Raw genomic sequence first — 71,630 nt, 5'->3', positions numbered from 1 at the left:
TATCACATTATAACGCATATATACAGAATCTATAAAAATGGTACTGAAGAATTTACTTACAAGGCAGCAGTGGAGAAACAGACATAGAGAATAGACCTATGGACATGGGGAGAGGGGAGGAGAGGGTGAGATGTATGGAATGAGTAACAAGGAAACTTATATTATCATATGTAAAATGGATAACCAACGGGAATTTGCTGTATGGCTCAGGAAACTCAAACAGGGGCTCTGTATCAACCTGGAGGGGTGGGATGGGGAGGGAAATGGGTGGGAGGCTCCAGAGGGAGGGGATATATGTATATCTATGGCTGATTCATGTTGAGGTTTGACAGAAAACAACAAAATTCTGTAAAGCAATTATCCTTCAATTAAAAAAAAATGTCGCTGTCAAGAAAGGTCCTCTTACAACTCTAAAGTACATATCCATCACTGAAAGAGCCTTTGCAGAGATGCTGTGCCTGCCCTCAAAGGCATGACAGCTGAACTGGGGACAGCAAATATCTGAAAAGAGACAACCAGCAGGGCAAAGTGGAAGGGTCTGGCTGTCCAGTTATGGGGGCTACCCAGGGACCTGGAGCAAAGACGGAGGACATTAGCCTCCCCAAGGCACGGTTCACGAGTTTCTCATGCTACTCTGGCCAGAAGTGGGGCGGAGGGAGTGGCTTACCTGGGAGAAAGCTACAGCAAATGGCGAACGGCAGGGGTGCCGGTGTTAGAGAGCCCACGCCGCATTCCACCTCCACCACACTTCACTCTGTGGACAGAGGACGCACCGAGTGCCTCCTGGAGCCGGACACTGCGGGCAGTGCTGGGAGTCCCGTGGGAAACTGCAGTACCCGGAGCTTCCCTTCAGGGCGCTAAGACGGACAAGTCAAGGCTGGGCCACCGTGTCCTCACCTGCAGAGAGGGGCATCTGCTGGGAAGACGGAATGGAATAACACGTGCTTGGGTTGGTGCCCACAGCCCTAGGTAGCGAAAGCTCAGTGCAGGCAGCTGCAATGATTAAGAAAAGCCATGAAATATCATGATATCACTTATATGTGGAATCTAAAAAAAGGATACAAGTGAACTCATTTACAAAACAGAAATAGATTCACAAACAAAAAACGAATTTATGCTTACCAAAGGGGAAAGCAGGGGGAGGGATAAATTAGGAGTTTGGGATTAATATATACACACTTTTATATATAAAATAGTTAACCAACAAGGACCTATTACATAGTGCAGAGAACTATACTCAATGTTTTGTAATAACCTATAGGGAAAATAATATGTGTGTGTGTGTCTCAATCACCTTGCGTACACCTGAAGATAACACAACATTGTAAAACAACTAGAACCCCCAAATTTCTTCTATGTGCCCTTTTGTTCCCTCACTGGTGACTCCTTCAAACATTGGGTTAATGCCCATCCCTGCCTAGGGGGAAAAAAACGCAGATTCCTGCTTTTGTAAAAGAGCGTTCTCCTTGAGAAACAGCTGATGTAGTTTTACGCCCTGATTCTGTTTCGTTAACACTTTAGTGGGGGACATACTGTGTTTGATTAAACCAGAGGAATGAAAGTCTAATTGCGAAATTTTAGGCATCAGTCAAGCTAACTGCAGACACCTGGCCCAGTTGGAGGTGCTTCACTGATGCTGTTGAAACCATAACTTTTAGGAACTGGCCCCAGCCTCTTCTCCTCCCCTCCCCTCCTCTCTTCTGTTCTCCTTCTCTCCTCCGTCTCCTGTCTTTTTCTTGCCTAAACAGCCATCCAAATCCCTGATGACTCAGTGTGATCGAGTTTTCACAGGCAGGTGCGCATCTTGTTTAGTCACATCACAAATAAATCACTTGGCCACACATAGTCAGTGCACCAATCTGTTACTTTTCTCTGCTCTTCAGGAACAGACTTCTGAAAAAGCACAAGATGGTTGGGTGAAATGCAAGCAAGGAAAAGAGCAAGGTGGAGTGGGCAGAGCCCTTCTGAGCTGGCCATCTAACTTCACGTCTAATCAGAGAGTGAATCAGTTACATCTGCAATTATGTCAACAGCTCAGCATCGTGACTGCTGCCTGGAACCCACGATGGCGAGCTGTGGAAGAAATAGGTTTGGAGTGGAGAGGTGGTGCTTGTGTTTACTGAAAACCTATCGTGTGCTAGGTCCTGTGTTTACTGGATACCTACTATGTGCCAGGCCCTATGCTTGCTTTTGCATCTGTTCTCTTCCAAGGCAGGGATCAGGATCCTGACTGGGGGGCCCTGGTCAGTTTCACCTTTCAGGGTCTTGTTCCTGCAGACTAGAAACATTACACCATTCTCTAATGATTCTCTTTGATATGATGGAAGGGTCTTGGGGTTGGAGAGACCTAGCTCCACCACTGTGGGCAGGTGACCTAACACCTCTGAGTCTCAGTTTCTTTGTCTCTAAATGGGTATGAAGATTGGATCAGATGAAATAACATATTTAAGACATCTCATAAATGGCAGCTAAAAATGATGGTGTTTAATCTCTCCTTCATAACATACAACTTCATCCTCTTAGAGATTTTTATAATGTTTACAGGTTAGGGTGGCAATGCTCCCAGAGCTCCATGTGCGTACATGTGTTTCTTATAGTTGATTAAAAAAAAAAAAAGCAGTCTGAAGGGGAGACAGCTGAGTCTTTTATAGAAATCTTGGTGCTTTAGAAAATCAGACAAACCTCAATGAAATGCCATTGGGCACTCTGTCAGTGAACCAGGCCTCCCCGTGGCCACACCCTGCATGGTGTCCCTCCGCATTGGATCTGGGCTGTGATTTGTTTTGAATAATAAGGCAGAAGTGACACTGGCCTAAGCCTCAGGAATTTCTAGAAGTGTCTGCCTTTGTGTTTCAGGGTGGCCATGAGCCAATATCTAAGAAATTTGGTCTCTGTGATGTAGAGATGTTAGCACAGGTTCACATGCTCCATGGCCAAACAAATGGAAACATTGGAGTTTGGAGCAGACAAATGTTTATTTCAGGGCCATGCTATGAAATGGGTGGTTCATGCTGTGGGGGGCTCACACCCAAAAACCCCCAAGCCCCCTGAAGGGGCTCCTTGAGGGGTTCCAGCAAAGTATTTTTAAAGGGCCAGCTGAGGGAGGGGGGTCACAAGGTGTGCGATCAGTTCATGCACAATTCTCTGATTGGCTGATGGTGCGGTAACAGGGCTGTGTCTCGGGGGTTAGCATTATCAGGCCTTAGGTTCTAGGAGGCCTGGGGCCATGTGCTCATGGTCATCAATTAGTTAACATCTTCCATTTGGGGGGCAGGTTCACACTTGTAAAACAACTCAGGAAATGTGCATCAAATACCAATATCTAGGTATTTCAGAGAGGAGCTAAAGCAGAGGATATGGAGAAAGGCCTGTATGCTTGCTTACAGAGACAGTATAGAGAGAGTTCATGGAAAAAGAGAGGCCCTGAGAATCTATGGGAGGAGAGAGTCTCAACCTAGGCCAGCCCTCCAGCCACCCCTCTGTCAACTTAAAAAATATGCACGATCTAAAAGTCGAGAGTTATGTTTTACCGGAGGAAGTTTTTAGGATGTCAAGCAGCGAGGCAGCATCTCAGTTAACCCCGAGAGAACTTCTCCGAGGAGGTGAGGGGGGAGCCAGGATATATAGGAGTTTGGCAACAAAGAGCAGGTAGTCAGACCGTCAAAAGATTATCGTTAATTAAAGAAAACCAGATATCTCAAGGAATTTAATGCTTTTCTATATATGGGAAGATGCTAGAGTCTGGGCTCACTGAAATCATTCCTTTGATACACACCTCAGCTATCTGGGGTCAGTATCCTGTGTTTTCATGGGGCTTCCAAGGTGGCACTAGTTAAGGAACCTGCCGGCCAGTGCAGGAGATGTAAGGGACATGGGTTTGATCCCTAGGTCGGGAAGATCCCCTGGAGGAGGGCATGGCAACCCACTCTGGTATTCTTGCCTAGAGAATCGCATGGACAGAGGAGCCTGGTGGGCTAGAGTCCGTGGGGTCACAAAGAGTTGGAACAAGCTGAGTGACTAGCATACACATACTCCACAGACTGTGGGCCATCTCAGAAGTCAACAGGCCCTGAAATATGGGGTTGTTAGTTTTTATGGACTGAGTAATTTCTTAGGCTAATGACTGAGAGGATTATTCCAACTATTTCAGGGAAGAAGCAGGGATTTCTAGGAACTGGACCACTGCCCACTCTCTGACCTTTTATGGTCAATGTCAGAACTGTCACAGCACTGGAGGGTTCGTCACTTAGATGCTAATGTATTACAACGAGTGTATAATGAGGCTCAAGGTCTACTGAAAGTCATATTCCGCCATCTTGAACCTAGCTAGTCCTAACCAGTTTTTGGCATGTTCTATGGCGATGTCATTCTTTTAAAGGTTGTACCCTGCCCTCTTCCCTCCTGTTTCAGCTGGATGTAAAAATAATGGGGCTATTACAAAGTCAGGTTTTAGGTCTGCAGTGGGGACCTCAGAAAAGCTGGTCGTTTCATGATCTTTACTTTCTCCATCCCATTTGGTAGAAAGAATACAACTCACTTCCCTGCTGACTTACAAGCACTCGTGACTGTGGAGCCTTCTGGGGAGGTTCCCTTCAGCACCCACTGGAGGGGGTGCCAGAGTATGTGTAGGACCTGTTTGCAAAGGGACTTTTTAGGTCCCCACCAAAGATAGCTTGGGGGGTGGGGGTGGGGAATTGAGGTTGTCAGGCCCTTTGTGTACCGAGGAGAACGGTTTAAAAGACTAGGAGTGTAGCTTCAGCAGAGGTAACTGGCTGGTAATTAGCAGGTTAATGACTCACGTTAGGGATAATGCAAGGCTGGAGCCAGGGGGCAGGAAATGACTTGAAAGTCTCCCTCTCTCTGCTCCCCACTCCCTAGTGTTTGCTAAGTCACTTCAGTCGTGTTCAACTCTGTGCGACCCCATAGACAGCAGCCCACCAGGCTCCCCCCTCCCTGGGATTCTCCAGGCAAGAACACTGGAGTGGGTTGCCATTTCCTTCTCCAATGCATGAAAGTGAAAAGTGAAAGTGAAGTTGCGCGGTCGTGTCCAACTCTTAGCGACCCCATGGACTGCAGCCTACCAGGCTCCTCCGCCCATGGGATTTTCCAGGCAAGAGTACTGACTGGAGTGGGGTGCCACTGCCTTCTGCTTTAACGTCTCCTACCTAGGAAGGGCTGGATCCTATTTGTCTCCTTAGCTCTGGGAGTCAGGGCCAGGCCAGAAGCTGCCGGGTGGTGCCAAAAAAATACTGACTTGTAAAAAATAATGAGCAACTTTGCCCTTCTCTTGAGGATCAAGAAGGGGTGTAAGTGCAAATTGAAGGGGATAGAAGGGCAAGTGATCCCCACTCCATGCAGAGGAAGGCTGAGGGCCAGGGGCATCTTTTTTCAAACTTTTAGGATGCCACCTGAGCTTGTGGGTCTGCCCAGCCTACTCCACTTAGAATCTTAGCATACACAGATTTTTACAGATACTGAATCAGTTAGGAATATGTTTAGTTGTAAGTAACACAACTCCCCTGTTAGCTCAGTTGGTAAAGAATCTGCCTGCAATGCAGGAGACCCTGGTTTGATTCCTGGGTTGGGAAGATCTGCTGGAGAAGGGATAGGCTACCCACTCCAGTATTCTTGGGCTTCCATTGTGGCTCAGCTGGTAAAGAATCCACCTGCAATACGGGAGACCTGGGTTCCATCCTTGGGTTGGGAAGATCCCCTGGAGAAGGAAAACAGCTACTCACTCCAGAATTCCATGGACTGTATAGTCTATGGGGTCTCAAAGAGTCGGACACGACTGAGCAACTTTTACTTTCAACACAGCTCCTAAAGGTGGTCTAAACAATAAAGACATTCCCTCAATCCACAGAGAACTACTGAGAGGTGACTTCGTGCCTGGCACTGTTCTGGGAGCGGGGGACAGAGCAGAGCAAAGAAACTTCCTGTTCTAGAACAAGAAGGCAAGCCCTGGTGCAGGTAGAGGCTTCCCACAGCCTGGAGTGCCCGGGCCTTCCTACCTTTGTCCTCCACTCACCTTTGGCTTCTGCCTCCTGGTCCTAGGATCACCTGGGATGTCCGGGAATCTCAAGACAGGAAGCACGGGAGAGAGGTGGCACCAGCCTCTCCTGCTCCTTTTATCAGGAAAAAGAAAACTTTCCCAGAATCTCCAGCGGATTCTCGCCATCACTGGGGAGAAGAGGCACGTGGCTGCATCAGCGTTCTCAGGACTAATTAATCTGGTCATTAGTTATCACCTGGGGTTGCCCAGCACAAAGTCAGGGGTCAGTTTGCAGAGGAGAAGAGGGAAGGATTTTGGGGTCAGGTTATCTTGCTCCTTACTGTTCACAGGGTGAGGCCCTGACAAAGAGACAACTATCCTATTGCAAATCTTAAGTAAATAGTAAAGCAATTAAAAATAACACTGGAGGGACTTCCCTGGTGGTCCAGTGGTTAAGACTGCCTTCCAATGCAGGGGGTGTGGGTTCCATCCCTGGTCGGAGAACTAGGGTCCCACATGCTGTGGGGTGCAGCCAAAAAAAAAATTTTTTTTTTAATGTTAAAAAAAAAAATGACATTTTTTCTTTAATACAAAAAATCTTTATGGACTGCTCTTACTAAGCTCTTTTCCAAGGGCTCTGTAGGAAATGTGAGGGTGGTGGAGAAAGGATCCAGTCTCAGGGCGCTCTCAGGCTAGCTGGAAATAACACACACACACAGCTGAAACCACCTGGGACCATGAGAGAGTGAAAAGGCTTTGGTAGGATCTGAACGCACAGTATTGAATAGAGGCACAAGTAAAGGCCGTCATGGTCCAAGGCTCGCTCACTGCCTGCCCTGCCCGCACCCCCTGGGGAACACGTCACAGCTCCTAACAGCCAGGCCCCTCCCCAACCCCAGCCATGGCTGATGGGATCAGACCTGGACCCTGAGCCCAAGGCAGCCAATCCATACCCAGCAGGAAGGACGTGAGCTGGGCCACTCAGGTGCTCTGTCTTGAGAATCTGAAGAGACATAGAGACTACTGCTCAGGGTGAGAGGTCCTGATACCTCGTGGTAAAAGAGATGTGTCAAGAGACCACACAGATCCTCAAGAAGGAAAGGACAAAGATTTCCCTGGTAGTCCAGTGGTTAGGACTCTCTGCTTCCACTGCAGGTTTGATCCCTAGTCAGGGAACTAAGATTTTGCATGCCTTGCTGCACAACCAAAAAAAAACCCACCTTTTTTAAAGAAGAAGGAAAGGGCAGCCTCACTCCTAACTTGACCCATCCTGAACTAGGGTTGGGGTTGCCATTCCATCCTGACCACCAATGTTCCTTTTATGAGGGCCGGTTTGAACAGGTTTTGTGCCTCAGCTTGAATGGTATGGCGTGGGAAGACTTCAAGCTCACCCCTCAGCCCTGTATCCACCTCTCTCCCATTCCGCAGTCCATCCCCCGCCTCTGCCTTAGGCCAAGTCCTCTTCCACCAGCTGCTCCGCCTGCATTTGTTCTCCCTGTCATTTCATTCACTGGTCTTTCTAACATGACCCTGCCAGGCTCTTGCTTTACATCTTTGAGTAGCTCCTCATAGCTCAGCCTCCAGTCCTATCTGACTCCCTGGCTACCTATGCTCCTGACCTGCCATCCAGTCACCCTAAGATTAAACAGTCACACCTCTATGCCTTTGCACATGCCCGGACTTCTGTGCACAAATACACCCTCCACCCGTTTCCCATGCCTCCTCCAAGATCAAGGTGGGGACATCTCTCTCCAATCCTAACTTTGATTCCCCTCTGCTTTGGCCACCGCAGCAGCTCGTGAGGCCCTGTGCTGGCATTTACTTCACTGCATTGGCACCATGCTTGTTTGTCCTTGTCACCTGGCGCTGTGCCTGTGGAGTGAATGAACGAATACGCCTCAGCTGACCTGATCGGGTTCTGTTGGGAGAGTGGAGTGTGAGGAGGGGACTTTTCTTTCTGGGAGATTAGCCTCAGTCCAGCCTAGACTGGGGCGTCAGGTGCTTTCTGAGGCCCTCCTGCCTCATGCCCTGAAAGCCCACCTGTCTGCTTGCTCCTCTGGTGACATGGGGACAGCCTCATTGAAACTGGCCTTCTTGTCCTCAACACTGGACGGAAATCCCCCAGGAGCACATCTCTGTTTGCCTCTTCTAGAGAAGAGGCACACAGACGGAACTAAAGAGCCAAGTGCAGCGAAGCACTCAGATTTGATAAACAGGCAGGAGATTTCAGGAGCAATCAGGGGAGAAAAGAAGATACATTATCCCCGGAATTCACAATGCAGAGGTGACGAGCTGGAGGGGCTGTGATTCCATCTTCCCATCTTCCCAGGCCTCCTGCAGCCCAGGAAGATTTGCTGCTTTGGGAAATGATGCAGTGATGTCCACATGGCCGTTCAAGGCTTCCCTGGTGACATGGAGGGTGGCGGGCAGTGTTTGTGGACTCCTGGGAGCCTGGTAGTCCTCCCTAGGAAAGAAGGTTGTTTATTAGGCTCCCAAATGTATCTAATGATAATGGACCTGAACACAAAGGGCTGCAGACCCCTCCTGATGGCAGAGGGCCAACTTGGAAGAGGGTCCTCACCAGAACCAGACCATGCTGGGACCCTGATCTCCGACTCCAGCCTCCTGAACTGTGAGAAATAAATTCTATAGTTTATAAGACCTCCAGGTTATGGTATTGTGCTATAGCAGTCCAAACAGACTAAGACAGAAATAACCAGCATTTATTAAACTTACTACCTGCCAAGCACTGTCTTAAGCACCTTATACACATTAAGTTACTTAATCATTTTACCATTTCCCTATCTGACAGGTACCATTATTATTGTTGTCTCCATTTTACAGATGAGGAAACTGAGATGAGATCTTGAAATCTTTTGTCTACTTTGTTCAACTCCAGCGCCTAGAATCTAGGAATGCAACAAACTCATCCAGTAAGCAGCAGCAAAATGTCCTCTAACGCAGAGCCTGGGGCCAACAATGACCCAGATGATGGCACAGTGGGACCATGGGGATGCACGGAGGCTTAGATGCCATCCAGAAGTTCTGCCTCTCCCTCCTGTCCTCTTTCCTTCCATACATATTTTTCAGGGGTTTCCTATTTGTAGAACGCATTCACAGAGAGGAATCAGATTTCCCTTCTGCCCCAAGTGGGTTATAATTACAACATAATAAGTAGTGATAACCTATGCAGAAAAATTACAGTAAAGTAATTTTTTAAAAACCCAAAGAGAAGCAAACAACGTGCTGAAACAAATTTGCCATCCTTCATCCGTTCATTCATCCAAGGAGCGTGCATCGAGCTAAGCCCTGGGATGCAGGAATGAGTGTGAACTAGGCCCCCTTCTGGTGGGACAGGCTGCCTCCCTCAGAGTAGCAAAGGCTTGGGGAGAGCAGCTGAGCAGAAGAGGCTCCAGACTTGAGGCCTGCCTCCCGCATCCCTCTTCCCGCTGCTCCAAAGGGTGCTTTCCCCAGAGCTGGCCCAGTCCAATCCAGAGGGCAGGCTCCAGGGCTCCGGCCTGTTGAGGAAAGCAGGTCAGTAAGCCTTGCCCCAGGCCTTGGGGCTGCCGGTCCCCTTTCAGTGTCCCTCCAGCCTCCCTCCCTCCTTCTGCGGTGCCTGGCAGCGAGCCCCAGCTTCCCCAGGCTGGCTGCTCACTCACGAACGGGGCCCAGAGCCGTCCACAGACCGCGCGGCCACCTCCCCCAGCCCCAGCCCCAGAGCTCTGCGCCATGATGGATGGCGCTGCTCTGCTCCTGGTCCCAGAGAGCTCCTTTGAATAATAACTTGGCAAAATTACTCTTTTTTTTTTTGCTTTCCCTCTTTCTGATTCATTGGCTCTTTCTAAGTCATTCATCTCTTTTGAGTTAGAGGAAGAAAGAAGAATGAGGAAGAGGAGGAGGAAGTATCACAGGGTTACAAGGGACCCTGAGTCCCACCTCCTTATTCTACAGGGGGAGCTGGAGGCGGAGCGTGGATTCCTATAGGAATCCTGACCTCCACTCATAGAAGAGAAGCAACTGTGGGAGGGATGGGAAATGGGGGAGGCAGGGATCTTTCTAGGGACCCTTCAGTTGCACCTTGAAGGCAGCTGCCTACTGTATCCACATGCAAGGCTGGTCCTGTCTGCCAGTAGAGATGTTGGAGTTTCTTTATCCTTGAAGGGGCACAGCAGAGCAGGGAAAGGGAGTAGAGACAGACGGGGCTTCAAGTGAGTTGTGGCAGCTCACCAACACCAACACATGATCACCTACTATGTGCTAGGCATGGAGGAGACAAAGATGCATAGACACTATTCCTACCCTCAAGGGTTCACAGACAGGTACAGGTAAAGCTGATGCCTGTGGCAGGTGCTGTAGGGGAAGTAGGTCCGATGAGATCACACAGAGGAGGTTGTTCTACGCCGGGAGGGACCAGCAGCGAGGTCTTCACAGATGAGCTGATAAAATGTTCTGAGATCTCAATCTGAAGGTGGGGAAGCATGCTCCAAATGTCAGGCACCGCAGAAGCAAAGGCGTGAAGGTGTGAAATGGCACAGTGTTCCGGGCAACGCTGAGTTCTACAGCATTTTTAGAGTATGAAGGTGAAATGGATGTTGGCCAGACACAGGAGAAGGGCCAATGATGATACTGCCTGCAGAACTGAATCAAGTGCTCGCACAGGAAGGCCTGTGTGCCAGTCTTGGGAGTCTGATGACTGTGACAGGACAGTTATCCAGCAGGAAGGGGTCTGATCAGATCTGCAACAGTGTGGAGGACGGATCAGACGGGAGAGGCTGGAGAAAGGAGGACCAACCAGGAGACAGATGTGATAGTCCAGGCAACAGTCTATGGAAGGACTGAACCAAGGCAGGACCGGCACAGAAGGGAATGGATGTGAGAAACACGTTGGCAGGCTTGGTGGCTGGCTGAGGGATGAAGATGAGGAGACAGAGGAGTCAAGGGTACCTTGCTGATGCCACCAGCTGAAACAGGGATCACAGCGCAGAAGCCTTCACAAACCACTGCCAAGCACCTGCTAGATGGCAGTGCTATTCCAGACATAGAGACAGAGACGGATGATTCATTTCCCGTGGATGTACTTCTCTATTCTTTAAAGACAAGCTTAATCTGTATACACATATGTCCAAACAAGTTTGGGAGAACCTTAGAAATTTTTTCTTTTACCAAAAAAAAATAATACACCCATTCCCTCCCTCACTTCCTCCTGCAGCCCCCCCCCCCCCCAACACACTGAAACCCACTCCCTGATTTATTTTGTTTTCTCCAGGAGGCAACAGTCATGCAACTGGGGTGATGCCCGGTGGTGTAGGATTAGGGCAGCTAATTTGGGGCCACTGTCACAGAACTAATGTTGGGAGGTGGGAAGCTTCCTTGAGAGTGGTCTTTCTCCAGCCATCTCTGCCTTTCTGCTGGAGTCTTCTTCCCCCCTGGGATGGATTTCCCTGTAAAATAAATGTCTTGTCTGAATTAATCTTATTTTTAAAAGGAGAGAGTCATCGTGTTGTAAAGACAGATCATAAAAAGATGCATCAATCTGTCAGGAAGGCTGGTTAATGTGAGTATTTGTTTAGCAGAGTCAGTGCCCCCGAGGCAGTCTTTCTGGACCAGCCCTGGGCCTGGAAGGGCCTTTAATTTGAATACTTAGAGCACATTTGGCTGGCAGCTTTGCATTCTGAATCTGGGCACTGGCGCAGCCTTGCTCTGTAGAAGAGGTGGAAGGGGCCCATTCCCAGGGCCAGCAGTGCCCCAAACACTCCCATTGGAGAACTAATCAATAGGAGGGGTCTTTAGAAGACACCTCAGATGCTCTCTCCATTCTGCGTTATTCTTTTCGGGCTTCTTTTATTCCTATCAGGCTTCCCTGCTGCCTCAGCTGGTAAAGAATCTGCCTGCAATGCAGGAGACCTGGGTTTGATCCCTGGGTTGGGAAGATCCCCTGGAGAAGGGAAAAGCTACCCACTCCAGTATTCTGGCCTGGAGAATGCCATGGATTATTATATAGTCCATGGGGTTGCAAAGAGTCAGACACAATTAAGTGACTTTCACTTCAGACACTCTCTCCATTCTGCTTTATTCTTTTAAAAAGGACGCAGATAAAAACCGAGTAATATATGAAGTGCATGGTATAAAAATTCTATGCCGTGCAACATTCCATGGGTGATACAGAAATACAGGAAATAGAACAGAGAGGACGGCTCAAAGTGCTCCTTGACCTCCTTGCAGTTGACCACTGGGCGCTGTTAGGGTGCACCCTTCTTACCCTCTTCCAGCACGTTTCCATTTACCTGCATGATACACAGACACTGCTTGTTTTTTGTTAGATGGAAGGGAAACACATCAAAACATGGCATTTGAATTTTTAATTAACCTTCTATTTTGGATTTTTTTTAATACAGCTATAAAACTAATACATGTTTGTCATAAAAATGTCAAAATTGATAGAGGGGTAGAAAATAAAATGGTTAAAAAAAAAAACAAAAACCAACACCGTCCTTCCCACTCACTCAGAGCAGATAAAACACATCTCTGTGTAATTTTTGTAAAGACCATGCATGTACAAGCGTTTAAATGCGCACATCGTTCATCTGTTCATTGAGGGAGGGAGGGCTCCGAGAGGTCGCAGGGCAGATTAAGGTCACAGAGCAAATGCAGAGGCCGCCTCCTGGATTTCAGAGGGCAAAAGCCTTTCCACACCGCACGGCTCCCAGGAGTTTGCACGCAGCCGGTCTCAACTGGAGTGTCTAATCTCTCCAAGCTTCAGTACTTTAGCCACCTGATGCAAAGAGCTGACTCAATGGAAAAGACCCTGATGCTGGGAAAGATTGAAAGCAGAAGGAGAAGGGGAGGACAGAGGACGAGACGGTTGGATGGCATCACCGACTCAGTGGATATGAATTTGAGCCAGCTCGGGGAGATGCTGAAGGTCAGGGAAGCCTGATGTGCAGCAGTCCGTGGGGTCGCAGAGTTGGACACGACTGAGCGACTTAACAACCACCACCTCCACCTTGTCTGCAAGGCGGCGACACTCCTGAGCACCGCCGGCTCTCAGTGTATTAACAGACGGCACGTGCTGGGGCTGTCAGAGGGTTTGTGGCTCTGATGCTGCTGTCCCCTCCAGAGCTGGCGTCACAGCAGAGCAGCGTCGTGGAGCCTGACAAAGCGATTCGTTCAGTGGGCCTGTGTTCTCGCTTTTGTTCCCCAGATTACCGTGACAGTTACAAGCGGAGGACGCTTCCCGAGGAGGATTCTGTTTAAGAAGCCCCTCCCCTGGGGGGGAGCTATAACCGCGTGAGGCCCTTCCCGTCTACAGGAGGCCCTGGGGCCACAGGCCTGACCGCTGGAAGCTCCCATCTTGATGGAGTGGGCGGTACACACCCTAATAACCCGCCCTGATCTTGCGCTCACCTGCAGTCCCTTTCTGTTCACCTAGAGGACTGCCAACACCTGGGTGAAAGGAGAAAAGTCAGCCAGTCGCGGGATGTGCTTGTTTCTGGTTAATGGCAGGTTAGCCCCCATCTGAGCATCTAGGAAACATCCAGATGGACAGCCCGGCTAATCTGTACGCCCACATATTGGATCCACATCACCCATGATGATGTGAGGTGGCAGAGCCTGGGCCAATGAACTCCCCCCACCCTCCAGCCCACCGCCCCAGACCTGCTCTGACCTTGCAGCTAGAAAAGAGGGAAGCCCAGAACTTGTACACTGGGTGCAGGGTTGGGAGGGGCGGGGGTGGGTGTGTGTGTGTGTGTGTGTGTGTGTGTGTAGCAAAGGGTGGGGAGGTGGAGGGCTGTGTGTGTGCGTGTGTGTGTGTGTGTGTGTGTAGCAAAGGGTGGGGAGGTGGAGGGCTGTGTGTGTGTGGGGGGGGGTGTGGTGTGGTGTGGGTGTGTAGCAGAGGGTGGGGAGGTGGAGGGCTGTGTGTGCATTTGTGTATAGGGGGAAGAGGCTGGTAGCTAGAGAAACTGATTTTTTTTCTTTGCCGTGCCTCACGACATGAGGAAGTTCCCGACCAGGGATGGAACCCGTGCACCCTGTGAAGGTGCTTAAGACTCTGAAGCAGAGTCTTAACCACTGGACCACCACTAAGTCCCAAGAAACTCTAATCTTGAAAATGAAGTTTTTTGACTTCATGGTTCTGCCTGAGTCTCGGCGTGGAGCTGTTGCCTCCAGCAGAGAGCTTTGGGGTGGGGCTTTCTTCCCTGGCTCTTTCAGATTCACTACCATTCAGAAACCAGTCTCCCTCCCAGCAAAACAAACCCTCTTGAGATCGCTGGTTCCGCAGTGCCCTCCAGTGGGTAACTAGAATATGTCTGGAGAGAAAGCCTTGGACACACACGGTCACAAGTCACTCCCGTGGATCCTTCAAGGATTTTAGAATCTAGGTGCAAGATTCTCCATATGCTCCAAATGCCCTTTGGAAGATAAAATTCTATATGAAGAGTTGGCTGTTTGTATACAGTGGCAGATCAGTGGAAATCTGTAATGAGAGAGCAAGGGACTGCGGACTGGGGGACCAGTGTTTCAGGGTAGTATGAATAGTTGTATTGGGCAAGCTGTGAGATAATGGTGACTGTGTGTGAGTGTGTGTGTGTGTGTGTGTGAAGTCCTATTAGCACACACTAGAATGCTCTGCCAACTCTTGCCACATGACTGCTATATTCTCTTTACCAGCCCCCCATCCGGACACCCTCCTAGCTTAACATCTACACTTCACTGAGCGACAGTTGCTTTTTTCCCCAAGCTTTCCCAAGTCTGACGACAAGGCGAAAACACAGACTCAACAGGAGGAAATGGGCTCCAAGAGCGTGACCCCAGGCTGTTAAGTTAACTGTTCTTGGTCTAAGTTCCTCCGTGGGAGTTAGATGTCTATCCCAGGCTTGTTGGAAATTAAACACAATCGTGCACAGAGGCTCCAACACAGGCCTCTCAGATATGCTGACGCCCACCCCCAGGAGAGGCCCTGTGAACCCAGTGCCCCTCCTTCCTGCCCTCCGTGCGGCTCGCGTGGCTGCCTCCTCTGCCTCCGGGCTGGCAGCTGGGCCCCACTCCCCCTCTTGCAGTCTTCCTCCTGCTCCTCCTGCATCTGGAATGCGACGTCCTGTGTCCCATCTTTTCTCTGTCCCAGTCCTCATGCTGTGCTCTGCCCTCTGCCCCAAGCTGCACTTCAACATCCTTATCCACCAATCCTGTGTTCTTGCTGCTGCTTTTTTTTTTTTTTAAATATTTGGTTGTGCTGGGTTTTAGTGGTGGCATGTGGGATCTTTAGTAGTGGCATGTGGGATATCTTAGTTGCAGAATGGGAACTTTTCATGTGGCATGCGGGATTTCGTTCCCTGGCCAGGGATCAAACCTGGACCCCCAGCACTGGGAGTACAGAGTCTTAGCCACTGGGCCACCAGGGAAGTCCCCTTTTGCTGCTGCTATTTGAAAAGAACTTCTCTCACCGATGTCATTTCAGTGTCACCCACAAGATGACTCCAAGTGTCCTCGGAACTCCCCTCACCTGCTGTGTCCCAGGTTCCTCTCTGACACCCAGCCTTTATCAGAGGTGTCACCATCATGGCTGTCACCTTTACCCGTTCTGTGCCCAGCACTTCTAACCCACAGAAAAGAAAGGTATATCCTACAATCCCATTGGAAAGTGCCTGATTCCAACCCCCTGAAAGCCGCTTTGGGGAGGAGAGTTTAGACTGTCACAAAAGAGATGGGACCCAGCAAGACCAGCTGCAAGGTGGAGGACAGGCAGCAGCTGTGAAGTCCCCAGAGGCTCGCAGTGTGGGGCAGAGAGAAAACACACAGCTCAGATCTGAGGGGTGAGGCCAGCCCTTCTGCCCCTGCCTACCACCCAGGACATCTCCTCCCCAGAGTCTCCCAGGGAGCTTCTGTATTTGCTGTCCTTGCCATTGACTCCTGTCTGGACAGTGACAGATGCAAAAAGAGGCTCCAACACAGACATAAAGGGAGCTATGAAGTAGAGAATGGGCTTCCCTGATAGCTCAGTTGGTAAAGAATCTGCCTGCAATGCAGGAGACTCTGGTTCGATTTCTGGGTGGGGAAGATCCCCTTGAGAAGGAACAGGCTGCCCACTCCAGTATTCTTGGGCTTCCCTTGTGGCTCAGCTGGTAAAGAATCCGCCTGCAATGTGGTAGACCCGGGTTCCATCCCTGGGTTGGGAAGATCCCTTGGAGAAGGGAAAGGCTACCCACTCCAGTATTCTGGCCTGGAGAATTCCATGGACTGCATAGTCTATGGGGTCACAAAGAGTTGGACATGACTGAGCGACTTTCACTTTCATGAAGTAGAGAGAAGATGCAGAGACTCAGATGCTGGAGCAATAAAGAGCCACCCAGGGACAGAGGATGAACATCCTGAGCACTACTGGTGACGTCTCATTTCACCCCCAGCAACTGTGATCAGGGAGGCGGGGCATCAGGCCCATCCTTCAGATGAAGAAACAAGCTTGAGGAGGTTTCCAGGGCCACACCACTGGGGCACAGTGGAACTGAGCTACAAGTCACAACCTGCCAGATTCCCAGGCACAGACTTCTCTGTGACCCCCATGGAGAGACACACACGGAGACTCTGTCTCCATCCCACTCCTCTAATGACTCAGTGTGTGGAGAGAAGGGAAAAGCATCATGCCGAGCAAGGAAGGGACACACACAGGGGAGAGACACAAGGAGACAGGCAGAGAGAAGAAAAGGACACAGATATAAAGAGAGATGGGAAGACAAGGGAAAATTAGCTGTTCATCTCTCCCTATGGACATGGATTCTGGATAAAACACACATTCCAGGTCTCAACCCCAGATCTGCAGAATCAGAATTTCTGGGCATGGGTCCCAGGAATCTACCTTTAAAGAAAGTTCCTCTGAGTAGCAAGGTGTGCTTTGAAATACATCAGCAAAACAGGATAGCCTGATGGATGAACAGAGGGAGGGGGAGATGAAAAATATGCAGTAAGCCAAACACAGCAAAATGTTAACTGAGGAATCTAGAAAGTGGGTAACACTGTTCCCTGTACAAGTCTTTAAATTTTCTGTATGCTTGAAAATTTTCATAATAACATGCTGTGTATGTGTAAGTTCCATAATGACCCTGATGATCAGGTGGATCTGGGACCACTGTAGGAGGAGGGAAGGTGTCCTCAGAGGACTTCTGGAGGAGGGGTTGCCCTGGGAAGGCCCCCTGTGCCCCCCAATGATGTCACCTCCACCCCTCTACCCCCCGGCCAAGTCTGCCCAGCCTCACAGCAATTCCCAAACTCACAGTAGCACCCCACAAGGCCCCGCCCTCTCCCTGGGTTCTCAAGGAAGTCCATCTGCCTCCTAGGGCCTCCTGTTCTGCACGTGAAGCTGGATTCACTGGATCCTCTGAGGCTGGTCCCTGCAAGGCTCTAGCAGCAGTCTGATCAGGCTGGCGGGCAGTGGGTTTGGGCAGAGCTGGGAGAGGCAGGGCTAGAAGTTCTCTTGGAAAAACTTGAAGCTGAACTGCTCACAGTGGCCCTTGAGGATCTTGGCCAGAGCCGGGGAGCCACAGAAGAAGACCTGCACCTTGCCTTTCTTCTCAGCGGCCACCTTCTGGAACACCTAGAGTCCACAGAATTAGGGAAGAGCACAGGGAGAAGAGGGGGACTTCAGACCCGCCCAGTGGCTCACCTAGTGGGGCTGAGGGCATAATGGGCCAGGGTGGCTGTCCTCCCCATGAGGAGCTCCAGGGCACAGCTGCTTGGCTTCGGCCATTAGTTTAGAGGCTATATGCTCAATGTATAACCTGACCCAGATCCCAGGGAGAGCTGGACCAGAAGCAGATAAGACCCAGGCCCTCCACTCAAGGAGCTGCATCCATGGGGGAGACGTACTAACCAGCTGCAGTGCTGGGGGGTGATGACAGAGCCCAGCAGGCACACTGAGCTCCAACGTCCCAACTTCACGCCAGCTCACAGGCCTGCATCAACATGCCTCTGTCCTGAAGTCCCCCAGGGAGGACCATTTTCCACCCCAAGTTCTGCTTAAGAATTGCCTTGCCTAAAGTTTTCTTGGTGTTCAAGGCCTGCTGGCATCCCCTTCCTCACCAGCTCTTACCATCTAAACATGGATCACCTACAGCAGTTTGAACAGCAATACCTTCTGGTCATTTCAGGCAAACACTACACCCCAAATGGTAAGTGCTCAGGGAGGAAAAATAATAATAATAAAACCAATCTGAGGAATAAAATAGAACGACTGGGATAAGGCCTGATATCTCCCCAGAACTCTGTCCACTGGGGCCTTTGGAGTCTGGTCTGCAGGGTGTTTGCAGGCTGGGAGGGGCCTTGGGAGTCCTAAGGACTAACTTCCTCTGTGATCAGATGGGGAAACAGAGGCTAGTGGTGGAATAAAGTGAGGCAGTGATGGAGCCAGAATGTAGGTACCCTGCCTCCCATTCCAGCCCTGAGACCCTAGCTGGACTCTGGCTGCTTGGCCCAAATCTCCCTAGCCAGTGCCTTAGGCTCTCAGCCCCACTAGTCCCCGCAGGCTTCAGGACTCCAGGCAGCCTTTACCTTGTTCCAATCAGGCCGCCCAGGCTGGGTGCGTGTCTGGAGGCCCGTGATGGAGTCCTTCTTCTCCTTCTTGGCCAGGAGGTCGAGGGCCATCTGCAGACCAATGGCCTTTATGTCGTTCTTGCTCAGCGCAGAGGTCATGTACATGTGCAGCTCCAGAAAACGGCCTACATGGTGGGAGGAGAGGGCAGGGCTGAGGGGCCAGCACCTGTGATGGGGACAGGGCAGGACACCAGCCACTCTGCCCAGGGCTTGGAGGGGGACTCATACAAATACCATCAGCTAACATGTTTACCCATTATCTCCATCTGACCAACACCATAGAAGGGAAAGCCACCTTGGGCTGCTTGAGCTGGGCAGGCCCTATGCACGGCATACACGAGTTACCTTATAGCCACTGTCCAATGTAAGCCTTACAGCCACCCCAGGAGTTAGACCTCATATTTGAGTGTGTGCGTGCATACTAAGTCACTTTAGTCGTGTCCAACTCTTTACAACCCTATGGACTGTAGCCTGTCAGGCTCCTCTGTCCATGGGATTCTCCAGGCAAGCATACTGGAGTGGGTTGCCATTCCCTTCTCCAGGGGATCTTCCCAACCCAGGGATTGAACCTACGTCTCCTGCATTGCAGGCAGATTCTTTACCATCTGAACCACCAGGGAGTAGATCAGAGAGCAAATGCTATTGATATTACAGGGAAGGCTGGAGCAGACAGAACTGCTTCCTGGGCTGGTGGGGATTGGGTGACGTCTTGGCAGACAGGTGAGACTCAGAGGGGAGATGAAAGGAAGGTACACTCAGAACGGAGCAGCAGGAGCCAAGGGCAGGAGACTGGTGTTTGTGGGTCACGATGTGACTGTCAGGCTGGAACAGAGCATCCTTGAGTGGGGGTGACAGGGGATAGGACTGAATACACACTGAGGCCAGAATGTGAAGGATCTGGAATGCCCTGCTACGGAAGGAGGGCAGGGAGAGGGTACTGGAGCAGGGCATGATTAGATGAAAAGAGCATTTTGGGGAGGGGATTCAGAGGACTGAAGGGACAGGGCAGAGCCTGGCATCAGGGAGACCCATTAGGCGTGAGTGTCCACAGCTCTATGTCTGCAATGGAACAGCTTTGTGAGATGTTGATCCCGCCAGCTTTAGGGATTGGTGCATCCAGGGGGCATCTCCTTACTCAAGCAGTTTGCTCTGTGATCCCAGATGTGGCAAACAAATGTAATCACTTTCCCTGTGTGCCAGGATGGGGAGAAGACTGCTGAGCGCCACCCCACACCCCTGCCTTTCCCTCAAGGATTCAGGCCATCCCAGCTTGTTCTCTAGTGTTTTATTAGCCCACTTTTCCTTTGGCTTGAAATCTCAGCCACTGTTAAAATGCAAATGGCCCTATAAACATATGGACAACAAGGGAGGAAGGAGGATGGGATGAACTGGGAGATTGGGATTGACATATATATGTGTACTTGTGATAAGCTGCTTCAGTCGTATCTGACTCAGCGCAACCCCCATGGACTGTAGCCCATGAGGTTCCTCTGTCCATGGGATTCTTCAGGTGAGAATACTGGAGTGGGTGACCATTCCCTTCTCCAGGGAATCTTCCTGACCCAGAGATCGAACTGTGTCTCTTATGTCTCCTGCATTGGCAGGTAGGTTCTTTACCACTAGGGCCTCCTGGGAAGCTCTCTGACATATATCCACTACTACATATAAAATAGATAACTGATGAGAACCTACTGTGCAGCTCAGGGAGCTCTACTCAGTGCTCTGTGGTGACCTAAATGGGAAAGAAATCCAAAAATGATGGGAAATATGTACACATATAGCTGACTTACTTTGCTGTACAGTAGAAACTAACAATATTATAAAGCAACTATACTCCAATAAAAAAATTTTTTTAATGCAAATGACCCTAAGAGGGACACCACATTTTATTTCACACATCACTGAACTTGAGCAGAGCTGGCGGCACAGGAGGGAAAGAGATGCACCATAAGGGATGCCCACCCGAAAGAACCCTGGCCCTTCTTCTCTCTCCTGCAGTCACTACCTGCCTCATGGGGGTGAAAAAGGAGATGACGAGACACCAGGGTGGGAGGGAGGCGGAGGTGCTGTGGAGGTCTTCACTCTCTCCAAGACACTTGTGTTCAAGACAGTCCTCCCATTTCTGGGATGCTCCCTTAAGGAAATCATCCAAAGAAAGGGGGAAAAAAATCTATGAGCACATGCATATTAATTGCAGCTTTACTTGTGATAATAAAGAATTATGAATAAGCAAAATGTCCCATAGTAGGGGCGTGGTTGAAAATTTATGGCAAATCATTAACTGTACTATTCATTAGATAAGTCATTAAATACTACTAGTACTGATACTATTACTACTATTAAAGTTATGGGACAATTACTACTACTATTATTACTTCTAAAATTAAATTTATTGAGCAGTTACTACTACTGCTACTACTACTCTTAGTACTATTTCTGCTACCGCTAACTTTACTGAGCAGGTATTAAGTTCCAGATCCTGTTCTAGGTGCTATACAGATGCTCTCTCATCCAATCCTCATGACAATCCTATGAGGTAGGTACTTAGTATCCATATTTTTCAGATCAGGAAGTGGAGGCAAAACAGGGTGCTCAAGGTTCTAGAGTGATTTTGGGTTAGAGTAGAAGATTCAAGTCAAACAAAATGACTGGAGCTTAAGCTATAGACATTAAAAATTATGAGCCACAGATTCTTTAACTCAAGCCTTGGTATATAATTAAAGTTGAAATCAGAGGCCATGTGTTTCAGCTGCAATTAATGAGAAACCTTGGAAGAAATTCGAGGTAGCAAAGCTGTTGACTCAAGTGACTTTGCGAATGCAAAGCAGTGGGTTCACTGTTACCCTTTGCTTACATAGATTAGGAAGAAGCAAATAGTAAATATTTGTATACCAGCAACCAGAAAATTTAAATTAAATCTAAACTTCCCCTGAGGCTATCATCATAAAAGCAAGTTTCTTATGAATTAAAATACTTAGGCATTTGGAACAAAGTCAGTGCTATATAAATATTTGCTTTAATTATTATTTACAAGAAAGGGCAAGAAGCTTTACTGCAACATCTAGGGTTTAATTGTCATCTTCCAAAGACTGTTGACTTGTGCTTTAAGGCTTTGGATGTTTGTTATAGTAAACTACATGTGTTGCAATGTTTTTATAGAATACTCTGTTTGATTACTTGAGTTTATAAACTATGTTTATCATAGGAATTTGAATTTACTCATGGCAACCCTGTGATAATTAAACAGCCAAATAATATCTAGTTCCAGTGAACTCAACAGTATAAAAAAAAAAACCTCACCAATTCTCTTGAGGTTAGAAACATATCTAAAAATGTGCCTTCTTCTATAAGATTTTCCACAAGTAAAGCATAACAAAACAAAATAATGACTAACAGATTAAGTACAGTACAAAACCTCAGTATTCCACAAAAACGTCCCAAGAGGACTATTATGTATCCCAGAGAAACATGTTATCATACAGTGCTCAGTGAAAATGTACAGTTGCTGGGTGGAGAGGGGAGACTGTGGGGGCTGGAGGAGGACTGTAAACATTCCAATTTAACAAACATATAAAAGAAAGGACCATCCACAAAAGAATTTGTACATGCCAAGCTATATAATCTTTATCCTAGACCACTTTCTGAATTTTTGATTGCCACGTCATCAGGAAAAATATTGAGCACGCACCACAAATAAATATATATGTTCATCTCTACTTACAGATTACATCTATTAAAAATCAATATTGGAGGGAGTTCCCTGGTGGTCCAGTGGTTAAAAACCTGCCTTCTAGTACAGAGGATGTGGTTTTGATCCCTGGTCAGGGAACTAAGATACTACATTCTGTGGGGCGACTAAGCCCGCACTCGTGTTTACTGAGCCCATGCACTCTAGAGCCCCGGCTCTACAACAAGCAAAGCCTACCTACCATAACTAGAGAAAAGACCCCACACACATCTAAGACCCAGTGCAGTCAAATACTAATAAAATAAAATATTTTTTTAAAAACCATATTTGAGTAAAAAGAATCATAACACTCTCTCTCCTTGAACAACCAGAAATATGAGCAAGATATATAAAACAATGGTTTCCAGACACTGATCAACAAGTTGTGCAGAACTGTCTTTGCTGAGAGAGGAAATAATGAAGTATGCCTTACGACCGACTGGTGTCAGCCTCACTGAGTTGAGGAGACAGATATTGGAGTTCAGAGAGGCCAAGACAGCTAGAACCCGCCAGGCGCAAAACTAGAATAAAGGCGCACGCAGACAAACAGAGAGAGAGAAGGAAGAAGAGAAAGAGGAAGGGAGGACAGGGACTCACCGTTCTAGAGAGCTGCATCAAGTTCCCCTCAGTCTTCGGCAGAGTGTTAGTCTATATACACGTGAAAGAAAACTACCAGGAAACAGGAGGCGCCACAGTGCCTGGAGCTCAAACAGAGCTGGGAATATTCTGCATTCCACCATCAGGGATGCAGAGAGCTTGTAATATCCAAGGCAGTAGAATGAGTCCTCAGAGGTGTAGCATCTTAGCTCTGGGGCTGAATTAGACCCACAGTAAAGGCTGCTCTGGAGTCACCCTGCTGCTGCTGCTGCTGCTAAGTTGCTTCAGTCGTGTCTGACTCTGTGCAATCCCATAGACGGCAGCCCATCAGGCTCCGCCGTCCCTGGGATTCTCTAGGCAAGAACACTGGAGTGGGTTGCCATTTCCTTCTCCAATGCATGAAAGTAAAAAGTGAAAGTGAAGTCGCTCAGTTATGTCTGACTCTTTGCAACCCCATGGACTGCAGCCTTCCAGGCTCCTCCATCCATGGGATTTTCCAGGCAAGAGTACTGGAGTGGGGTGCCATCACCTTCTCCGGGATTCACCCTAACAGAAGTTAAAAGCAAGGCTTGAAAGGATCCAAATCATCCTAAATAATGTAACTGTGCACCAGAACAAAGTACAGTACTATTTAAAGAAATACACAAAATCCAGAACAGGACAACATGTGATTCACAATGCGTGACATCCAGTAACAAATTATCAAGCATGCAAAAAAACAGAATGCAATTCATAACCAGGAGAAAATTAGTGATTAGAAACAGATCCAGAAATGTCAGAGATGATGATGGACTCAAAGATATTACAACATATATTATAAACAGGCTTGAGAATATAAAGACAAACAAAGAGCCATGATGAGGAGAGAAGTAGAAGACATAAAAGATACCCAAATACAAGTTTTGTGGAAGAAAAACACAACAACAGAAATGAAAAACACAATGGATAGGATTAATAGCTATTCTAGGTCTTTGGGTTTTTACATATTAATTTTAGAATCAGCTTCTCGATACCTACTTTGAAAAACCTGCTGGTACGTTAACTAGAATTGGAAAGATCTCAGGTGGCTCAGTGGTAAAGAATCTGCCTGCCAATGCAGGAGATGCCAGAGACATCCAGTTCAATCCCTGGGTCAGGAAGATCCCCTGGAGCAGGAAATGGCAACCCACTCAAGTATCCTTGCCTGGAAAATCCCATGGACAGAGGAGCCTGGAGGGCTACAGTCCATGGGGTCATAAAGCGTGAGATAGGACTGAGCACCGCACTGTACTGTACTATACTGCAGAGGAAAAGATGTACTTGAAACCATAGCAATAAAAACTATCTAAAATGTGGCATAGGTTGAGGGGAAAAAACCAACAACCAGATTCCCAATAGCCTGTGAGATATCAGTATAACACCTGTGTAATTGAAGTGACAGGAAGGGGCAGGGGAGACAGAAAAAAATATGCAAAGAAAGAATGGCTGAAATTTATCCACATTTGATGAAAACTCTAAGTCCATATGGCCGAGAAGTTCAATAAACTCCAAGTACAAGAGATACATATAAAAAAAATTTCTCCAAAATGTTTTATAGTTTTTAGTGTTCAGATCTTGCTCATATTTTGCTAAGTTTATCCTTAAGCATTTCATGCTTTTAATATTTTAAAGATTTTCAAATACTAATTATTTGTTTTTGGAAAAGATCCTGATGCTGGGAAAGATTGAAGGAAGGAGAAGGGGATGACAGAGGATGAGATGGTTGGATGGTATCATGGACTCAATGGACATGAGTTTGAGCAAACTCCAGGAGATGGTGAAGGACCGGGAAGCGTGGCATGCAGCAGTCCATGGGGTCACAGAGCTGAACACGACTGAGCGACTGAACAACAACAACAAATAAAAATAGAATTGACTTTCGCATGTTGACCTTATATCCTGGACCTTGTTGAATTCATTATAAAACTAATTTAAATAAAGAGCTAAAACTATAAAAACTCCTGGGAGAAAACGTAAAAGAAAATACTTGTGACCTCACGTAAGGCAAAGATTTTAGATAAGACATAAAAAGCATGAATTCTATGAGAAAAAAAATCTGATAAATTGGACATCATTAAAATTTCAAAATTTTGTTCTTCAAAAGACAGTTTAAGAAAATGAAAAGACAAACCACAGACTGGGACAATATATTTATAAAATGTACACCTGGTTATGGACCTGTTTCCAGAATATATGAATAACTCCCAGAGCTTAATAAAAAGAAGAAAAACATTGGATTTAAAAAGCAAACAAAATATTTGAACAGACACTTTATAAAGAAGGCATACACAGCAAGACCATGAAGATATCTTCCACATTATTAGTAATTAAGGAAATGCAAATTAAGAGTATATTGAAACTAAAATAAAAAATAAATAAAAAAAATTTTTTTAAGTATTTTGAACCTACAGGGGTGGGATGGGCAGGGAAGGGAGACCCAAGAAGGAGGAGATATATGTATATTTATGGCTCATTCACGTTGTGGTACAGCAGAAACCAACACAACATTGGAAAGCAATTAACCCTCCAATTTAAAAAAATTAAAAACAAAACAGACAAAAATGAGCATATTGAGATACCCCATACACCTACTAGATGAGCTAAAATTAAAAAGACTGCCAACAACAAATGAGGCTGCGGTTGATGAGGTTGTAGAGCAACTGGAACTCCATTACTGATGGAAATACAAAATGGTACAGCCACTTGGGAAAAACAATTTGATAGTTTCTTATAAAGTAAAACTGAGCACATTCCGTACTACCCAGCAATCCCAATTCTAAGTATCGACCCAAGAGAAATGGAAATCATATGTCCACACAAAGACTTTCATAGTCGAAAATGGCTAAAAAGTGGAAATAACTCTAATATCCACCAACAACTGAATGGAAAAACAGATTGTGGTATGTCCAGAAAATGGAACACTTCTCAGCAACAAAAAAGGTATTAACTACTTACTGAAAGATGCAACAGCATGGATAAATCTCAAAGGTTTTAAGTTAAGTGAAAAAAGTTAAAAAAGAATACATATATATTATATGATTCCAGTTATGAAATTCTAGAAAAGGCAGAACTATAGTGACTGAAAGCAGATCACTGGTTGCCAAGGGCTGTTAAGTGGAGAGAGGGTGTTGATGCAAAGTGAGACAAGGGAGCTTTGGGGGGTAAAAGAAATGGTCCATGTTTTGATGGTGCTCCCTAGGCCCCCTCATGTGACCACCGTGCTTCTAAGGTTATACAACTGGACACATTTGTCAAAGTGCCATTATATTTATTGGACACGTGAATTGATGAATCTTACTGTACATAAATTATCCCTCAAAACATTTCTTAAAGAAGTGTGAATAGGAATCATCTGAGAAGCGTGTTAAAATGTAACTTCTCTAGCCCTACTTCCAGAGAATCTGATTTGGAAGGTCTGGAATGAGGCCTGAGAATCTAACTTTTTAATAAGGGCTCATTTTGAACAAAAAGAAATGTCATTTAAAAAAAAAAAGAAATGGGTGGAAAGTGAAAGTCGCTCAGTTGTGTCCGACTCTTTGCAACCCTATGGACCATACAGCCCATGGAATTCTCCAGGCCAGAATACTGGAGTAGGTAGCCTTTCCCTTCTCCAGGGGATCTTCCCAACCTGTGGAATGAACCCAGGTCTCCTGCATTGCAGGCGGATTCTTTATCAGTTGAGCTACCAGGGAAACAGGCTATACATTTTTATAAAATGTGAATAAGAAAAAAATATCAGAAGGAAATCCTTCAAAATGCCTGGGTAGCTAGATGGGATTATGAATGGGTTTTTTTTCCACTTCTCTTAAGTTTCACAAATTATTATGTTTCATCGTGGGAAAAAAGCAGCTCCCTCTCCCCTACATTTCTGATAGAAAGAGAATGAACACTTTCTTTCAGAGACCCTCCCCCTCTCCCCCATTATCCTCCAGCCCCGCCCCTCTCCTACCCTCCTGCGTCTCCTCGGCCTGGTCCATCTCCAGTTTGGTCAGCAGGCTCACAAACCACTCGAAAGACTGCTGGTCTCGGTTAATCCAGATGAAGTCCACCTAGGGAGAAGGGCCCAGATCGGGGGTGGGGGTTTTACCTCATTCAGTCTTATCTGTGCTCCTCCTGTGACCACCCTGCTGTTAGCACAGCACACACTATCACTCCCGTTTAACTGGGGTAGTGGGAGGGGAGTGGGATGGGGGTGCAAACTGAGGCTCCCAGAGGTAAAGAATGAGGCTACAGAGCAGCACGGGACCAGAACTTGGGTTCTAAACTGCCAGGTCAGGATTTTCTCTAATGGTCTATTGCTCACAGCAAGCAGTGTTCTGAGCTCTTAAGCTTATTAAGCCAGAAGAACATTTTTTTTTTTTTTAAAGAAACTCTTTTAAGTGGCTTACACAGAATAATGAATTTTCTTTTTTTTTTAAATTATTTATTTTAGTTGGAGGCTAATAACTTTACAATATTGTAGTGGGTTTTGCCATACATTGATATGAATCAGCCATGGGTCTACATGTGTTTCTCATCCTGAACCCTCCTCCCACCTCCCTCACCATCCCATCACTCTGGGTCATCCCAGTGCACCAGCCCTGAGCATCCTGTCTCATGCATCAAACCTGGACTGGCGATCTGTGCAACATTTTCATTTTTAAAACCACCATCAGGTCACGGCTAGTGAGCATCATGGCTGTGACTGCATCCCGGCTGCCTGACTTTCAGGCTCTGTGTTCTTTAATGAGGTGCCTGCCTTCAGGGCCCAGAATGTCTCTCCAGAGGGAGAGACAAGCTGGGGGGAGGAACTGGCTCTGGTGTCTGGGAGACGCTCTGGAGTCCTGCCTGTGGGAGGCAGTGCTCACTCACCTTGTGGAGTTTCATGTCCTCGTCCTGACCACTCTCCATCCAGGAGTGCTGGCAATTGGGGCAAATGTGCTTTCTCTTCTGGTGTCTGAGGGCAGGTAAGAGGAGGGGATTTTGAGTTTGGGGTGAGTATGAGATTTCTCAGGACCCCAGAGAACAGTGCAGGGGACAGGGACAAAGGGTGGGGCGGCAGGGGGAGGGATGAGCCCATGAGGAGGGGGAGGGATGAGACCCCAGAAAAGAGAAGGAGGAGGAACAGAAGAGGAAAGAGGTGAAAGGGGAGATGGAGACAGGTGAAAGAAGGGAGCAGGGAGGAGTGGGCATCTCTCAGGATTCTGCCCCAGGATACAGGTAGGACCACAGCCTGCCCACCCACCTGTATAAGATGCTCTGCAGGATGGAGGCAAAGGGCGTGATGCCAATGCCTGCACCAATGAGCACAGCATGCTCGGAGGCAAAGATCCTGCGAGTGGGGGTCCCATAAGGGCCATCGATGTAGCACTGCATACAGGAGGGGTTAGAGGAAAGAGAGAGATGGGTGGGTGGGTGAGAAGTGGACCCCAACACGTCAGACCCCCTGTATATGTAGGCAGTTGTCTCCTGGGCTGGAACCCGGGAGTAAGTGGCTCCTGCTCAGAGCACTGTTCACACACTGCGCTCTGAGCTTGAGTCTGGGAGCACCCTAGAACTCCCACATGCAGATCTGGTGAGAGCAGGGTCCAACCAGCACAGCCGTGTGCCCTGTGAGCGTGGGCAGGGGTCTGATTCCCATTATCTGGGGACCTGGGAGTCAGGCTATGGGGACTGAAGAGCCTAGGAACTGAGCGCCCCAGCAAGCCCTCCCCGTGGGCAGAGGCTTTGCTTCCTCCGCTTGGGGCAGCGGTTTTGGTCACAGCCACCCCTTGAACCTCTCACCTTGATGTTACAGAACTGGTGGTTCTCAGAGGACATCTCGGAGACCTGCAGAGCACAGAGCAGAGAAAGTGGGTCTTTGGGAGTGGGTGGGCCAGTCATTTCTCAGAGGTTTACAGTCTTGCAGTCTGAGCAACCTTACAAAAAGGGGATTGCCTTTTCTACCCAAACCATTCCAAGGAGCATGGGGCATTTTTGAGGGAAAACATCAGTGATGTGCTGGTAAACTGACTCCTCAGAAGAAGAAAGAACCACCAGAAACAAAGTCCCGATTGTTAGTGTCGAGATTTCTGATGTAAACACTGCCATCATGGCTCCCACCAATGACTGGTTCTAATAACTGGCTCCCCCTCACCCACGTCATGCTCTAGAGCCCTTGAGCCCCAATTACTGAGCTGGCACGCTGGAACTACTGAGCCCGTAAGCCTAGAGCCCGTGCTCCGCAAACAACAGATGCCACTGCAACGAGAAGTCCTGGCAGCGCAAGTAGAGAAAGCCCAAGCAAAGCGATGAAGACCCAACAATAAAAAATAAATAATAACAGCAATAAAAAAAAAAAAAACAGGCTCTCAAAATTCCTGATAATTTAACAATCGCTCTTGTGGTCCAAAACAGGTCAGCTTCAGGTGTGACAGGAGAACACTCAGCCCAGCCTGCCTCGTGGGCTCAGCTACAACCGCTTGCTTTCATGTTTCTCGACACAACCCTGGCCTTGAACATGCTTTCCCTGTGCCTAGCGCACACCACACTGTCCTTTCTTCTAGCTGGCACATTCCTGCGCATCCCTCAGTGTGCACCTTGCTTAGAGGGGCCACCTTCCTAGAGTCTTTGCCCAGCGACTCTGGGCAGAAAAACCAGGTGCTGGCCTGGCTCACAGCTCACCCCTGCCCCGGGGACCCTGCTCTGGGCTCACTGATGGGGAGCCACCTGAGGGCAGGGAGCAGCCTCCTCTGTCTACTCTGCCTGACTCCTCCAGCCCTGAGCACAGGCAGACCAGAGTCCTTGAGGTTCATGTGCTTCCTTCCTGCAGATGAAGGAAACAGACCCGCAAAAGGGCTTCAGAGGCCTGTGATAGCTTCTCTCTGGTTAGGAGTGACCTTCACAACCATCCAGGCAAATCCCTCCTTTCACAGAAGAGAAGCTGAATCTGGGAGTGTGACAATGACTCGCTCAAGTCCCCACAGAGCTGGGCTGGAGCCTGGGTCTGTCTGCCCGTCCTGCGCTCACCACGTCACACCACGTCGCTCCTTTGTCCGGGGGCAACTGAATTTTGTGTCCTCCACAGTGCTGGCCTTGAGCTACTTGTGATGGTTATTTTAGGAGGCGCACTGTGAGAGGGCTACTCCTCTAACAGTTTAAAAAAAAACCCTTCTTATTGCAAGGAGAAGCCTTACATCATGGTTATTATATCCCCTTAACTTCTAACACTTACTATTCCCTCATCTTTTTTTTCCTTTAAACAAAGTGAGAAAGAAAGAAATGGAGAGCATGACAGAGACAGAGAAGGAACAAGCCGAAGAGAGCAGCTTCAGGCTCAAAGCCTCATTTAACAGGCAGAAACATCTGGCAAGAATTTAATACCATTGTTTTTGCTTTTAGACTTATCTTTTTTATGGCACATGATACTTATTTGCCATTAAACATGCTAATCTAAAGAGTCCTTTTAAAATACAGTTAAGCTGAAAGTAATGTTGGGATGTAAGGAGAAATATTCAGTGGGAAATACTGCCTATGGGAAGTAAGTATGGTAAAAGTGACACAGATGCCCGCCATACAGGTGAGAGGCTGCAGAAACGCCACGTGGCGTGGGGTCCTTCCTGACTGCGGCCCTCTATTCCAAGTTCCAAGGACCCACCCACCATTCCTGGGAGAAAAATCTTTGGCTCTGCAACCTCCAGCCCCAGCTTCTTCAGCCTTACCAGGGCCGGGTCCTCGGCTGCAGCTTCCCTCTGTGCCCGAGTCCGATCCTTTGTCCCCGTGTTCACCAGGCCTTCGTGTCCCTGCCACAGAGCTCCCTCCGGCCTGTAGGATATCAGCTCCACAATCACCTCCTTGTTGGAGGCTACTGCACCCTGTGCTGAGGCTCCGAAATCGATGGGCTGGGGCTGCAAGCCCTGCTTGGTTTCAAAAAACGAATATTGCTTTATTATTTAAATCACGTGTGTGTTAGTCGCTCAGTCGTGTCCGACTCTTTGCGACTCCACGGACTGTAGCCCACCAGGCTTCTCTGTCCGTGGAATTCTCCAGGCAAGAATACTGGAGTGGATTGCCATTCCCTTCTTCAGAGGAACTTCCCAACTCAGGAATCAAACCCTGGTCTCCTGCATGGCAGGCAGATTCTTTACTGTTTGAGCTACAAGGAAGTCTATTTAAATCATAAATCAATACAATTTTTTTTAAATTCAGAAACTACAGAATTTTAAAGGATAAAGTAACAAAGCACCCTGAATCAGAAAACAACTTCTCTAACCATTTTCTCTGTCCTTCCAGACTTACACACACACTTTCACATAAACAGAACATACTGCTTTGTAACTCGGCTTTTCCACTTACTACATCTTGGCTAGCTTTATGTGCTAATGCATATACATTTACATAATCTTTTTTAGGCAGCTTACTCTTCCATTAGAAGGGTGATTGGTAATTTTTTAAACTGCTTCCCTATTGTTGGGCATTTTGATTATACTCATTTTCTCATCACTGCTAACAACCATGGTGTATAAAACAGCTCTTTCCCTTTACTCTGACTTATTTTCTTCACGGCCTTTATCACCACGTGACACATTATGTGTCTATTGTGTATGTACTGTCCACCATCCATTCCGTACTGGAAGCAGTGACAATGGGTATTTTGCTTATTGATGAATCTCCAGCATTTAGAATAGTACTTGGAAAACAGTAGACCCTGTGCTCAATAAGTGAAAGTGAAAGTTGCTTAGTCGTGTGTGTGACTCTTTGCAACCCCATGGAGTCCACGGAATTCTCCAGGCCAGAATACTGGAGTGGGTAGCCTTTCCCTTCTCCAGGAGAACATCCCAATCCAGGGATCAAACTGAGGTCTCCTGCATTGTAGGTGGATTCTTCACCAGTTGAGCTACCAGGAAAGCCCTAAATATTTGCTAAGTGAATTGAAGGAATGAAGTGGTTAAGGAGCTTGCATACATGGCCAAATAGCTTTTTAGGATTAAACTCCTAAAAATGGTATTCCTAAGCCATTGGGTAGGAAGGCTTCCCTGGTAGCTCAGATGGTGAAGAATCTGCCTGCAATGCGGGAGACCCAGGTTCCATCCCCGGGTGGGGAAGATCCCCTGGCGAAGTGAATGTCTACCCACTCTAGTATTCTTGCCTGGAGAATTCCAAGGACAGAGGAGCCTGGTGGGCTACAGTCCATGGGGTCACAAAGAGTCAGACCCGATTGAGCGACCAACACTTTCACTTTTAAGCCACTGTGGATAGATATTTAAAATGCAGACACATATAGCCAGACTGTCCACCAGAGAGTCTGTGCCAATTTACTCTTTGGCAGTGGTACCTAAGACCCCAAGGAAACACAGCTTTTAGTATATCTACCCACCAATTCTCAGTGTTTCAGGACTCACCTGATTTTGAAAATCAGCTTCCTCCTTCAGGAGATTTCCCCTGATTAACAGGAAAGAACACCCTGTCTGTTTCTACCTACTTCTCCATTTCCCAAAGTTCTGCTCTTGGCGCTGTTCTAGAAGGGCCCTCTGGTCTAGCCAGGCAGGATTCCACGTGGTTTTCTTCTCTGGACTTTATATTCCACAAGAGCAAGGCAGGGCTGGGTGAGGCCTGAGGGAATCTCTCCCTTTGACCTTCAGCAGGGTTTCCACATATTAACCTGATTCCAGGCCTGGTGGCACAGCCTACTAGCGTTTAGGCACCCTCAGCCTTCTACATCGATTCCTGCTTCTTCAAGTGCTGCTCTGATCTCTCTGCATTCCTCCCAAACCTCCCAGAGCCTGTATTCAATGGCAGCTTGTCAATTGTATGGGTTTCATCAGGGCTCAAAACATAGTTAAACTCATGGTGGTGATGATGATGGTGGTGGTGGTAGTGCTGATGGGGATAATGCATGGTCCACCTGGACCATGCTGCCCAGTTCATGCAATACTTTACATGCATACATTCCACGGGTCCTTAAAACAATCATGTTAGAAAGGAGAGCGAACGACAGGAACCACCTCTATTTCATAGGTGAACAACTTGAGGCTAGTAAGGCTAAAAGGTGTGCCCAAGTCCATACAGTTAGAAAGTATTAGAGTAGAGAAGTAGAGATGGATTTTTCTCATCTCAATTTCCCCCTCTTTGCCTTGTCCCCTGCCTTCTAATGGAGCACACTGGACCAGGAAGGATCAGGTGTGGTCTGGCTTCAAGGAGGCTCTTGGACCACACATTCTGAATTGACCTACCTTCTGTGCAGTCCCAGCCAGTGTTCACAAGTGCTCAGGAGTTGCCAGCTAAGAAGGCAACCGGTCCCCATGGGTTTGTCACATGGTGGACCCTTTCTCCCCTTCAGTCACTTACCTGGGGCTTCCTCTGACTCCTCTTCATCTCCAACCTCCTCGAGAGCCTCTTGGAACCACAGAACACTGGCTCTGATTTCTTGAAGGACTCAAACAACCTGTTGGTCCACTGGCCCTGGGACCGGATGTGTAGCCAGATGGTGTCTGAGCAAGAGACAGGGCAGGAGGAAAAGGGGTCAGTGCTGGTCTCCGGCAGGGACAGGCCTGTCTCACTGGAGGGGCTGGGCATCAACCCCTTACACTCTCCTCTGAACGCCCTTCCTAAGGTCCAAACTAGCAGCCACAGCCATGAGACTGGGAGAGCTGGCCTCTCTGGTGCAGACCTTGCAGTCTTTCTCAGTTAAGTCAACCTAAGGGCTCAGTTTCCTCTGCCAAGGCAGGGGTCAGAGTGGCCCTGAGCACACTGGGGGCTCCAGAAGTGGGAGCCTTGCCTCCTCCATCAAGCCAGGGTCTCACCAAGGTTGGGGACCATCTCTCTCCCACATTCTACGAGATGCCTGTCAATGGTTCTGCACACATTAGGTGCTCAGTCAATAGTGGGGCCAATAGCTTTCACTGCCCTCAGTGTCTGGGATACAGGGGGTGTTTGCTTAGGTTCCCTGTTAAGTGGATGACTGGTAGAAGGGTGTTGAGGGGTACCAGAAAGAACACACATTAGAGCAAGGAGGCCCCTTAAGAGACTTCCTGGTCTGGAGTTCTCATCCTTTTTCTTTTATTTAAAATCATGAACTCTTCTGGCAGTCCTGTGAAGGCAAGGATAAACTCCTTCTTGGAATAAGGTTTTTAAATACTTTGAATAATATATATAGAAATTATAAATGAAACCATTTATAATGAGACAGTTACCAAAATAAATTTTTAAAAAATTTTTATTTTAAAATACATGTGCTTTTTTGTTAACACATGAAATAATGAGATGCAGCAGGAATTGCGTGGTCACTGGAGATGTGAATTAGCAATGAGCATGAATGACATGTCAAAGTATGGACAACAACCATAACACGATATGAAGAATCCATGGTTTTCATTTCAAAAAAGTCACAGGGGTTGGTAATGCTACTGTGATTTGTAACCTGCATTTAGAAGAAAATGCTAAAGCTCAGTCAGAGGTTAGTAAAAACAAAGGTGTCCCATTTTTTTTTTTTTTTTGCCCATCTGCATTCCTGAATGAGGTGAGGCATGCTCTCATAGGGCTTCCCTTGTGGCTCAGCTGGTAAAGAATCCGCCTGCAATGCTGGAGACCTGGGTTCTATCCCTGGATTGGGAAGATCTCCTGGAGAAGGGAAAGGCTACCCACTCCAGTATTCTGGCCTGGAGAATTTCATGGACTGTATAGTCCATGGGGTCTCAGAGAGTCAGACATGACTGAGGGGCTTTCACTTTCACACTCTCACAGCTTTGTGAGGAGGGGACTGAAAAAGTCAGGTCCTGGGACCACTGCTCCCAGGAGCCTCCCTGGCGCTTCCTCCCTCTTCAAGGTGCAAAGCAGCAGAAGGGCTGTGCTGTGCCCTGTCTGCACAGATGCACCCTGAACTGCCTCACACAGTGACTCATATGGGGGAGGCCTCTTAAATGTCAGTTGAATTCAGTCAGACAGAGTTGCCAGCTTAAGTCCCACTCCTGATCTTGGAAACCAGCTCTACAAAATCAGAGGATTTACCAGCCCCCATGCGGACTCATTTACTGCAGGGGACTCAGGACTAAGAGATTCCAAGCAGAGACCCTAAAGAAACCCTTCAAGAATTGGTCAAATAGGGACTTCCCAAGAGAGGTCCAGTGGCTAAGACTCCCAACGCCGGGGGCCAAGATTTGACCCCTGGTCAGGGAACTAGATCCCACATGCCACAGCTAAGACCCAGAGCAGCCACATAAATAAATAAATACTTTAAAAAACTGGTCAAATAAATTACACATCTATATTATAATCCTATTATTATTAATACACTGGAATAGCATGCAGGCATGAAAAGGAAAAGTTCTTCTTTTAAAAGAACTGACATGCAAAGATCTTCCTGACATATTATTCATGTAGAAAAAGTGGACAGCAAAACAGTGTAATCCCTTATATGTAAAACCATAATCCCTTATATGTAGAATTATCTCTATATCTGATTATCATGGAGATACATCAAGATCTGGAAAGCTATTCACCAAATGATTGACAATAGTTTTCCTTGGGTAGAATTATTTGAGGGATTTTAATTTTCTTTGGCACATATTTCTATACTGTCTGAATTTTCCGGGAGCATATCTGTTCTTTATGAAACAGCAAAAAAAAAAAAAGGAAATAACAATAGGAAGAAAATAATCCACCCCCTCTAACTCTCACCCCCAACCCATTGTACATCCAGGCCACCACTCATGTGATTCCAGGGCAGGTGTTGTACAGCTTCTTGTGGGGAACCCTGGCCTTGGGTCTGTACCCTGAGCTGTGGGAACCGGGCCAGGGGTGGGGCCTGGGCTGGGGTGGGAGGCATCCTGAATGGAGCTACAGCTTTTCATGGAGGAGGGTCAGAGAACCCTGGCAACCAGAAACCTTTACCTCTCATGAAGCCAAGCAAGGGTCTGGCTTCAATAGGCCATACAAGACCTCCTCCGTCAGAAGCACTTCTTGAGGGACTTCCCCGGTGGTCCAGTGCATTCCGTGCTCCCAATGCAGGGGCCCGGGTTCAGTCCCTGGTCAGGGAGCTAGATCACATGTGCCACAACTAAGACTTCCCATCCCACAACTATGACCCCGTACAACCAAACAGACAAATAAAAATAAATATTAAAAAAAAAAAAAGCAGCACTTGAGATGGGAAGGCCAATCCCTGGCCTGGCCTGGAGGTCAGAGGTCCAGGTTGTGGCCCCACCAACAGCCCACGACCAGAAGGCGGGCACGCAGGTACATGCATGGGCAGGGGGCAGAGGACAGCTGGGTGAAGAGGGTCGGCTGAGTAGTTCTGTGGGTGCTGGGCACCCAGAGGATGGAAGTGGTCAGGGGTGGGGGAGAAGGATGGGACGGATTCTGTTGCCTTGGGGCTCCCCAGGTCTCAGGACCACATGGAGTGGGGAAGCCTCACTGCCTGTCACAGCCCTCTGGAAATGCCCTGGTGCCCCTTCATCTGAGCCACTACTCCTTTGCTTAAGACCCTTGCAGGCTCCCAACTGCCTATACCATTCCACTTTTCACTCTGCATTCGAAGACCTTCCTGACCCCACACTAGCTCTTATCAATTTTGCCAGCCACTGTGGTCCTTTCTCTGACCTTGTCTTCCTTCCCCTCACCTCTGCTTCCTTCCTCCCTACTCCACCTGACCCTCAACCCAAACTACATCAGACCCTTCCATGTTTGCAGGTTTCATGCTTCCCCTTCTGCCTCCACCCCGATGCCCTTCCCTACCTAGAAAACTCCTGCAAACCCTTCAAGGTTCAGCTGAAGTGCCACCCTGCCCACTTCCCCCACCAGATCAGGCCCTCCCCGGTGACCCTCACAGAAGCCAGTATAGCCCCGATCACCCCATTTAGTCAGCATCTGCATATCTGCTCCCGTGTACCAGAGGGAGATCCGGAAGGCCGAATTTGTGTCTCGGGTCTTGTTTGCCTCTCTGTTCCTGGTTCACAGCCTTGCTTGGCACATGGCAAGGATGCAGTAATACCCCCTGAGGGACTGGTGGAGTTGGTGCAGACCTACCTTTCTGCTCAGGAGCACTGCTGATGGTGAAGGGGTGCCACTCGTAGCGTGCAATGCTGGGGATGTTCAGATACAAGTAGTCACCAGGTCTGTAGTGGAAAAGAGGGGGCCTCTTGATGAGGAGATGAGTGACCTGGGGAGAGAAAGAGACCAGGGTCATCCGTGCAGACCCAGAGCTGCCAGGGGCCCCAGGACCATAGTCTGGGTCATCTTCTTCCACCATCACCCAGGCCAGCCTGACCTTTTGTGTCCCTGAGCGGCGGCTCACCCTACATACAGCACATGGGTGGTAGGTGGCAATAGGAGAAGGGGAGGCAGGCTGTGTCTGAAGCGGGGCTCATGGTGTGATCCCACTTCTTCTGGTGTAAATAAATACTGCTTCCGTGTGGCCCTCCTCCTCTGTGAAGCCCCCTGACTGCTCCAGCCCCTTTTCTGGAACTGCTGTGGCATTTGGCTGGCATTCCAACCAGGAGCAGGCATTTCCCCCAGGATACAACAGTCTCCTGGAGAGTAACTTTGGTTTACTGAGCACTTACAGGTGCCAGAGCTGTGTGGAGCTCTTTAAGTGCTGCCTCTAGTCCTTACGACAACTCCCTGAGACGAACGTCCATCTTTCTCCACTCTACGGAGGAGAGGCTGAGTTAGAGAGGTTAAATGACTTGCTCAAGAGCACCAGCTAAGAAACCATGGGATCTGAATCTAACTACTCTGTCTGATGCCAAGGCCTAGACACAAACCTGTTTCTTATCCAGCTTCCGTGTCCTCACTTTCAAGTTGTCCAGAGTCAAGCCCTCCAGAACTGCCTGCCCTTTCTCCAAAAATGGCCCCAATTGCTCAGACACCTGCAAGACAGCCTAGACTCCTCCCCCGACACCCCCACCCCAAATGCAGCCAGCTACCTCTCTGTGATATGCCCCCGCCCCACCCTGGTCAGGGTCAAGGCTCTCATGAGCTCTCCTCTGCATATGTGCAACAGCCTCCCCAGTGGTCCTCTCTAAGCCATCTTCCACAGACCAACTGAAGAAATCCAGCTGGAGTATACACCAGCTCAATACCACCATCCTTTCCCCACCCTGCTCAGGGGTTCCTGCGGTCTGCAGAGCGAGGCCACTCACCATGAGGCCCTGCCCACCCCTCCAGCTTCTCCCTGCACCTTGGCTCCAAATTACTTGTAGTCCCTTCAGTACAGTATGCCCTTGCATTACTCTCTGCCTTTGCCACGCTGTTCCTTCTCCCAGCAATACCCTTCCCGGTCTTGTCTATCCAACAAACTTCTATTCATCTCTCAAAACCCCGGTATGACGGCTCCCCTCGCATTCTGAAGCTTCTCTGATCTCTCAAAGAGTTTAACGCCCCCTGAGATTTTCTTCTCTTGCCAACACAGCCCTGCACTGATGAAAGGGCTGACTCTCCTACTATCCTGTGTGTCTATGGAGAGTAGAAGACTGCCTCCGCTTTCTCGGCACCTCTGTCACCAAGCGCGGGGCCTGCCCCTTGCAGACATGTAATCTATACTTACTGAAGGCATTCTACGCACACCTGGCCTTTAGTAGTGCCCTGCCTACCCAACATTCCCCTTCCAGAAGTGTCACTCTTGCAGGGCAGGACCAAGTCTTGCACTTGCTTGTCTCCTCCACTGTGCTCCCTATTTCCTGGGGGTGGAGGTCTAACAGAGCACCCAGCTGCTGCACCCCACCACCTGGGACACCTCTTGGCTCCTTGGGCCCCCTTTGCACCTTGGAAGGGAGGAGATTGACTTCCACGATGTGCAGGGCCGCCATGCGGGATGCTGCCAGGCTGATGGTTTTCTCCAGGAAGAACAACGTGCCAGGAACCAGCAGCCACTTCCAGAAGTTGGGCCCGTGCAGGATGAGCAGGAGCCACATGGGGAGGTAGGACAGGTGGGTCCAGTAGAACACCTGTGGGGGAGGGGAAGTAAAGGGGTCACGGCATGGGGGTGGGACAGAGCCAAGGTTCACGGTCACCCTCAAAGCCAGGACTGTGCCCAGAGCCTCGGCCATACACACCCTCTCCTGGGAACAGGCTTGGGTAGGAGACTGGGGGTGGGAAGCTTTGTTGCCTCTTTGTTCTGAGGGCCTGGCTCAGAGAGTCTGTAAGTGAAGATTCTGAGCGCCAGTGACAAACACCTGGAACATCTGCCTGGGTGTGTTCTGGGCAGGGTGGACTGCCCCCTCTGATGGGCTCATCAGCACCAGTGTCCCGACCCACTGACCCTTTCTCGGGGGGAAGGAAGGAAAGAGAGCAATGATGTTCTGGCAGTAGAGAAGAAAGAGCAAAGCCCTAAGTTTTAATACCTGCTCTGCTACTAGCTGTGTGGCCTCGGCCTGGTAAGTTACTTCTGTGAGTCAGATTCCTCGTGGGTCAAATGAGGATGCCAATTATGACTTCAATGGATCATTGCTGGCTCAGAGTAGCTGATTGTGTGTATACATATATATATATGTCTATTTCTGCTATGACCAAATCAGTCCAGGGGACACAATCTCCAAACTAGATCCTTTGGGACCTTTTATATCTCCAGGAGGCTAGAGAGAGGGAAGCAAGGCAAGACCTAACACCTGTGGAGCCCACATGCCAGGTGTGTATAGTTATTGACTTCACCTGTATTATCTCATTTAATTTCTAAAATAACTCCAAAGGTAGAGAATCACAGCTCCGCTTTACAGATGAGGGCAGCGGAATGACCAATAAGGAGTGGGGTGGGGATTAGAACTCTCAAGAGCTTGTTTCTTGCCCTCCTTGTGCCATCTTGAGCCTATAATCCAATTTAGAGCAAGAGGATAAGCCAGCAAAAAAAGGTAGAATCTTCTAGAGCAGAACATTTTCACTTGCCAGACATACATCACAGTTCAGTGGCAGAACCCAAGTCACATGTCCATAGTATGCAAACCACCTGGAACTTCCTGGGCTCTGGAGTAAGTTGGAGGGGGCACAGCATGAAATGAAAGTGGGTGACTCACTTTGCTGAAAAATACAAACCAACTATACTCCAATAAAAATTATTTTTTTTTAAAAAAAGGAAGAAATGAAGGTGGGAGCCCAAGATAGGCCAGGCAAAGGGGAAAGGCTGGGGCACCTCAAAGTGGCCACTCCTGCGGACACAGGAGCTGGAGCAGGCGAACATGAGAAGCAGCAGCAGGAGCAGAGCCACGCCAGTCGGGGAGGCCAAGCCGTGGACCCAGCCGATGCCAGGCCTCGTGGTGAGCAGGAGTTCCCAAAACCGGAAGGGGCTGGTCTCAGACTGAGCCTGGAGCGCTGGAGACGAGCACAAAACAAGCTTGGCCCACTGCACCTTCCTGTTGGGGTTCCCACCTCCCCTTCCAGCTTATCCAGGACACCCTTCTCTGCCCATTGGGACACATGGGGGGCATAAATTAGTGGTTTGTGGAAAGCCCAGATCCCTACCCCACCCCATCCCCAGGCTACTCACCGAAGTTCACCACGTGGGCCATGGTGTGCACGAGGGAGAGCCCAACCACCACGTAGCCCATAAGCTGGTGGAACTGGATGTTGTGGTCCAGCGGCAGGACCTGGGCCAGCCACGTGGCCCGCAGCCACGTGAGGCAGCGCCTGAGCATCAGCACCTGGCCGAGCAAAGAGGCAGAGAGTCCATCTGGCTCGCTCTCTAACCTGAGGCCTTCCCCTTGGCAGCAGGTGTCTCCCTGCCTCCCCCTGAGATGGCTGTGCTTACTGATGGGCGGGGTTGGCGGGTGGGCGGGGCTAGGGGACATTATCACCTCCCCCGCCCTCAAGTCTTCGATTGCTGCCCTAGATTCATAGCTGGGGTCCCAAAGTAGGACCTCCAGAACTGGGCAGGGAAGAAGAAAATCTTATAAGAATGTTCATATTCCTTTTATCTCAACACGTGGGAAGCACATAAGCTTTTACTAATATTTAGGCTCTGTGTAGACATGGAGTCCTCATTTAGTCGTAGGTCAGACAGGCACCATGTCCCACGTAGTTTTTGAGATGTCCTGACGGGAGACGGCACTTTTTAAGGGGCTTATGGCGAGGACCCTCTCCCTTACTTATTTGCTTTAATTTATGCCTGTCCTATTGTGTGAATTTGCGGGTTACATTAACTGCTTTTAACTTAAGTAAGCTAACTACCCCTCAGAAAGGACAAGTAGCTTAAAAAGATTCCCTACAGAGAAAATGCAGATTGAAAATAGTGTTAATAAGGCAAGAGTAAGTGACCACAAAAATGAGTCATGTATCTCCCACTCCTGGTGTGAATTCTTTGTAGCTAGTTATGAGGTTAAAAATAAAACCCACTCTAGTAAGCAGATGATAGTGTCAAAAGGAGTATTTGAACTAGAGATGTACATCTCTGATCATTAAAGATGAACCTTGCCTTATAGTTATATTGTGCCTAAACCTATTGGCTAACAATAACAGGGCATGCATACCATTATAAGTGAGCATACATTGGGTAATTGGGAGAGGTTTTTGTTTTTTGTTTATTTTTGTTGGGTTTTATTTCATTCCAGTTTTAGAAGTGTGTTATCAAATACACTTCGAGACCTCAGGCTCTGGTCCAGAGGATCACGTTCTGGCATTCAAGGCCTCTTGAAGTATTCTCTTTCTGGCTGGAGCCCTGCACAGGAGCTAGCCTGCCCTCCTCTGGGTCCACCATAGGGTTATCGTGAGGGTCAACAACCCTATGGAGAGTGCTTAGCACTGTGACTGGCACATAGCAAGCACACAAAAACGCCAGCTGTATTATTTACCTGCTGTGTGACAACAGACAACTCACTGCCCCTCCCACCACTGAGTGTTGGCCCAGTGGATTTCTAAGGTGCCATCCTGCGCTGCCAATGCAGGTGTCCATGCGTGGGCCATTTAGTCTGAGAGGAGCCTACATCAGTCCCCCTGCCTGCTTCCCTGCGTTGTGCCCACAGAGCCCTACCGCAATGAAGCTGCAGTCAAAGTTGAGGCACTGGCCGCAGCCCTTGGCCACCATGACGCTGGCTCCGAAGGCCCGGTAGGCACTAGCTGCCAGGGCAAACAGCAGCACGTGGAGGCCCACGAAGACGGCCAGGCAGAGCACATGGCTGCGGTGGTTGTGCCAGTAGGCAGAGGTCAGCAGGCGAGGTTGGCGCCGGTGTCGCTGGGGAGCTGGAGGCGTTAGCCAGTGAGCAGCACTGTAAGAGAGGACTCCACTCAGAGGGACGCGGTGCAGCGGGGACCACCAGAGTGGGAACCTGGAGACGCACTCCCTCTGCAGCCACTAACTCTCGGGAGCCTTGGGGCAAACAGGCCGGCTTCCTTTTACATCAGGAAAGGGAGGTCAAGTGACTTGCTTACAGTCACACAGCGAGGTAGAACTGGGATCAATCTCCTGTCTGTCTGATTCCACATCCACGGCTTTTTTTTTTTACTACCTCGAGTGGGGAGACAATCATAATGGATGGAAGAATCTGAGAAATTTTTGACGTTAATACACAAAAAGAATGAAGTACAAAGTGGCACTATTCAGAACTTGGAGTCAGACGAACTTAGGCCTGTTGTTCCACCCTTTTTATGTTACTTTCTCCACAGTGCCTATCAATTTGTACTTGTCTAGTTTATATACTTGTTTATTGGTATAAATTACCTGTCTCAGCCCGGAATGCAGCCCCAGCAGAGCTCTGCCATTACTGAGAACAAGGCTTGGTACAGAGTAGCTGCTCAAACAAGTTGAATAAATAACTGTCTTTGCTAATTATTTGTGCGCTCCTAGGTGTGTTACTTCAGGTGAAATAACTTTAATGTCTTTTTGTTACTTCATTCTCTGTGTAACTGCAATTTCCTTTTCCATGCTATGCAATGATACACTTGTAAAAATTCCCAGCACATAGTTGGTGCTTAATATTGAGTTGATTCTTAAGGAACCCTGTAGAAAATGCACTCATGACAACAGCTGCCCTGCAGAGGGCAGGACAGACCTTTGGCCCCAAGAGAAAGCGGGCAGAGGAGCTAAGCTGGACCAGGGAGGGAACCCGAGGGGTGGAGCTGGGCAGGGCCGACCAGGGCGGGGCCGGGCCAGGCCGAGGGATCGTCCTTGTGCTCGGGCCACACTTCGCACCTGGGGTCTAATCCCGGCACGGGCTGTGTCCCTGCACCAGACAGGGCGGTACCTGATGGTCAGGTTCTCCAGGACCCCGGGGAAGCGCTGCAACTCATCTCGGAGCTCCTCGAAAGTGATGGTGCCGCTGCAGTCCTTATCGGCGGACTCGAAGAGCGCCAGCGTCAGCTGGTCTAGCTTCTCCTTGGGCAGCGAGATGGCGCTCTCGTACAGGCACGACTGCAGCACGGTGCGCAGCTCGTCGGCGTCAATGGAGCCGCTGCCTGTTTCAGGTGAAGATGAAGCCTACTGGGGACCCGCACCCAACCCCTCCCGCCTCACTCTGTACTTGCAAACCGCGCCCTGCCTTGCACAACCATTGTATCGTGGGGTTAACTTCCGGTTCGTTCAGGTTTCTGCCAACCTGATGTCTTTAGGAGTAAAGAGAAGGCAATCAAAGGACATATGCCACCTCCAGCTCACAAACCTTCCATGGCTCCCTACTGCTGGGCTCAACAGAGGCAACACCTTCCCAAGCACGGAGAGTCTTTGGCCCCAGTGCATGCCTTCCTCTAAAATCCGCAGCCTCCTCTCTAAGTACCACTCAACTTCCAAGACCATCTGCCCAGAAGATACTCTTGCTCACTTAATCTATAAGGAGCTATGTGGCCAGAGCCCCAGTTATTCAGAGGCGAATTATATATGAGGTGGTGGTGAAGAGGTTTCCCTTTGTTCCCCAACTTGTAGCAGATTCTGCTCATCCATCCATGTTGTCCTGAGAGGCCACAGCTGGTCCCTCAAGTCCAGGGTTGTGACCTTATGTGAACATGAGTGGCTAGAGTGGTATGGAAAGGAAGCCAAAAGTACAGTTGACCCTCAGCACAGACGGGTTCCTTATCTGCAAATTTTATCACACTTGGTTGAATCTGTGGATGCATGAACCCACAGGTTATCAAGGGTCGACTGTATGTCTACATTTTATATAAAGGACCTGAGCATCCATGGGTTTGGGTATCCACAGGGATCCTGGAATTTACTTGCGAAACAACTGTATCAACTGAGATGGGATCTGAGGCTTTTTTTTTTTTTTTTCTGTATATATTTTCATTCTTCATAAGTAGTAGGACACTTGATTAGAAATTTCTTGACTTGTTTTGGATGTAGACACACATGAGGTAGCAATATGCTTCTGCCCCTTACTGTGTGATGGTGGGCTATAAGTCCTTTAGAGTCTTGTGACTTTGCTTATCTCTAAAATGGGGCTAATTATTCCTCCCTTTCAGTATTGGTTCAAGGATAATAGATAATTATAAAGCAGAAAGGACTGATGCTGAAACTGAAGCTCCGGTATTTTGGTCATCTGATGCGAACAGCTGACTCATTGGTAAAGTCCCTGATGCTGGGAAAGACTGAGGAGAAGAGGGGGTCAGAGCATGAGGTGGCTGGATGGCATCTCCAATGCAATGGACATGAACTTAGCAAACTTCAGGAGATGGCGAGGGACAGGGAGGCCTGGCATGTTGCAGTCCATGGGGTCACAAAGAGACACAACTGGGTGACCGAACAACAACAACAACAATGCAGTATTTGGAAGAAAGCAGCTACACATAAATGAAAGTCTTATTGGTGCTGTGATCAATACTTGGGCCGAAGTCAAAGCCTGTAATCACAGTACGATGCAGAGTCTAGCACACCACTCTGCAGTCACACCTCCTGTCCTTCAGCTTAGGCAAGAGCCCAGGGCAAGAGCCATCATGGACCATACTTTAAAGAAAACCTTAGTAAAGCTCTGCCAAGAAACTCGTGAACCCTGGACCAAATTGTTTCCTATCGCACTCCTCAGGGTCCATGTAGCCCCCAGGAGTAGTCTGAGATTCAGCCCGTTTGAAATGACCTATGGAGGCCTTTGCTTACTACTGACGAATTCTAAGGGATGAGGGTGTGAACCAGGGTGTGTCCAGATATTATTAATCTTGGACACGTTCAGAAGGCAATCCATGACTATGCCCAAAAGGCACTGCAAGCTCCCACTAAAAATGCAAAGGAAGGCACCGTTCCTTCACAAATACATCCAGGGACCAGGTTCTTAAAACCTGGAAAGAGGGAGCCCCCAACCCCAAGACCAACTATTGCACAGGATGGGTTGAAGCCTTCCCTATCTGATCCAAAAAGGCTATGGATGTCTGTATGTCTCTTTTAAAAGAAACAATTCCTTGATTTGGACTTCCAAAGTCCTTCCAAAGTGATAACAGGCCCTTTTTCATAGCCACAACCATACAGGACCTAGAGAAACCCCATAGGCCAGAGGACTATGCCCAGGAGCACAACAGCAGCTGCGCTGAGCTTTCCCAGATGCAAATCCAGCCCTGTGACTCAGTGCTCGTCAATGGCTCCCGGCTTACTCATTGTACTGAGACTCCAAACCATGACCTCTGCGGCCTGCCCAGTCTGGCTTCACCAACCACCCCAGTCTCACTGGGTGCCTTTTTCCCACTCAGACCCACTTCCTTTGATGATTCTAGGCTTTCAGAGACTCTTTAAGCCACAAAGTTGCCAATGATGTAAGAACCAGGATAATTATTGCAGTGTCATTTATGATGCCAAAATAAGGAGGGAGAACAATGGAAGTCTCCATTTTGGAAATGGTGTTTGAGTAAATAAGCAACAACTGACCCCTGTAAAGGTGTGTCCTGAGCTAGGCACTGTTTTGAGTTTACATAACTAATTTAATCCTATCAACCTCACAAGTATGTACTATTATGATGATCATTATTTTCATGTGATACATGGGGAAATTAAAGCATGGAAAAGTTAAGTAATTTTGGTCATCTGATGCGAACAGCCAACTCATTGGTAAAGTCCCTGATGCTGGGAAAGATTGAGGAAAGTTGTTGTCCAGGGTCAACAACTGGTAGAGCTGAGATTTGAACCTGGGTAACTTGGTCTCAGAGTCAGAGATCTTAACTACTAGGCTGTGCTTCATGCAATCATAGGGTCAAAGTCACACAGTGGCATATAACACAGTCACTACAAATGATGCTATAACTCCATTCAGTTTCCCTTCATACCTGTTAGATAGCTGTTATCAGGGGAAAAAAAAACAACAGAAAAGTATAAGTATTGGAGAAATTGGAACCTTTATGCATTGCTGGTGTGAATGGAAAATGGTGCAACCACTGTGGAAAAGAATATGGGAGTTCCTCAAAAAAAAAAATTTGTCCTGTGATCCAGTGATTCCACGTTTGGGTACATGCCCAAAAGAACCGAAAGCAGGGTCTTGAAGAGATATTTGTACTCCCATGTTTATAGCAGCATTATTCACAATAGCCAAAAGGTAGAAGCAACCCAAGTGTCCATTGACGAATGAATGGATAAACAAAATGTAGTATATACGTACAACAGATCATATTCAGTCTTAAAAAAATAATGAAAGCCTGTCACATGGTGCAACATGGGTGAACCTTGAGAACATTATGCTAAGTTAAATAAGCCAGTTACAAAAGGACAGCTATTATACAATTTCACTTATATAAGGCTGCTGCTGCTGCTGCTAAGTCACGTCAGTCGTGTCAACTCTGTGGGACCCCATAGACGGCAGCCCACCAGGCTCCTCTGTCCCTGGGATTCTCCAGGCAAGAACACTGGAGTGGGTTGCCATTTCCTTCTCCAATGCATGAAAGTGAAAAGTGAAAGTGAAGTCACTCAGTCTTGTCCAACTCTTAGCCACCTCATGGACTGTAGCCTACCAGGCTCCTCCATCCATGGGATTTTCCAGGCAAGAGTACTGGAGTGGGGTGCCATTGCCTTCTTCAATAAGGTAGCTAGAATAGTCAAATTCTTGGAAAAGGGGGGAGTAAGGAGTTATTGTTTAGTTGGTACAGTGTCGGTCTGGAAAAATGAACAAGTAAGTTCTGCAGACAGATGGTGGTGATGGTTGCACAACAATGTGGATTTACTTAATGCTTCTGAACTATACACTTAAAAATGATTAAAGTGATAAATTTAATATTATGACTATTTACTATAATAAAAATGATATTGTAAAGCAATACAGTCTTATATGAACAATTGTTTATATTGTTGAGTGAAAAAAGGCAGTGTATATAGTATATAATCCCATTTTGTTTTTAAAAAACGTGTGATGAATGTGTATATGCAATCAGTTATAAGGCAGTATAGAAAAATGCAATGGGTGATTTTTGCTTTCTTTTTTAAACCATTCTATATTGCCTAAAATGTTCATAGTGGGCTATTACTATTATTAAAAAGCAACAAACCAATTTCTTTTTTCAAACATGGAAAATAACAAAGGAAAGTTCTGGCTTCTCGTGAGTTGAATCAAGGGCATTTGTCTGCCTGTCGGTGTCCCACCCTCTCCCCCAACAAAAGGGAGATGAGGACCAGAGACGGGGCAGGGAACCCACAGAGAGAGAGAGAAAGGAAGCTGTCAGCCTCACCTGGAGACACTGGCCCAGTGCTGGGCAGTCACTGAGACGGGCCGTTCCCTTTGTCCCTCCCTCTGAGTCCTCCTCCCATCCCACAAAGGATGCTTACCGTCGACGTCATACACCTGGAAGAGGAATTTGAGTTTGTCCATGGGGCTGCCGTGGATAAGCAGGGTCAGTGCCTTCTGCAGCTCCTGAAGTGTGATGGTGCCACTTCCATCCGAGTCAAACAGGACAAAGAATCTCTCAGCAAAGAAAGACTGTGGCCAGAGGAGGACGGGAGATGGGTACAAATTGGCCATGGAGCCTGGGCTTGGAATTCATTCACTCTGTGTGTGTGTGTGTGTGTGTGCGTGTGTGTGCGTGTATGTACGCATGCCATGGGGTGGTGGGATTCAGGGAGGACTCAAGTGACTGAAAATAGCCTGTGGGCTGCCCAATGAAGCCACACTAGGGGACAGTGTCCATGGCCCATCCTGTCAGCTGAGAACAACTCTGGGCTCTGGTAGGAGAACTGTTCAGATCCCTGGAGTGAGGATAGGCTTGTGTCTGGGTCCTGGGCTCCCTTCTGGCTCTCGGGCCTGGTAATTTGCATAGGCTCTCTGTCTCCATAACCCACCACTCTCAGCAGCCTTGCAGTCCAGACCTCTGGTGGCCCCTTACTCAACATGGGGAAGAGGTCAAATTGAGTGTCCCCCTGCAGGCTCCTCCCAGGTCCTGTCTTTTTCCCCTTAAGGTGACCCCGAGGGACAGTGAAGCCAGGAAGGATTTATAAAGAAGGTGCCACTTGAATACCTGTCTTTGCCTTGTTGTTTGGGCTGCCTATAGCCTACAATTAAATGTTCTTAATATAGAGTTGTTCTTAACAGCACTTGTTCTCAGTTGCTGGTGCACTCACTCCATACATCATTCAACCATCCATTCATTCAAGAATCGTATCTGCAGAAGCCCCTGCTTGCCAGGCAGGCCTTGTGTTAGGCACTGAAAACACAGAAATTAAGAAGACAGGCTGGGTCAGTGTCATAGATACCCGCCGAGATCCGCTCCTTGAGGCAGGGAGAGGAGCCTGAGGGCTTTAGTGTCTGATCTAAGTTCACAAGCATGAGGTTCATTGCGGGCAGTCAACCCCGCCTTGGCTTCACTCTTTTTCACCTGGGTCCCTTTAGTAATGCCTTTATCACTCTCCCGATATCATTCTACCATCCTGAATGGCCTTCATCTTAAGATATCTTACAGCTCCTATTAGGCAGAAGGCCTTTTTTCCCTTCCCCATATTGACTATGAAAGGATACAGCGTTTAGAGTTCAAAGCAGTGCCCCTGGTACCAGCAAGTGAGGGGCCCTCCCATCCAAACAGGAGCATTCAAATGCTCCTTGTCTCACTCCCATCAAGGATACAGGCCAGCCCAGAGGACACCTGTGGAGAGGCTGGCATTTGCAGGCTCACGCCACCCTCCTCTCTGCTAATGTCTCCACTTTTTGTCAGGCATGCAGGCTGTTATGGGGATGGGCAGAGGATCCATGACACCGAGAGAGAGGACTGGGGATGGTGTGGCAGTGCAAACAGGACTTTAATGGATACAAACCGTGGAAAAATTTGTTTTATTGGCAGGAAACTTAAGTCTTGGCATCACCTCTGCCCGTGAGGCTGGTAGTAAATGTAAGGTCAATAATATTTCTTAAGATTTGACAAGCTACTGATTTCCAACTTCATGTGTTGTTTGGAAGATCCCAGGAGGCCATGGCTACCACCATTGACGGAAGGGCCCCACAAAGACAGAAATATCCTCTGGCCCTGCTAAGGAGTAGAGCCTCAATCCCAGAGGAATCTGAGAAGCAACTTTCCCTTCCTTGTGAGGTACTGTGTCCTGCAAACCAGATTGCTCCCCCTCTATAAAATATGAGCACAGGGTCCCCACTTCTGGAGCAGACACTTGCCTCTTTCACCTTCAGGGCTTTTTTGAAGTCTTGCAGGTTGATTTCCCCATCTTCTCCCGCAATGGTCTTAAACTGGTGCGTCACCCACTGAAGCCACTTGGCATCCTCCTCGGCATTCATGGTGCTGGGAGACAAAGGAGACAGGTGTGGGTGTTTGGGGTGTCCAAGGGCTCAGGAGGCCTCACGGTGGCCCCAGGACCTCTGTCTTCCTCCAGCTGGGGTCTTGGGCTTCCCATGTGGTTGAACTAGCTTCAGGGTGGGAGCTGCTTCTTGATGTCTTTAAGTCTCTTCTTCCATCTAGGGCATTGGCTGACCTAGGCTTAAGTCTCTTTAGGTTCTGGGATGACAGGGCCCCAGTGAACTGGGCCGCAGACTATGGGCTTAAGTTCAGAGAATGGCTCGCTCCATGGGTGTTATTAACATGGTGACCGTGACATCCCACCTCACATTTACCTGGCTCTTTACTGTGTTCTGAATCCTTCCCACTCACTCTTTGCTTTGGTCCTTGTTACCGAATGTAAAATACTCGACTGCTCTGAGCTTCCTTCCTCCCTAAGACATTTTACAGGGCGGAAACAGGCTTAGAGCACTTCAGTTATTTAGCAGAATTTATTCAGCAGGTCAACTCCAAGGCCAGTGCTTTTCCCATCAAACCCAAGAACCTCCACCCTCTGCCTGAACATTTCAAGTATAAGCCATGCGAGGGCTGAGACCAAGAGCTTGACTCTCCGGGTCCAGGATGTATCAGCAATGTCACAAGGGCACCAGCCATCTTAAACCCTCACAGATGGGCTAACTATACTGTGATGAGAACAGAAATTAACACTTTCTGTGGCATCAGAACCCAGCAATCCAAACTTGAGTCAGTGAGTGAGAATTTATGTCATCTTATTCTCTAAACTTCCTTTGTGAGAATGGCTTTTGTCTATATCCCATGGTTTAATATAACTTTAAATCAATCTTCGTTATCTGCAGATTCCATATATGGAAATAAGCCTATTTGGGAAAATTTATTTGTAACCCCAAATCGATCCTTGCAGCATTTCCGAGGTCACCGTGGACATGGGTGAACTGGGAATGCGTTTGAGTCGCTTGATGTGCGTGTTTCCTGTTGAGGTCAACACAAGCGACGGTCTGCCTGCTTGTCTCAGCGCTCAGACTACAAACAAACGGCTTTCCCACAATCTATTTAGTGCTGTGTGTTTCACAGTTTTGCATGCTTCATTGGTGACTTCGCTCTTTAAAGTGGCCCCCAGGAGTAATATGAAGCACTGCCTAGCGTCCCTCAGCACGAAAGGCTGTGGTCTGCCTTAGGCAGACGTTACATTGTTAGATACGCTTTGTTCAGACACGAGTTCTGGTGCTGTTGACCATAAGGTCTATGTTAACAAATCAACAATTTCTGCTTTTAAAGGAATCTTTAACCAGAAACACACATAAAACAAAACTATGTATTGATCATTATATGAAAACTTTGTGCTCATCAGCTGGGAGGAATCAAATCCTGTATTTATTTCCCCTAGGAGTAAAGGTACAGAATTTCCTCATTCAGGAAATGTGACTTTACAGAAAACAACTACCACAAAAAATGAGAATTAATCGTATATATAAATAAGGTTAAAAATAAATGAGTTAAAGTGAAATGAGTCAGAGAAAGACAAATGTTTTATGATACCACTTATATGTGGGATGTAAAAACTAAAACATACTATGAACATAATGGAAAAGAAACAGATCCACAGATATAGAGAACAGACTAGTGTTTACCCATAGGGAGAGGACGGGTGGACAGGAAAGACAGGGGTTAGGGGTTAAGAGGTACAAACTACTATGTTTAAAATAAGCTACAAGGATATAGTGTACAACACAGGGAATGTAGCCAATATTGTTAACTATAAATGGAGTATAACCTTTAGAAAAATGAAATAAATGGGCTAACTTTCACATAAGACACTAGAAAAAGAATAAAACACACACATACATGAATAGAAGGATAGACTCAAGTATAAAATCTGAAATTAAGAAACTAGAAAACGGAAAAAAAAAAAAAGGTCAAAATGGTAAACTGATGTTGGTTACAGCAATGGTTTTACAGATGCATGCATATGTCAGTTCAGTTCAGTTGCTCAGTCATGTCTGACTCTTTGCAACCCCATAAATTGCAGCACGCCAGGCCTCCCTGTCCATCACCATCTCCTGGAGTTCACTCAAACTCATGTCCATCAAGTCAGTGATGCCATCCAGCCATCTCATCCTCTGTCGTCCCCTTCTCCTCCTGCCCCCAATCCCTCCCAGCATCAGAGTCTTTTCCAATGAGTCAACTCTTTGCATGAGGTGGCCAAGGTACTGGAGTTTCAGCTTTAGCATCATTCCTTCCAAAGAAATCCCAGGGCTGATCTCCTTCAGAATGGACTGGTTGGATCTCCTTGCAGTCCAAGGGACTCTCAAGAGTCTTCTCCAACACCACAGTTCAAAAGCATCAATTCTTCGGCACTCAGCTTTCTTCACAGTCCAACTCTCACATCTATACATGACCACAGGAAAAACCATAGCCTTGACTAGATGGACCTTTGTTGGCAAAGTAATGTCTCTGCTTTTCAATATGATATCTAGGTTGGTCATAACTTTCCTTCCAAGGAGTAAGCGTCTTTCAATTTCATGGCCGCAGTCACCATCTGCAGTGATTTTGGAGCCCAGAAAAATAAAGTCTGACACTGTTCCCACTGTTTCCCCATCTATTTCCCATGAAGTGATGGGACCAGATGCCATGATCTTCATTTTCTGAATGTTGAGCTTCAAGCCAACTTTTTCACTCTCCTCTTTCACTTTCATCAAGAGGCTTTTGAGTTCTTCTTCACTTTCTGCCATAAGGGTGATGTGATCTGCATATCTGAGGTTATTGATATTTCTCCCGGCAATCTTGATTCCAGCTTGTGCTTCTTCCAGCCCAGCGTTTCTCATGATGTACTCTGCATATCAGTTAAATAAGCAGGGTGACAATATACAGCCTTGACGTACTCCTTTTCCTATTTGGAACCGTCTGTTGTTCCATGTCCAGTTCTAACTGTTGCTTCCTGATCTGCATATAGGTTTCTCAAGAGGCAGGTCAGGTGGTCTGGTATTCCCATCTCTTGAAGAATTTTCCACAGTTTATTGTGATCCACACAGTCAAAGGCTTTGGCATAGTCAATAAAACAGAAATAGATGTTTTTATGGAACTCTTGCTTTTTCCATGATCCAGCGGATGTTGGCAATTTGATCTCTGGTTCCTCTGCCTTTTCTAAAACCAGCTTGAACATCTGGAAGTTCACGGTTCATGTATTGCTGAAGCCTGGCATGGAGAATTTTACTAGCGTGTGAGATGAGTGCAATTGTGCGGTAGTTTGAGCATTCTTTGGCATTGCCTTTCTTTGGGATTGGAATGAAAACTGACCTTTTCCAGTCCTGTGGCCACTGCTGAGGTTTCCAAATTTGCTGGCATATTGAGTGCAGCACTTTCACAGCATCATCTTTCAAGATTTGAAATAGCTCAACTTGAATTCCCTCACCTCCACTAGTTTTGTTTGTAGTGATGCTTTCTAAGGCCCACTTGACTTCACATTCCAGGATGTCTGGCTCTAGGTCAGTGATCACACCATCATGATTATCTGGGTCGTGAAGATCTTTTTTGTACAGTTTTTCTGTGTATTCTTGCCACCTCTTCTTAATATCTTCTGCTTCTGTTAGGTCCATACCATTTCTGTCCTTTATCGAGCCCATCTTTGCATGAAATGTTCCCTTGGTATCTCTAATTTTCTTGAAGAGATCTCTAGTGTTTCCCATTCTGTTGTTTTCCTCTATTTCTTTGCATTAATCGCTGAAGAAGGCTTTCTTTTCTCTTCTTGCTATTCTTTGGAACTCTGCAATCAGATGCTTATATCTTTCCTTTCCTCTTTTGCTTTTTGCTTCTCTTCTTTTCACAGCTATTTGTAAGGCCTCCCCAGACAGCCATTTTGCTTTTTTGCATTTCTTTTCCATGGGGATGGTCTTGATCCCTGTCTCCTGTACAATGTCACGAACCTCCGTCCATAGTTCATCAGGCACTCTATCTATCAGATCTAGGCCCTTAAATCTATTTCTCACTTCCACTGTATAATCATAAGGGATTATATGCATTATAATATTATGCATATGTCAATACTCATCAAATTGTTCATTTTAATAAAAGTACATCAATTATCCCTCTGCTGCTGCTGCTTAGTCACTTCAGTTGTGTCCGACTCTGTGTGACCCCATAGATGGCAGCCCACCAGGCTCCCCGTCCCTGGGATTCTCCAGGCAAGAACACTGGAGTGGGTTGCCATTTCCTTCTCCAATGCATTAAAGTGAAAAGTGAATTATCCCTCAGTATAGTGAAAAAAGGGCTTCTTCCCTGGTGGCTCAGATGGTAAAGAATCTGCCTGCAATGCAGGTGAACCAGGTTTGTTCCCTGAGTTAGCAAGATCCTCTAAAGAAGGGAATGGCTACCCACCCCAGTATTCTTGCCTGAAGAATCCCATGAACAGAGGAGCCTAGAAGGCTACTGGAGTCACAAACAGTCCACGGAGTCACAAACAGTCAGACATGACTGAGTGAATAAGCATGCATGCACATAGTGAAAAAAACAAGTTGGTTCTATGAAAATACTAAGTAAGAAAGCATGATTAGAGAAAGTGAAAAAATAAAATATTAATATTGAGAAAGGCAATAGAATCCAGAAAACAGCAACAGAAATACGAGTATTGTGTGCAACCGATTGGTGAACATAGAGAAATGAATTGATTTCAAGAAGTAACACTCTGAACAGACAAATAATCATTTAAATAGTTAGTAAGAGGGTTAAATGTCAACATTTAAAGTAATGTCAGGCCCAGCTTGTTTTCACAGTTGAGCTTTCTCTAATCTTCAGAAAAAAAGTTCAATGTCAAACCATCTCAGATTGTAGAAAATGATGGTAAGATTATTTTACCATCATTTTCTAGTTTATTTTACAAAGCTAGCATTACCCAATCCCACTGAAGACAGCATGCGAAAAGAGAAAATTCTAGACAAGTTTCACTTACAGAGATACAAAACTCTAAAATATAACCTAGTTAAATCCTAAAGTTTACTTAAAAAATTAGGGACTTCTCTGGTGGTCCAGTGATTAAGGCTCCAAGCTTCCACTACAGGGGTGAGAGTTCGATCCCTGATCAAGGAACTAAGATCTCACATGCCACATGGCAATGCCAGAAAGTAAAAATCAATTATCATCATTATCAGGAAGGACTTACTTTAGTAATATAAGTGTGGTTCACTTCTAAGAAGTCTATCAATAGCCCTCTGCAGCCCAACAGGGCAGTCTCCTAAGAGCACGGTTCTCAGACCCTGGTTAGTGCTTGTCAGAAAAAGGGGAAGCTGGTGAAATGCCCATTCTGACTCACCAAATTCGGAGCAGGGCCCAGGAATCTGCATATGTAAGCAGCACCCTGACTGTCTGTGACCCACACAACATGGCCCAGGCTCACACCTGGAGAAGCACGGCCCTGAGGGTTGAACAGCCTCACCTACTACTTCTCTTGGGACCCCACAGGAAGACATTCCACAAAGCAGAGCGAATTCTAGGAAACAGGCTGCACACAACGGCTAACCTAGGGAGCATGGGGGCAGGGTATCCAATGTTAACCTCTCTCGTCTCAGAAATATTAGTGTGCCTGGCCTACAGGATGAGAAAGGAAACTCTGCAAAGGGGCTGGGGAAGAGACAACTGGTGGGAAGTAAAGAGTGAGGAAGGGTGGGGAAAAGGAGGTGGTCCTCAACAAGAAACCGGGAATCTGCAGGTTTCAGAGCTCAAGGGGAAGCTGGTGCTGATGAGAGGCCAGAACTGTCCCCAGGAGACCAGGTTCTTAGGTCCACTGGCCCCAGTGTGTGATAGTGTCCTCATCTGTGTGTTCGTGTGTGCTAAGTCACTTCAGCTGTGTCCAGCCCTTGGCAAACCCATGGACTGTAGCCCGCCACGCTCCTCTGTTCATGGGGTTCTCAAGGCAAGAATATTGGAGTGGGTTGCCATTTCCTTCTCCTGGGGATCTTCCCACCCCAGGAATTGAACCCATGTCTCTTACGTCTTCTGCATTGGCAGGTGGGTTTTTTTTTTTTTTTAATCACCAGTACTCTTGCCTGGAAAATCCCATGGGTGGAGGAGCCTGGTGGGCTATAGTCCATGCGGTCGCACAGAGTCAGACACAACTGAGCGACCTCACTTTCACTTTTCACTTTCATGCACTGGAGAAGGAAATGGCAACCCACTCCAGTGTTCTTGCCTGGAGAATCCCAGGGATGGGGGAGCCTGGTGGGCTGCCATCTATGGGGTCGCACAGAGTCGGACACGGCTGAAGCGACTTAGCAGCAGCAGCAGCAGCAGCAGCAGTGCCACCTGGGAAGCCCTCTTCACCTGTAAATGTGACAGTCAATCCTTCAACCAAGGGTTGCCACGCGGACCCAATGAGATTCTATTTCAAAAGTGAAACTGGTGAACACTGCACAAATGTTAGGTATGGTTATTAGTCTGGTTATTAGATTTGGCCAATTGCTTATTTTATAGGTGAGAAAACACGCCCAGAAGAGGGCAGGTGACTTGCTCAAGATTGTACAGCTTGCTAGCAACCAGACAAAAGCATGCTCAGGTCTCCTTACTTCTGCCACAGGTAGTCTACACTTTGCGGACCCCCAAAAGAATAAGCACTCCTGCCTTTCCCTTGTCCCTGGTATGGAAAGTGAGACAAATGAGCCACTCACCCTCTGAAGCCTTCAGAGTCTGTCCAGGCTGTGTCTCCTGGCGCGCTCATCTTCTTCGCTGTCTTTTAGACCACAGGTCCCGGAAAGGCTGCTGTCCGTATAGCAGCCTGCGTCCTGAAGCCCACAGTTTATCTCTCCCCAGCTACTCTTCCTGCCTTTTCTAAAAAGCTGCTCACACCCACAGCTGCTCACTGAGTCATGTGCAGGCTGGTGGCCAGGTTGTTTCAGAGAAATTTTATGAAGGAAGCCTGGTACAGAGTAGGGCAAGCCTTTTCCTGGGAATGATGTGGGCTATGTTCCATCCAGTCCAGTACCTTCCACCTTCCCTCCCTCAAGGAGACTGGGCAGGTAGGAGATCTAGAAATGCACCATGAAAAAAAGGGCTCCATGAGACTTCATGGCCCACAGTCCCATCAGTTACCAACAAAAATGCTGAGGACTTCACACATGGTGCCTGACTGAATATGTAACTCAGCCCTGCTTGGGGGTGTTAGCATCATCACTCTGCTGATGTGGAAAGTGAAGCTCAGAGAAGTGAAGTAACATGTCCAGGAGGCTCAGCAAGAATTCAATCTGGAGATTGCATTTAACCATGTGGGGAGTGCAACTCGGACCCAGTATCCTGTGTAAAAATAAGTTGGAACACTCATCTGTAAGGGGTTTCTGTCCAAGGGGTCTGGGGGAAATCGGTGGTCTGCAAGCTCTGTTTGTTAAAACACAAAAAGAAATTGTGCAGTCATTTAGATAAGGCCACCCTGCAATTAAAATTCCAAGTGCTTTTCACTTCTTCTCCTGTCTGGTAAGACGTCAGCTCAGGATGATACTCCTAGACATCTGTTGCGCATTAGGACCTCCTATTGGTTATTTTAGATATTCCTGGTTCATTTCCAAAATGAGGGAAGTAATTATTGCTTTGTTTTAAAGAAGTTTCTCCAATTGTTTGGCACCTGGCTTGGAAAATCCCATGGATGGAGCAGCCTGGTAGGCTGCAGTCCATGGGGTCGCTAAGAGTCGAACACGACTGAGTGACTTCACTTTCACTTTTCACTTTCATGCATTGGAGAAGGAAATGGCAGCCCACTCCAGTGTTCTTGCCTGGAGAATCCCAGGGATGGCGGAGCCTGGTGGGTTGCCGTATATGGGGTCGCACAGAGTCGGACACGACTGAAGCGACTTAGCAGCAGCAGCAGGATATTTAAAGGGCTCCTTGAGTGACAGTCAAGGTAGCCCCTGAACCTGAAATGCTCCCTCAAATCCCTCTGCTGTCGCTCACATGCTCCTCTGCTCACAGGCTCAGCAGTTCTCATTTGACTAAGTCCCAAGGGAAGATGAGTTCTGTGGAACTTATCTGGTGACCTTGGCAAGTGCTTCCCTTCCAATGTGACAAGAGATCAAATCTATTGGGTCCAAATTGTTTAAGACAGAGAATCAGAAAGGATAAAGAGCATCTGTTTTTCCTTCAGGGAGAACCGTCCAGGTTTTATGATGTGATGACAACAATCTATGAGTTCAGTCTTTTGGTTTTAGTTTATTAGATTTGATTTGCTTTTCTTAAACTCAGGACTGGAGAGACTTCAGGGTCATAGAGTTCACTTGATTTTAAAAAGTAAGCTTTACTGAAATATTTGAGCTTTTTTGTTATTCAGTTGCTCAGTTGTGACCCTGTGGCCTGCAGCACGCCAAGATTCCCTGTCCCTCACCATCTCCCAGAGTTTGCTCAAACTCATGTCCATTGAGCTGGTGATGCCATCCAACTATCTCGTCTCTGTCATCCCCTTCTCCTGCCTTCAATCTTTCCCAGCATCAGGGTCTTTTCCAGTGAGTTGGCTCTTCACATCAGGTGGCCAAAGTATTGGAGCTTCAGCTTCAGAGTCAGTCCTTCTAGTGAATATTCAGGATTGATTTCTTTTAGGATTGACTGGCTTGATCTCCCTGCTGTCCAAGGGACTCTCAAGAGTCTTCTCCAACACCACAGTTCAAAAGCATCAATTCTTCAGTGCTCAGCCTTCGTTATGGCCCAACTCTCACACCCATATATGACCACTGGAAAAACCATAGCTTTGACTATATAGACCTTTGTTGGCAAAGTAGTATCTCTGCTTTTTAATATACTGTCTAGGTTTCTCATTCCTTTTCTTCCAAGATTCAAAATTTCAAGGCTGCAGTCACCATCTGCAGTGATTTTGGAGCCCTTAAAATCTGTCACTGTTTCCATTGTTTCTCCATCTATTTGCCATGAAGTGATGGGACTGGATGCCATGATCTTCATTTTTTGAATGTTGAGTTTTAAGCCAACTTTTTCACTCTCCTCTTTCATCTTCATCAAGAAGCTCTTCACTTTCTGCCATAAGGGTGGTGTCATCTGCATATCTGAGGTTACTGATATTTCTCTTGGCAATCTTGATTCCAGCTTGTGCTTCTTCCAGCCCAGTACATTTCACATCATGTACTCTGCATGTAGGTTAAATAAGCAGGGTGACAATATACAGCCTTGATGTACTCCCTTTCCAATTTGGAACCAGTCTGTTGTTCCATGTCCAGTTCTAACTGTTGCTTCTTGACTTGCATACAGATTTCGCAGGAGGCAGGTAAGATGGTTTGTTATTCCCATCTCTTTCAGAATTCCACAGTTTGTTGTAATCTACAAAGTTGAAGGCTTTAGCATATTCAATAAAGCAGAAGTAGATGTTTTTCTAGAATTCTCTAGCTTTTTCTATGATGCAATGGATGTTGACAAATTTATCTCTGGTTCCTCTATCTTTTCTAAATCCAGCTCGAACATCTGCAGGTTCTTGGTTCACATACTGTAGAAGCCTGGATTGAAGGCTTGAAGGATTTTGAGCATTACTTTGCCATCATGTGAAATGAGTGCCATTGTGCGGTAGTTTGAGCATTCTTTGGCATTGCCCTTCTTTGCAATTGGAATGAAAACTGACTTTTCCAGTCCTGTGGCCACTGCTGAGGTTTCCAAATTTGCTGGCATATTGAGTGCAGCACTTTCACAGCATCATCTTTGGATTTGAAATAGCTCAACTGGAATTCCATCACTTCCACTAGCTTTGTTCATAGTGATGTTTCCTAAGGCCCACTTGACTTCACATTCCAGGATCTCTGGCTTTCAGTATAATAAATACTTATTTCTTGTTTACTTAAGTGCAGAGTGGTGTTTTGCTGATGAATCCTCTTAACCTAAAACCAAAAGTAAGTCTTTTGGCAGAGCACTGTACTAAAAAGACAGCCAATCAAACCAACAGTAGGGGGATTTCATTCTATAAGAAGTGAAAATAATAGACGTTAAGCATATTTAGAATCCTCAAAGAAAGGAAGGAAAAACATCAGTTAAAAAAAAAGAATAAGAACTTAAATAAAAATGGGCAGAAATTAAACCAGTCCCGTTGGTATGAAGAAAAGACAACTAGAAATATGGAGAAGAATGTGGTTATTAAACATTTAAATAATTCAATAAATAAGATAATTTTTAGTCTACACATAATTGAAGAGTAGATGTACAATTCCTAAGATAGTATTGAATAATTCACTTGGAATAATTTTGTAACTTCTTTTCACTTACCAGCATTTACATTTCTCCATACTATTAAATATGACCATGTCAAAATGTTGTGAACTAGTTTTATGTGTTTGGATAGTTAACTTTCTTATATTTATTCCATTACTATAAACAAATTTGTGAGAAATCTTGTTATTAAATCTTTGTCCAAATTTCCAATCACTCTCTAGATCGCATTCCCAAAAGACGAATTACTGAAGTATGAAACTGTCTAAGTCTTTTGGTTACAGACAATAGCCAAATTGCTTTTCAAAGATCTTAAACCAATTTTTCAGTCCCACCCATGTTTGAAGAAAATGTCTATTTTACCAAACACTTTTGAATACTAAGATTTATTCTTTAAAATATTTGTCCATTTCGCAAAAAAAATACTGCTTTTAATTTTTATTCACCTTAGTCTGATTAGTAACAAAGTGAAACACCGTTATGGAAGGAAAAATATGAAAACTTCTTTCCCTCATTTTTCTGAGTGAAGTAGGACATAATTTCCGGTAGAGGGGACACAGCACTTCATTACATGCCATGCTCCCAACTGGCTGCTTTTTGCCAGAAAGCATTTTTCTTCTACATTTTTTGTCAAAGGCATGATGTCTTCACTCCAGCCCTATAACAGATGATTTAATTCTTGGGGCTGATGTTCAGTTCTGAGTCTGTAGCTCCTGGATTTTCTCTGCTTGCTGTAGAGTGGGAACACTGCTACGGCCACATTCCTCCACCTGGATGAGTCAGGAAAAGCACCTGACGTGCTGACAAGCCGTGCGGAAGGCAATAGGTCACCTGCCTGTGCTCCTCCCCGTGGCCCCCTGTGCCCTGGAGCCTGCATCCCCTCGCCCATTCAAGGATGGTGACCCCATGCTTTCTGCAGTGTTTTCCCCTTCTCGGCTGGATCGTTCTTTCTCCAGCTAGTGCCCAGTTTCTCCTTAATAGCAAAGTTTCTTGAAAGAGTTGCTTATACTCAGTCTCATTTCCCCCCTTTTTTTGGAACCCATTCCAATCAGATTTCTACCCCTCTAAGCCCAGGGGTCACAGCAGCATGTGATGAAGGTGAGTTCCTTTCTTGAACCTCTGTCCTCTCTTGACTTCCTGAATCCCACCCTCTTCTGGTTTCGAACTCACTGTCTCCCTTTCAGTATCCTAACTTATTGATATACCTTGCTCTTTTTAAAAATATATAAATTTATTTGGCTCTGCCTGGTCTTAGTGCCTCTGCTGAAAAGGCTTCACCTCTGTCCTTGCTTCTTTGCATCACTTCAGATGAACCAAACTTGCATTTTGGATCCTTGACCTGGCTACAAGATAAGGCAAGAAGCAGCAGTCCTGGGAGGTGTATATCAGAATAAGTCCTTTTTGGAGGTCACTGAGTAACCGTACTGTGGCTGCACGGGCGCAGGAGGGCCTAGAGGAGCTATCCCACATTGAAGGTCAGGAAGGGCGGCAGTGAGGAGATACCCCTCGTCCAAGGTAAAGAGCAATGGCTGCGCTTTGCTGGAGCAGCTGTGAAGAGATACCCCACGCCCAAGGTAAGAGAAACCCAAGTAAGACGGTAGGTGTTGCAAGAGGGCATCAGAGGGCAGACACTGAAACCATACTCACAGAAAACTGGTCAATCTAATCACACTAGGACCACAGCCTTGTCTAACTCAATGAAACTAAGCCATGTCCATGGGGAAACCCAAGATGGGCGGGTCATGGTGGAGAGATCTGACAGAATGTGGTCCACTGGAGAAGGGAATGGCAAACCACTTCAGTATTCTTGCCTTGAGAACCCCATGAACAGTATGAAAAGGCAAAATGATAGGATACTGAAAGAGAAACTCCCCAGGTCAGTAGGTGCCCAATATGCTACTGGAGATCAGTGGAGAAATAACTCCAGAAAGAATGAAGGGATGGAGCCAAAGCAAAAAGAATACCCAGCTGTGGATGTGACTGGTGATAGAAGCAAAGTCTGATGCTGTAAAGAGCAATATTGCATAGGAACCTGGAATGTCAGGTCCGTGAATCAAGGCAAATTGGAAATGGTCAAACAAGAGATGGCAAGAGTAAATGCCGACATTCTAGGAATCAGTGAACTGAAATGGACTGGAATGGGTGAATTTAACTCAGATAACCATTATATCTACTACTGTGGGGAGGAATCCCTCAGAAGAAATGGAGTAGCCATCATGGTCAACAAAAGAGTCCAAAATGCAGTACTTGGATGCAATCTCAAAAATGACAGAATGATGTCTGTTCATTTCCAAGGCAAACCATTCAATATCACAATAATCCAAGTCTATGCCCCAACCAGTAACACTGAAGAAGCTGAAGTTGAATGGTTCTATGAAGACCTACAAGACCTTTTAGAACTAACACCCAAAAAAGATGTCCTTTTCATTATAGGGGACTGGAATACAAAAGTAGGAAGTCAGGAAACACCTGGAGTAACAGGCAAATTTGGCCTTGGAATACGGAATGAAGCAGGGCAAAGACTAATAGAGTTTTGCCAAGAGAATGCACTGGTCATAACAAACACCTTCGTCCAACAACACAAGAGAAGACTACACATGGACATCACCAGATGGTCAACACCGAAATCAGATTGATTATATTCTTTGCAGCCAAAGATGGAGAAGCTCTATACAGTCAGCAAAAACAAGACAGGAGCTGACTGTGGCTCAGACCATGAACTCCTTATTGCCAAATTCAGACTTAAATTGAAGAAAGTAGGGAAAACCACTAGACCATTCAGATATGACCTAAATCAAATCCCTTATGAGTATACAGTGGAAGTGAGAAATAGATTTAAGGGCCTAGATCTGATAGATAGAGTGCCTGATGAACAATGGAATGAGGTTCATGACATTGTACAGGAGACAGGGATCAAGACCATACACAAAAATAAACTCAAAATGGATTAAAGATCTCAACGTAAGACCAGAAACTATAAAACTCCTAGAGGAGAACATAGGCAAAACACTCTCTGACATACATCACAGCAGGATCCTCTATGACCCACCTCCCAGAATATTGGAAATAAAAGCAAAAATAAACAAATGGGACCTAATTAAACTTAAAAGCTTCTGCACAACAAAGGAAACTATTAGCAAGGTGAAAAGGCAGCCTTCAGAATGGGAGAAAATAATAGCAAATGAAGCAACTGACAAACAACTAATCTCAAAAATATACAAGCAACTCCTACAGCTCAACTCCAGAAAAATAAATGACCCAATCAAAAAATGGGCCAAAGAACTAAATAGACATTTCTCCAAAGAAGACATACAGATGGCTAACAAACACATGAAAAGATGCTCAACATCACTCATTATCAGAGAAATGCAAATCAAAACCACTATGAGGTACCATTTCACGCCAGTCAGAATGGCTGTGATCCAAAAGTCTACAAGCAATAAATGCTGGAGAGGGTGTGGAGAAAAAGGAACCCTCTTACACTGTTGGTGGGAATGCAAACTAGTACAGCCACTATGGAGAACAGTGTGGAGATTCCTTAAAAAACTGGAAATAGAACTGCCTTATGATCCAGCAATCCCACTGCTGGGCATACACACTGAGGGAACCAGAAGGGAAAGAGACATGTGTGCCCCAATGTTCATCGCAGCACTGTTTATAATAGCCAGGACATGGAAGCAACCTAGATGCCCATCAGCAGATGAATGGATAAGAAAGCAGTGGTACATATATACAATGGAGTATTACTCAGCCATTAAAAAGAATACATTTGAATCAGTTCTAATGAGATGGATGAAACTGGAACCTATTATACAGAGTGAAGTAAGCCAGAAAGAAAAACACCAATACAGTATACTAACGCATATATATGGAATTTAGAAAGATGGTAACAATAACCCTGTGTACAAGACAGCAAAAGAGACACTGATGTATAGATCAGTCTTATGGACTCTGTGGGAGAGGGAGAGGGTGGGGAGATTTGGGAGAATGGCATTGAAACATGTATAATATCATATATGAAACGAGTCGCCAGTCCAGGTTCGATGCACGATACTGGATGCTTGGGGCTGGTGCACTGGGACAACCCAGAGGGAGGGTATGGGGAGGGAGGAGGGAGGAGGGTTCAGGATGGGGAACACAGGTATACCTGTGGCGGATTCATTTTGATATTTGGCAAAACTAATACAACTTGTAAAGTTTAAAAATAAAATAAAATTAAAAAAAAAAAAGAAAAGACCATCCCCATGGAAAAGAAATGCAAAAAAGCAAAATGGCTGTCTGGGGAGGCCTTACAAATAGCTGTGAAAAGAAGAGAAGCAAAAAGCAAAGGAGAAAAGGAAAGATATTCCCATCTGAATGCAGAGTTCCAAAGAATAGCAAGAAGAGATAAGAAAGCCTTCCTCAGCGATTAATGCAAAGAAATAGAGGAAAACAACAGAATGGGAAAGACTAGAGATCTCTTCAAGAAAATCAGAGATACCAAAGGAATATTTCATGCAAAGATGGGCTTGATAAAGGACAGAAATGGTATGGACCTAACAGAAGCAGAAGATATTAAGAAGAGATGGCAAGAATACACAGAAGAACTGTACAAAAAAGATCTTCATGACCCAGATAATCACAATGGTGTGATCACTGACCTAGAGCCAGGCATCCTGGAATGTGAAGTCAAGTGGGCCTTAGAAAGCATCACTATGAACAAAGCTAGTGGAGGTGATGGAATTCCAGTTGAGCTATTTCAAATCCTGAAAGATGATGCTGTGAAAGTGCTGCACTCAATATGCCAGCAAATTTGGAAACCTCAGCAGTGGCCACAGGACTGGAAAAGGTCAGTTTTCATTCCAATCCCAAAGAAAGGCAATGCCAAAGAATGCTCAAACTACTACACAATTGCACTCATCTCACATGCTAGTAAAGTAATGCTCAAAATTCTCCAAGCCAGGCTTCAGCAATATGTGAACTGTGAACTTCCTGATGTTCAAGCTGGTTTTAGAAAAGGCAGAGGAACCAGAGATCAAATTGCCAACATCTGCTGGATCATGGAAAAAGCAAGAGAGTTCCAGAAAAACATCTATTTCTGCTTTATTGACTATGCCATAGCCTTTGACTGTGTGGATCACAATCAACTGTGGAAAATTCTGAAAGAGATGGGAATACCAGACCACCTGATCTGCCTCTTGAGAAATTTGAATGCAGGTCAGGAAGCAACAGTTAGAACTGGACATGGAACAGCAGACTGGTTCCCAATAGGAAAAGGAGTATACGTCAAGGCTGTATATTGTCACCCTGCTTATTTAACTTATATGCAGAGTACATAATGAGAAACGCTGGACTGGAAGAAACACAAACTAGAATCAAGATTGCCGGGAGAAATATCAATAACCTCAGATATGCAGATGACACCACCCTTATGGCAGAAAGTGAAAAGGAACTCAAAAGCCTCTTGATGAAAGTGAAAGAGGAGAGTGAAAAAGTTGGCTTAAAGCTCAACATTCAGAAAACGAAGATCATGGCATCCGGTCCCACCACTTCATGGGAAATAGATGGGGAAACAGTGGAAACAGTGTCAGACTTGATTTTTTTTGGGCTCCAAAATCACTGCAGATGGTGACTGCAGCCATGAAATTAAAAGACGCTTACTCCTTGGAAGGAAAGTTATGACCAACCTAGATAGCATATTCAAAAGCAGAGACATTACTTTGCCAACAAAGGTCTGTCTAGTCAAGGCTATGGTTTTTCCTGTGGTCATGTATGGATGTGAGAGTTGGACTGTGAAGAAGGCTGAGCGCCAAAGAATTGATGCCTTTGAACTGTGGTGTTGGAGAAGACTCTTGAGAGTCCCTTGGACTGCAAGGAGATCCAACCAGTCCATTCTGAAGGAGATCAGCCCTGGGATTTCTTTGGAAGGAATGATGCTAAAGCTGAAACTCCAATACTTTGGCCACCTCATGCAAAGAGTTGACTCATTGGAAAAGACTTTGATGCTGGGAGGGATTGGGGGCAGGAGGAGAAGGGGACGACAGAGGATGGGATGGCTGGATGGCATCACTGACTCGATGGATGTGAGTCTGGGTGAACTCCGGGAGTTGGTGATGGACAGGGAGGCCTGGTGTGCTGCGATTCATGTGGTTGCAAAGAGTCGGACACGACTGAGCGACTGATCTGATCTGGTCTTAGTTGTGGCATGTGAGATCTTTGGTTGCAGCATGTGGGATCAAGTTCCCTGACTGAGGATCAAACCCAGGCCCCCTGCACTGGCAGTATGGAGTCTTAACCACTGGACCACGAAGGAAGTTCCTAGATTCTGCTCTCTTATGTGGCCTTTGTAAGTTGGGTTTAGCCTATCTTTTCTATCTAAACTAATAATTCCTTGTTAAGTTAACCAGCTCATCTACAAGTGCATGTCTCCATCCCCAACCTTGGCCTTGAACTGTGGTCCAGTAATTCCAACTGCCCCAGTTACTATCTCCACTTGGATGTCAATCTGCATCTAAAATTTAACACACCCAAAACTGGATTCACAGTTCCTAACTCCGAGCCCGCTGGTAATCCCATCTCAGTAAATGACCCCTGCCCCATTCCCCTCAGCACTATGGAGTACACATCTATTCCTTTCTTTCCTACATGTCTGACATCTAACCCACAAGCCAACCTTGTAGCTTATACATCCACATTAGAAATAGATGCAGAATCTCACTGCGCCTCCACAGGTCCCAGCCTAGCCAGAGGCACCATCACTGCTCACCTGGACCATGTTGACAGCCTCCTAACTCACCCTCTGTTCCACCATTATTGCCTTAGAGTCTGTTCTCTATTTGGCTGCCCTGGGGATCCTGTTCAAATGCAAGTTAGATGAGTACTCACCTGCTCTTATCCCACTTAGAATAACCACAAAGCCCTCCATAACCCTCCCCATGACATGACCCCATGACCCATGTGCCCTCACCTCAGGTTCTCCCCTTGCTCACTCAGCTCCAGCCACACTGGCCTCCTCAGTATCTCTTGAACATCCCAGGCACACTTCTGCCCCAGGGCCGTTGCATTGACCATTCCCTCTGCCCAGAACGTTCTTCTTCCAGAGATCTACCTGGCTAACTCGTTCACCTCCTTCAAGCCTTTACTCATCTCACATCTGCTTAATGAAGTCTACCTGGAGCATCCTGTCTTAAAGTTGAATCTCACCCACCCCAAACTACTGGTTCCCATTACCCTGATCTACCCTCTTCTTTCTGTGACATGTATCATCTTCCAGTGTGCTATATAAAGTGCTTTCTTACTGTTCCTTGTCTGCCTCCCCCACTCTAGAATGTAAGCTCCATGACAGTAGGGACTTGTGTCTGTTTCATTCTGAATGAATCTCAACACTAGAGCAGTGCTTGGACTGTAACAGTTAGTCCATATTTAGTGAGTGACTTAGCAGGCTCAAGCAGTAAAGAATCTGCCTCCAATGCAGGAGACTTGGGGTCGATCCCCAGGTCAGGAAGATCCCCTGGAGAAGGGAACGGCTACTAACTCCAGGATTCTTGCCTGGAGAGCCTCACGGACAGAGGAGCCTGGCAGGCTACAGCAATGGGGTCAGAAAGATTTGGACGTGACTGAGCGAGCATGCAGCTTAGTGGGCTAGCCACATCAGCATCCCACAGAGGAAGCCCCCGACTTCAGTCAACCATTCCCAACACCCAACTCAGTTCTAACCAGGGCCAGCAGGAACCGAACCAGCTCCAGGCATTAATCAGGAGAAGGGGCTTCCATGGCCAGCTTAACTCACTTTCTGGCCTAGGAAAGTCACATCCCCTGTTCCAGATCCAGTCCCTCATCTGCTCAGTGGAGATGTTCTCCTGTTCTCCCTGCCTTGAAACACACTATAAGAGCAGTCCCAGGGATATACACGTTTAAAGCCATTAAAATTGACCTATCCACATTGGTCTTCCCCGGTGACTCAGATGGTAAAAAATCCACCTGCAATGCAGAAGACCCAGATTCAATTGCTGGGTCAGGAAGATCCCCTGGAGGAGGAAATGCCAACCCACTCTAGTATTCTTGCCTAGAGAATCACATGGACAGAGGAGCCTGGCAGGCCACAGTCCATGGAGTCACAAAGAGTTGGACATGACTGAGTGACTGACACTTCACTTCATCCTCACTGTGCACTTTGTGTTTGGGAGAGAGGCCCACAGGGTGCTGTTCCTGGGGCCAAGGAAAGTAAACAGAGGCTCTGTCTTCCTGCTGATGTCACTAGGTCTCTTTTTAATGAGATTGAATATGGCCTATCACCCCACCCTAGTCTTACCTCTCTGGGGTTGAAATGACCTCGTAGAAAACAGGGCAGTTAAGTTGACTTAATATCATTCCAGCAAGTTCTATCATCCTTTTAAACTGATAAACAAAATCTCAGAGGATATTAAGTTTTCACCAGCTTTTCTTATCTCCTCTTTAAGCTCTGGAAGGCTGGGACCTGTTTTCTTCCTCTTGTATACAACCATGGGGCTCCACGAGCTGGTTACCGATTTGGTCAGCATTTGGGACCTTGAGTAGCTGCCCTCAGCCTGAGGGAAATGTGGAGAGAGCCAACACTGTGCCTGCCTCAAGCAACAGGTTTCCCCTTGGGGTTACAATGGGTATTTATGAAACATTTCCCAGAGCAAAATCCTTGTGCAAATACATCCCAGGAAATCCCAACAAGATCCCAGTGGGGCAGATATTCTGAGCTCCATCTATCAGACAAACTAAGGGGCAGAGTCTGGAACAGAATACTCTGAGCTCCATCAGTCCTGCCCACTAGCCCATCTCTCGAAGCAGAGACACAGCCTCTGTTGGAAAACTTGAGCATGTTTTGCTCATTTTCAACACAGAACCTTTGCAGGAACTGCCTGGTCTTCCGGGCAAGCATCTGGAGGCACCACACCCCTCAAACTGGGCTCATCCCTCAAGAGCCGGCCCAAAGTCCACATTCTGGAGGCTCTTCCTGCTGTCATGAAATATTCTATGTCATCCTTGCAATAAATAGATGATCCATGATTGCTGCCCTCACAAAACTCATATTCCTTATTTATTCTTTGATAGTGATAGTGTTAGTCACTCAGTTGTGTCCAACTCTTTGTGACCCCATGGTCTGTCCATGGAATTCTCCAGGCAAGAATACTGGAGTGGGCTGCCATTTCCTACTCCAGGCAATCTTCCCAACCCACGGTTTGAACCCAAGTCTCCTGCACTGCAGGCAGATTCTTTACCATCTGAGCTACCAGAGAAGCCCATTTATTCTTTATGTCCCTGCTATGATTCCCCGTGGGACCTGCTATAATTCATCTGTAACCAGCAGGCAGGAGTTAATAGTGACAGTCTCTGGCCAGCGAGTTCCAGCTGCGTGTGTCTCTTTTATCTGGTCATAGCCTAGCGAAGACTATTTTTAAGTAGAAAAGCAGGAAGGACCACAGAGATGGGGCCTGAGCAGGGCTGCCTCTGGACAGCAAGCCTAGAAGGGAATTCCTTCTGGGAGAGACTGGAAGCTCCAACCCCAAAAGAGTCAGAGTTCGTGGGTTCTGAAGAGGCCTTTAGGCACACCAAAGCCACTCTTGTGGCCCAGATGGGGAAACTGAGGCACCCGGCAGGCTTGTGGCTGATCCAATGCAGGACTCCCAGCACAGTGCTCTTTTCCTAGGACCCCCTGAGGTATAATTTCCTGCAAAAGGGAAAGATTTATTTTCCCACCTAGCTATTGGAAGTCACTCTGGCACACTCTGGCAGGTGGAAAGAGGCGTGGGGAGACCAATTCACAACAGTGGCTTCCATTACTTTTAAATAGGCTGGAAAACACTTGTGCTCTGATTCTGAGCATCTCCTCCCTACCCAGCACTGGGCATGGGATGGGGGGCGGGCTGACTGTACTCCAGGAAATCACACAGGACGATCAGCTGTTTGGCAGGTGTGGCCAGTGGGTCCCTTGATAGGAGTGAGACCTGTGAGTGAGAGGGGCTGAGCTTGACTGGAGTTCTGCCCTCCCTGGAAGCCCTCTGACCTTCTCTGAGGGTTCTGTGTAGGGTGGGTGGAGGTGTGTCTGCCCTGCCTACCAGATCACACGGTTGAGGACTAAATGAAGCACCATATGAGGAAGCACCTGTCCCGGAATAGACACTCAGTTTATTTTCACTTGTTCAGAAGGCTGTTTTTATTATTCCCAACCACCTCCTTTGTTTCCCAAATCCCAGAAAAAGCATCCTGGCTAGTGTTTCTGAAGCAGGAATCAGTGAGTGCATGTGACCCCAACTGCCTCCTCCAGGGGTCATGGTCCTGATGCTCCTGTTCATCCAACCACCCTCAGCATGGGTATTTTGGGCTCAGCGCTTGATGCTGTAAGCCAACATGCTTCCTTTCCACATTCCTCACTTTCCTTACCTGTAGAAAGGGACTGCTCATGAAACAGGGAAAAACAAATCTGACTCCACATTGGATGTCTCTTTCACTTTAACCTTTGTGTTGTATTGCTTTTGCTACTAAAGGGATGTTGCCTGTAGCTTAAAGTATACATAACTGCCCCTCTCTAGGAACCCTGTGGGCTTCCTTGGTGGCTCAGTGGTTAAAAAAAAAAAAAAATCTACCTGCTAATGCAGGAGACACAGGTTCAATCCCTGAATAGGGAAGATCCCATTGGAGAAGGAAATGGCTATCCACTTCAATGTTCCTGCCTGGGAAATCCCATAGACAGCGGATCTTGGCAGGCTAGAGTCCATGGGGTCAGAGTCAGACATGACTTAGCCAGTAAACAACAACAAGGAACTCTGCCAAGGAACACCTGAGCGTTAAGCTAGAATACCTTTGCTTAGCTCACAGGAAACCCCCTGACCAGACCCACCTGTGAATGGCTGCAGGCAAGAAGAGACAACACATTCCCTGGGGAGTCTGGCCAGAAGCAGGAAATACATGCAACTTAGCACCTTCTTTTTACTTTACCTCCTTACCTCCCCCTCTTTGTTCTATTTAAGGGAAAAACAAACAGCAAACAAAGTAGCGTTCAAACCTGGGCAAGACGGTTCTTTGTGATCCTAGTCCACCATCTTCTCGTCTGCTGTCTTTCTGAATAAAACTCCTATTCTTCTGCCTAACAACTCATCTCTATTGATTGGCCTGATGTGCAGTAAGCAGGACGAGCTTGGACTCAGTAACACCAGACTCACTCCTGTGACGTTATGTGGCTCCACTGAGACCCTGCAAGTACACATTCCAGTGGGTTCCACTGGATACATGCTCCTGATTCCCTTCCTTCTCCTTTCTGGAGGGGGCTGTTCTTCAGAGAGGATGGGGAAGGACCTAGAGGCTGGGTGAGAACCTCTTGTCCTCGGCTACCCCACTCTCTTCCCACCCCTGTCTACACCCTTAGCACAGGAAATGCCTTTGCTGCTCCAGCCATCAGAAACACAGGCAACGAGGGCCAGCTGCTGCTACCACCACCATTCCAGCCCAAGAGACAGAAGACATGTGTGAGACACTCTCCTGTTATAAAAGAGGGCAATGGAGGGAGGGTTGCTGTGGGGGACCCAGCTGTAGAAGACAAGCCACCTCCCTCCTCCCCACTCTGCTTCCACTTTTGAGTGTGGAGAAGTCTAAAGACATATAGAACTTAGATCTGGATATAGCCTTGAAGGGGTTTCCCTGGTAGCTCAGCTGGTAAAGAATCTGTCTGGCAATGCAGGAGACCCCAGTTTGATTCCTGGATTGAGAAGTTCCCCTGGAGAACTTCCCCTGGAGAACTGAAAGGATACCCACTCCAGTATTCTTGGCCTTCCCTGGTGACTCAGATGGTAAAGAATCCACCTGCAATGCGGGAGACCAGGGTTCGATCCCTGGTCTGGTTGGGAAGAGCCCCTGGAGGACGGCATGACAACCCATTCCAGTATTCTTGCCTGGAGGATCCCCATGGACAGAGGAGCCTGGTGGGCTACAGTCCATGGAGTTGCAAAGAGTCGGACACAACTGAGCGACTAA

At 47.1% G+C, this 71,630-nt stretch overlaps 1 protein-coding gene across 2 annotated transcripts; it reads right to left on the bottom strand.

Moving 5' to 3' along the window:
- Positions 1-12,045: 12,045 nt before the first annotated feature.
- Positions 12,046-58,221, bottom strand: NOX5 (NADPH oxidase 5). 2 transcript variants are annotated; one of them, XM_061430197.1, is made up of 17 exons: positions 56,138-58,221; positions 49,346-49,469; positions 47,518-47,668; positions 43,037-43,247; positions 41,827-42,061; positions 40,348-40,501; positions 39,994-40,172; positions 38,633-38,815; positions 36,897-37,029; positions 33,222-33,364; positions 30,596-30,793; positions 28,680-28,724; positions 28,141-28,265; positions 27,768-27,852; positions 26,866-26,965; positions 18,533-18,699; positions 12,046-17,579 (listed from the first exon to the last, which is right to left on the bottom strand). In XM_061430197.1, exons 1-17 carry the CDS (start codon positions 56,185-56,187, stop codon positions 17,448-17,450), a joined length of 2,415 nt encoding a protein of 804 aa, XP_061286181.1. In that variant the 5' UTR covers positions 56,188-58,221; the 3' UTR covers positions 12,046-17,447. The 2 variants fall into 2 exon arrangements, with proteins under 2 accessions (XP_061286181.1, XP_061286180.1); XM_061430196.1 differs by lacking the exons at positions 49,346-49,469; positions 56,138-58,221 and having other exon boundaries at positions 30,596-30,790; positions 47,518-48,574.
- Positions 58,222-71,630: the final 13,409 nt, after the last annotated feature.

This window comes from Bos javanicus, chromosome 10 (genome assembly GCF_032452875.1).
Source record: "Bos javanicus breed banteng chromosome 10, ARS-OSU_banteng_1.0, whole genome shotgun sequence".
Lineage (NCBI taxonomy): Eukaryota > Metazoa > Chordata > Mammalia > Artiodactyla > Bovidae > Bos > Bos javanicus.
The sequence above is the reverse complement of the archived record's forward strand: the minus strand, read 5'-3'. Positions and strand labels throughout refer to the sequence as shown.

Excerpts from the sequence above, each read along its gene's own strand:
- NOX5 (XM_061430197.1), bottom strand. The coding sequence starts at position 56,187 with ATGAGCGCGCCAGGAGACACAGCCTGGACAGACTCTGAAGGCTTCAGA. Across the intron at positions 40,502-41,826 it reads TTGACTGCAGCTTCATTGCG|GTGCTGATGCTCAGGCGCTG; the intron begins GTAGGGCTCTGT and ends TTGCTCGGCCAG. Across the intron at positions 33,365-36,896 it reads CAGTGCTCCTGAGCAGAAAG|ACACCATCTGGCTACACATC; the intron begins GTAGGTCTGCAC and ends TCTCTTGCTCAG.